Source organism: Glandiceps talaboti, chromosome 5, assembly GCF_964340395.1.
Source record: "Glandiceps talaboti chromosome 5, keGlaTala1.1, whole genome shotgun sequence".
Taxonomy (NCBI): Eukaryota; Metazoa; Hemichordata; class Enteropneusta; family Spengelidae; genus Glandiceps; species Glandiceps talaboti.
Window position 1 is genome coordinate 8,521,792 of NC_135553.1, and position 72,089 is coordinate 8,593,880.

Genomic DNA, 72,089 nt, shown 5'->3' on the forward strand with positions numbered 1-72,089 from the left:
TATAGTTTTTTTTCCCAATTTCACAGATTGAATGAAAATAATTTTGATGTTATCTATGTTTTCGAGCGCAGATTTGAACACCTAGTAGCTGTACACTTCTGTATTTTTCCATATGTTTTAACCGTTATGAGCACTAAACATTAGCTGGAAAATATTTGACACGTCAAATTAGATGGAATACCTGTCTGTCTATAGCAGTTCATGGTACTAGCTTGACGTCCGTAGTAGTAGTAGTAGTAGTTGATGATGGTGGTATTGTGTACATTAGCTTGACGTCCATTAGTAAACACTGCGAGTATATACAACCTGGACCAACTGTGAGTATATACAATATATTGTGACATTAGTGGGATGTTGCTAAAGATTGGTTGCTCAGCGATCATGAGGTATTTTTAATTTCCTCCTTGACAACCAGACAACTTACATTGATGTAGTAGATGCTGTACTACAAATAAGGAACTATCGTTATATTAGGAATTGAGGCTACATAATATATGAAGTACCAAATAACTAGAACAGTGTCTACCGTGTTTAGAAAAGGTCTGATACTGTGGCGCCATGCTGTCTGTAAAATGCAACAGTTGCTTGAATTAATATCGAATGACATGCAAATTGCTGTGAAAATGTACGTAATGTGGGAGAGTTTGAGGATTTGTATAATCTTTTATCTTTTGTCCTATCTACTTTGTATATCATTATCTGGTCTATAAGGTCACACGCTGTGTTATATTATATACAAGATTGTTCAACACTGCACACTATAAATACATATAAAAGAATACAAATTGCAAACTGACAATATTATGAGCAGACAAAATAAAGTTGTTTTACCTCATTCTTGTATTCATCATTGTTATATGGATAACAATCAACAAAATGATATCACAAAATACGATATTTTGCTCTTTGAAAATATTAGACATAATCTGACGAGTTATCAAGATAAAAATGGTGTTTAGTTTCCTTGATTTTGCAGTTTTTATTCAGGTCTTTTGACGGTTTGAGTTACTCTGTCGTGGTTTGAGTATTTGCGTTTGCATTTTGTATGTCAAATAAGTGTGGAGGACGTCTACCTAGTACAACCACAGTCTTCCTTGTCTGTGGCACAACTGGAGAGGGCGCAATGTTGTGATAAACGCTTGGACACAGTTTCACCTTTCAGGACACTGTCTATTTTCAGTAGTACAGATCACTGGTTGAGTTTTATTGACGTTCGCTTATAATATACCGTCATTATCAATAATGTGTCGTATTAGATGTATGTATGTATGTATGTTTGTATGTATGTATGTATGTATGTATGTATGTATGTATGTATGTATGTATGTATGTATGTATGTATGTATGTATGTATGTGTGTGTATGTATGTATGTATGTATGTATGTATGTATGTGTCTGTGTGTGTGTGCGTGCGTGCGCGCGTGCACACACGCACGCATGTATGTATGCATGTATGTATGTGCGAACAAGCCCTTTTAAACTGGGTTCAGTAAGATTTGTTATTTAACATATTATAGTAGAGTTTTGTTTATTGTAATAACATGTCATATACCAAATACCCTTAACAAATATTTAAAAGAGGATATGAAATTAATACATCACACAGCCCGTCAGTCTTCCAAGTCACTATGGAATCAACTAACTAGTCTGAAGAAATTTAAACACGACAAATAAAAATACTAACAATACAGGGAATACATAGAATTCAGTACATGTTCTGTAGTATCCCTGGTTAATAGATTTAATAGCCACTTAGTAAATTTCATCTAGTCAAAAAACATTCTCAGGCTTTTTGAAATACATATCATGTCATAATTAGTCTGGGGTATATCGGCGATGCTAAAACATCTCTGTCAATATAGAAACTTGGTAACTGCATATACATGATATATTTTTTTAAACTGCGAAATAGACAAATGAACTTTACATACACTTGCCTAGAGACGCAACTGCATTTCAGTATTGTTCTTCTACCTTTCGGAGCCTTCTTAATTCTATCGCCCTTAATCTTGTTCCTTTTACCTTTTGCAGCCTTCTTATTTCTATTACCCATATGTAATAAGTACTACATGGTCCTATGTTGTCTTTCTTGTTGCCATAGGAAACACGAGTCGTCATTGATACCAGATTAAAGCTGACAGATAAATAAAAGGATAACAATGTATCAAAATAAGAAATGTTCTGAATAACGTCATTGTATGAATATCGACATTTATATGAATTATAATGGCAGAATTTCAATTAAAACCCGGAATACTTTGCAGACATGTGTGACGAAAACTAGCCTCGGTGGAGAGATTTGGGTCAACTTGTACATTAGCGTCTTTAGGCTACATGGAAATTCATATAGTTAATTTCGAATAACCGATTCATTTTTTGATGTATTACCAATCCCCATTATTTGAAATTTTAGAGCGTCTTCGGAATTTAATGCCAATCGGTGTTAGCGGATACCACATATCGAAAACGTTAGGTAACACTGATAACGTTGTTATTTAATATGATATATTAAATTATGTTATAGCAAATTTTATACCCGATGATATAGTGACAGCATATGAAATTTGTAAGATTTCCATTTCTCATTTTGGTTATTATTACTGCAGTTACTCTAACCCAATGACATCGCTGAAGGTAAGAAAATCTAATAACTAAATTCTCTCATCAATGACAAGATACACCGACTACTCAAATTACTTCTGCCATGTAGTCACCGTGAGCAACTGCGTCATACCATAATATCAATACCTCCATTTCATCAGACACATCCCAAGTGGGGGGTGTGTGATACTGTAAGGATAATCACCTTTCCAGATTGTGTTTTGGAAGTGCGCATTCCCCCTTGTCCCCCCCCCTTGTAATTACTCCACCTGATAAGGATAACATTTAAGTTTTATTTCAGAAACAGCTTTCCATTGTCTGACACACACAGAAACGGACAACTCAATTGTCCATTTCGGAACATGGTTTTAGCTTCATGAAATCAAACCATTATTGAAAAACCATTAGACTACGTCGCAAATAGAATCAGAACTGAATAAGGAAAAAGAGATGATTTTGGCTAACCTACCGCAGCTGGTACACATGGTGGAATAATTAAAACATTGAAATTGAATGTTACTGATGGGAAGTTTAACGGAGATTCTTTAATATCGTTTCCTTTGTCAGGGTAGTAAGTAACATTTAATGGTAATAAAATGTAGTGGCTTTAAAATAAGAGAAAGTAAGAACATGCTAAACTTAGGATATAAAGTGTGTGGCGAGGTAACATGAAAATCTCTATTTTAGAGTCTATTGGAAAGCAGCTTCCCGTTTATTAGTGGTTAGGATATTACATTTAGCTAATAATGTTGATATTAAAGCTATCGTTGAAATCCAAGGTCACCGTGATGGAATGGAAATCAAGAGGATAACCCGATGATGTCACTATTTCCTGAGTGTTTTTTTTTTTAATTTGTCGAAAAGGGTATATTTCTATTACTTCAAAATATGCTCAATATACTATGTATTTTAACCCAAACAAATAGTGGTTAAATACGAAGGGCATATTAACAAAATTCTGTTCTTTCTAATAATGCACATTGTCATTTAGAAAGCTTTAATATCGAAATTGAAAGAAGATGTAAAACAGATGTAGAGAAAATTGACTCAAAGATATAGATCTGTCAATGCACAAGCGTGAATCTTATGATATATCTGATATCCGACGAACAAGCAGTGAAAGTGGTTACATGAATTCGAAGTCAATTGGGAACTTGCAAACCCGCCATGTTGAATGTTGCATCATTGGAAATGTGCTAATAATTCAATTTCAAAATAGAAAAGTTGGGGTTTGTTTGTTTGTATGTATGTATGTATGTATGTATGTATGTATGTATGTATGTATGTATGTATGTATGTATGTGTGTGTGTGTATGTATGTATGTATGTATGTATGTATGTATGTATGTATGTATGTATGTATGTATGTATGTGTGTATGTGTGTGTGTGTCTCAATCGAACACTCAACCTCAATATGTGTAATGTTTGTAGAATGCCATTAATAGTTTTGACTGTAAAATGGGGGGTTACGAAAAATCTTTGTGTCAGGGAGGGGGTTACTAAAAAATTCCAGCTAGGTGGGGGGGGGGGGTTTACTCAAATTGTCTGGATTTTCGAAGCAATGCCTCCACCCATCCACCCTACCCCCAGGTAATAAATAATGACGGCTCCCTAAGTATCTAAGTATCCACCAAATCTACAGATCATCATATAAAGATGGGCTTTATCATAAGCCTGTTGTCTGGGTTTATTAGCTCCAGATGCCAATATTTCCAGAAGGCATGATTTACCTGCCATGTTGTGATGTTGTAGGCTGAGAAGAAATTTTGTAAAGAAGACAAACACGAGTCAAAGACATTGTGGGTAACGTGATGTCATTACTAGAGATTTCTCCATAAACCCTTGCAGGTAATGCCCAAACTTGCCGAACACATGTCAAGCGCAGTAAGGCGTATTTACAAGATTTCAAAGTTACCGAGGTCAGATTTTATTATTTTCTCACCGAAAGTCATATTTAAATTGGTAGCAATAATCGATACAAGTGTACTACAGGCCGAAATAAAACTGACAGGGTTTGCTGACTGTAATGATAGCTTCACTAAGTGACCTGCCATACGAACGTTCGTCTACTACGAGGCTATTAATGTATTGAGATGTGATGGCAATATTATTTAGTTCGACAGCATTTTTAATGGACTGCATAGTAGGAAAATATTGTTTACAATTTTACGTCTAGGAAGTCGATGTCCCCCTACATTGCAATGTTACTAGTGTCGGTTGCATTAACGTCACTTCTAAGAAGTATTTGTAGAAGCCGTTGTAGAATGTAGGCTTACTAATAATTTATACTCTGTCTTATGTTACGGTCTAGGGGAAAATGTGACAAATAAATAAAGCAAGTACTCGTAATAACTATGTGCCAATATGGTAAGGCATAACAGTTACTTTTGATATAATTTGGGTCAGGATATTTTTTTCACTGGAAGTGCCTTGATACGTCTTAGTAATGAAGAATTTCTGATCAAGCATGTCATTGAATAAACAATTGTAACTGATGTTCAGAGAATAGCAACGCTATACACCCAGGAACTCGTTCATACAACGCGTGTGAGTATACAAATGTGGACTGGCCGTGAGGGCAATAGCATACGTCTGTTCACCCCGAGGGCCTGTCGATCACCTCAACATCAACCATTTTTGATAACACACTTTGTGCGCTTAGCATCTTTGTGTGACACCAGTTCTGCAAGATCTTCTTCAGCCACTTTCCAAAAACGTGAATTATCGTTTGCCGCCATGGCCATTGACCCGTCTGAATATTTGTCGTCTGCAAGGAAGACGCTCACGCATGCGCAATGGGCGGACAATAGTCCACTCGTCATTCATGGAACTATTGACCTATGGGGCAACAGTATTTAAATTACGCATACCACGTGACAGGACATTGACCAATCGCAACACGACTCACGCAGATGATGTGTTATAATTGTTATTGTTACATGCCAATGCCTAGATAGGCAGATCGGAACCAGATGTAGACCTGTGATATTCTGACGTAACTAACAATTGCTAAAGATAGCTGCTCACCAACAACGAGAATATTGAATTCACTTTTAACGACATCCTATCTTTTAGAATTGTGCTTAAACTGCTCGCCTACCACCACACATCAAACAATTTTTAGGCAAGCTTGGTTACGATCGATTTCGCTATGTAGCAACAAATGTTAGTAGTATGGCACTTGACACGATATACGGCCGATAAAAGACTGCAGCTCTTAATAGCCTTCTGACGGTTACCAAATGAATGGATGTTATAGCATTAAATGTTAAAAACAACCATTTAACTTAAGGATGTCGAACAACAGATGATTCGTCATGTCCATTCGTTTGTATGCTACTTATCACATAGACATTTCCTGAGATTTAATCAAGTCGTAAACTGCCCCGACGGTCGGCGGCTTTGAGTCATCTTGAATTTGTGATTAAAAAACCAGCATGGTACTTAACTGTAGTAATGACAATACCCATGATATGCTGTTCGTCAAGGTGTATTAAGAATGCCTAATACTTGCAATTCGGTGCTTATTCATAGAAAAGGAGACTGTACATGAACGCCTTTTAATTGTTCTAGTTTAGATATACATTGTAAAAGAAGTCATACTCTTTCTATTAAAATTAGAGTTTAATAACAGAATGTTGCCTACAAAGACAAGAAAGGGGGCCTTTTGTGGCCAGTGCATTGAAATTATCACCGTTCTGGGCACAGGTACAAGTGTAGTAAACTCAACAGCTGCACGGCTTTCAAAATAGGAATCACTCATGAATGGCAGTATTTGATGGGCAGGATAAAGATCATTGGTAAATGGAAATTAATGAATTATTATTCTTAAACTTCATTTCGGGAGAGAAAAGAACGCAAAAACGCTCATAAACATCCCATAGATAAAAACTATACATAAAAAACAGCATTTTAAAACAAGTACGACAAACTGACAAATACACTCATGAACAAATAAAAGCATTTAAAAATACAACAAATCTCTATACAATTTATGAATCCCCGAATAGAGGATTGTATTGGAATTGAGCACCGCTGCAATTAAACTATTATGACTGTTTCCAATACATTCAAAAAAGTTGTACATCAGTTTACGTCTGAGAGCCCCAAAAGTGGGGATTGTGTGCTGTACGAACATTAGACTGGCGCTGCAATCACGCGATTAACCCATCAGAATGCGAAAAGCATTGTTGTAACCAACTCTAAGGTTGTTAAAACACCTCTTATTGTACAATGACCACAGCTGTGAGCAGTACATATTCGAGCAAAAGGTTCTAAACAGTGTAGCCTTAACCTCAATTGTACAGTGTGCAAATTTACGGAGTAAAATGTTGGCTTGGCTATAAAAACATTTCATTTGCCGCTTGATTGCACTATCATCATGCATAGAGTCTGTCAAAGTATAACCCAAGTAAGAATGTTCATGAACTGGAAGACTGTTAATCGAGTGAGAAACCTCAGCACTGCTGATAGAAAAATTAATATCTGAATTGTCACGTGAATGCAAGGAAGATAATCTGAGGGAAGGTAATCCAAAAGAACTGCAATCGATTGTATGGAAGCATGAGCAGAAGTGGTTGACACACAGTGATCTAACCACGTCGTTGAGTTTTGAGCATCACTGATATACGTAAATTGATTGCTCAAAATAGTACAGTCCGAGAGAATAAATCTATGTGCAAAAGGAATTTAATTCTCTACCAAAAGGTTTGTTGGGATCTGCATTCCAATCTCCAATTACAAATACATTGTTATACTCACTAGACTCAATAATATTGTTGATCTTAGACAAGTAGTTTACATATGTATGAAAATTATCTTCACAATCAGTGGGCAAGTAAACGCAAAGAATGAGGCAGTTTTTATTATCGTAACGAAGTTGCAAGCCTATCAATCTATCGTAGCCATAAAAACATAGCTTGGGATGGGCAATTTGCGCCAGAGATTTTCTCCACAGAATTCCCACTCCACCATACGGCATACCAATTCTTATGCCAGCATCGTCGTTTAAAGCCATCGTACCAGAGGCATAAAACTGTTCATTGATCTTGGACAGTAGCGGGAGTTCACTCTTAGACAACCAGTGTTCTTATACAGGGATAATATCATGATTATCACAGAGGCTATTTACTGCTGTAGCAACCGATTTAATACCGCGACAATTATAAGAAGCATTGCGGAGTGCCATCTAACTAGATTTTGTTTGATAATATTTTCCCACGAGAGCACCAGTAGGCCAAGTAGAAGCATCTAACAGTTTAGTGAACTGATCATGTGGTACTTCTACAACAAAGGAGACGTAGGTATCATATTTAGTTTTCAACCTTTCACATTTGGATTTAATATTAGTTTTATTTCTGACATAGTTCACAGCAACTTGGTTAGACGTGGTAGGAAGCAGTCTGCGTACAAACAAACGTGCAGGAGGGCGTGAATTTACAACCTTCAAGCAACCATTGGTAGTCGAATCAGTTCCAAACAAAGGCTTTGCTGATTGTTTGGTTCTACGATGTCGTTTGGTTACCGTCGTGAAGCTGCCGTCAATGCTAGTAGTTGAAGATTAAGAAAGCGGTTGTCGAAACTGAATGCCTCGTCCAATGCCAACCACTGATTGGATATTTGCATCTGCAGCGACAATGTTAGCATATGATGGAACATTCTGTACAGGTGGATGTTGTTGACTTGCTTCCTTTGCCAAAGCATCGTTTGCATGTGTAAAGCAAACAATCGAATTGTCTGCTGACACCTTTTTAGTCGTTGTGTCGCGAACCCCTGTAAATCGAACATTAGTAGAGCTCTTACTTGATACCTTAAGCTCATGCACCTCGGATCGCAGACTGTTAATTTCATCATATAGTTTCTCATTGTTATCAAGAGACATCATTTCCTTCATTGACGTCATATCTTGACGCAGAGAACGAAGCTCCTTTAACATTGTAGACATACCAACATGAGCCACATCTACAGGGGGGAGTTTTGATAGGTCTTTGGCTACAAAACATGGCATATTGTCAGGATCAGTCTCGTGAATCAAGTTAATGATGTCTTGAATATTGTTAAATATTGAATATATGGGTAAAGATAATGTGATATACATAAATATAGGTAGCAAAGATGGGACTGACTCTGTACAACATGCAAAGGATCATAACACACAGTCAATCACTACAGTAATCAAAGATAATAGGCATACTGTTATGTGATGTACTGTTTCAATCTTCTGGTGATCATGTGACTACTGTGACTTATCTACACATGCCATTATTATATATCCCCTATCGTCGACATGTTTCCAAGGTGTATGCACATATATGTATACTGAAATCGTCTCATTTGTGCAAGCATATTTGGGACAATGGTGAGACATACAGACAGACACTGACAGACAGACAGACATCCCTGCATATATTGGTAGTGCAACACCCCCTTGCAGAATCCAGAGGTAATAAAAAAAACCTCGTTGTTTGGAGAAGGCTTAACTGGAAAACGACAGATGTAATGACAATAAATATCGACTCCATGAAAAAAAGCCCTTTATAACATTATGCCAATACATTAAACATATACAATGTATCACTACACTGTATATTTCAACTGTTATCGCAAAACTAAAAGAAAGTAACCTTCCCCTGCGGTGATAATAAAAAATAGATTTTACAATGATTTCAGTGTGGCATGTCCTAATGCGCTTCGAATATTGATAAGAATTGATCCCTGAAGCATGATCGTGTTCGTTCTCTTTCATTAGCGATTATCATGCTACGTAGTGCTTTACACTTTAACTGCGTATATATTGAGTGTGGCAGTTACTAGTAAATGATGAATAGTATAAAATACACCTATTGTGGCATTTTCATTATCGTCCAAACGATATACACCATGCATGTTAAAATGCATGAAAATTGCTGTAAACGTATTAATATAAATATACTTTTATTTAAAAAAAACAAAAGCAAGTCGAGTGCTTCATGTTTTATATTTGGCATTCTATGAAATATGAAGTTCCTGGCAAGAGGACTTTCCATAATGGATATCATTTTTTAATTGTGTCCTTATAACTAATAAAAGTTTGACCCATCTCATAGAACTTTCAATTTTTAGTGTATTATTTTAACCTTGTAGTGTACCAGTGAGCAACATGACATATATGTTCACAGTTTGCTGAGAGCAATTTCAGGTATCATAAACATCATGCGTCGATTGAATACGTACCTCTACTTCCTGGAAATGTCAAATTCACATCAAACTGACTACAATTATAATGAGTGAGATAGAACTCACATTCTGATATTAAACTTTTGTTGAAGCTTGCTCACAATTTTCAGATGTACTATCTGATCTCAATATTGTCCATGGGTTTCTATAATACAACTTTCATAAGTTATCTACTGATACCTTGTACACCATAATGTTATTGATCTTTACGTTAAAGAGACCAACATTTCTATTATGAGGCCAATGGAAAACGTATTTGAGGGCTTTACTGACATCTGTAGGACTATTTGAGTAGTAGATCAACAATTAAATAGGGTGTCATTTTTCAGCTATACAGCTGTATGTATTTTGTGCATCGCTTTCATATAACGAGTCCGCTGTGTTTTATATGTACTCTAGATCTGCTACCTGTATATGATATCAAGATTGAAGCAAGTAAGACGAGAAATGTAAACGTTTGAAATCCTATTATATGTCACCTCTCACAATACTCGCATTTCGATTGACTGAGACACTCTGTATATTTTCGACGAAAAGGGTATGTTTTTTGTATTTCAAAAGGTTGTTATGACAGGCCTTATTCATCACTCGGTCGCGACACGAATACCTACATTTTGTAAGTTAAATTATCACTACTGATGGTGCAAGTTTTGTTTAAAGAAAACAACAAAGTATATTATTCACACTTTTGTACAATATAAAACGGAATGATTTAATTCATACCAACGACATAGTCATTTTACCTGAACGTTATTTTAAGGATGTGATTTTGAGTACTACGATCATTGTAAAATTACGTCATTGCTACAGAACCGAACGTTCATCTTGTTTTGTTGCCTACATCTGAAAGAACAGTTAAATAATACATGATTACAGATTAGAGATGGTTGATTGACAAGGCTTGAAGTCAAACGTGGAAGTGACGACTATAATAAAACTTATTTTTAGATAATAACAATGAATTCGTAGACGCAGGAGTGTGTTATTTGCAAAGTATTATTCAATATCGTGCTACTCAAGGTCGTTCTTTCAACAGGCAGTTCATCTGTAATGGACACGTGACCGCAGTATTTGGCATAAAATGCACATATTACTATAAGTATCTACATAACACAAGGTCGTGGTGTATTTATTATCTTCGTATGATGTTCCCCAGAAATTTAATAGAGATAAATGTTCATGGAAACCTAGTGTTTGAGCTAGTATCCATGGCAACCATGAAGCTCTCGAAGACACGTTGGTTCAATCTCTTGGTACAGCCAGAAAGACATTGGTAACACGAATGTCACAATATATATTCAAGTTGTCTGTACTAGTAAGAACCAAGCTGCGTGTGCAGCGTGAGCTCCTCTTTACATTCAGCCAAATTAATAAAGGAATGACAAATCCTGCGAACAGTTCATCGACTCTGAAGTCACTTATATATGCAGACCGAATTAGATCAATATCATATCCGGTATTCGGAAACAGCATTTTTAGTATTTGATCATTTATCAGTTACAGCAATATATTTCTCGATTGACCCTTTGTGCTGCGGGAATTTTTGAAAATTCGGATAACATAAAATGGATGACACGTGACGAATGCAATGTTAGTTTGCTGTCAGTAATTCGATAACTGATAGAGATTGCGTGACAGTTGAATAAAGGAATGAATTTATGATCGATTGCAGTGCCTGTCAATCGTTTTTCACAGCTATACACTTTTCTGTGATTTGCACATTTTTTATATTCGTTTTTAATGAGATTATATATGAAAAACTGGTAAGTTCCTGAGCAGTTCATCTGATAACAGCTATCAAAGGAGCAGCCACCTGGCACCTGAAACAGTATCATTCAGCTTCTTTTGTGAACACAAATACGAACTATTTGATATTGTGATTAATTTAAATAAAGACGTAGACTATAGTAATGTAAATACTGGAGTTGTGTTCCATCTGTAGTTTAAAGGGTACACACCCGTTCTGTGATTTTAAGAATTGATAATTACATCTTTATGCATTTCTGTATACTTTACAGTTCACTGCCTAGTCGTCAATTATATTTAGGATGAGCTCACATTTTCAACAGTCATGTGAAACCAATAAATCCCCTGACAGCAAAAGGACACATTAATACAGTCTGCATACTAATTTTCCTTAATCTTTTAGATAATAATCTCTAATCGGCATGACTTTAGGACAATATGACAGTAAGTAAGGTCATATCACTACTACTGTTATTATTATTTGGTCTCGGAACCATTCAATAGAAGGTGATTACGCGATGAAAGGATGTTATCTGGATGAGTAATATCTTGATTCCACCTGTTTTCTCAGAGATATATATTTTAAAGATATTGTAGTTGCAGAATGCTTTTCCAGGCATCACCCTTACTGAAATACAGATAACATTATCAGGGTATTATATTTTATTTTACCGAATGCCGTCTTTTCTAAATATGTTCTGTTCACACACACACACACACACACACACACACACACACACACACACACACACACACACACACACACACACACACACACACATACACACACACACACACACACACACACACACACACACACACACTTGTAGAAAGAGTTCGGATAACAGAAACGTGTTTGTCATGTATGGATACATCTCTGCGTTATGATTTTACATGACCATAAAAAAGGCTGATATAGGTGTGAAAATCAATGACAAAGGCTTTAGGGAGCCTTCAGTATTTACAAGGGGGCGGAGGAAATCACACATGGTCTGTTAAGTAAAACATGACCATCCCCCCATTCTCCATTTGTAAAAAATGACCCCCCCCCCCCCATGACAGTTGCATATACTGAATGTTAATCAATATTACCATTATATGTATACATACAAATTAAAAGATTTTGACTTTTGCATTAGAAAGCAATATTTGTACATATAAAGGGACAAACAGCAAAAGACCGGCTAGTTACTTTTTCACGTTGTGCATACTCTGCCTGATCTGGTCACTTGCAAAAGTTCCCAGATATTATTGTCATCATCATCACCTTCACCTTCAGTATTGCCATTATCAGTGTCGCTCTAATCTGACTCACTGGTACTACTCGAGTCAGTACATGTATCACTGTCCGTGTTCTCTATGACATTCAAAACTAAATCATGACATTCAAAACTAAATCATCATCATCATCATCATCATCATCATCATCATCATCATCATCATCATCACTGCTACCATCACCATCAAATTTTAACAACAACATTCACGGACAGTGTGAGTGATAAGGTGAGATGGTACGCTCAACAAAATGCATCGTTTTATTTATTCTTACAATAGATGTATTTTTATTTTTGTATTTTGGCATGTAAAGTACTCGTAAAATTAAATGTTGAGTGCTCATCGCACTTTTACATCTCAAAACACACAAAACAAATTGACAATAATTGAATCTTCAATTTGGTCACAGAACTGCGGATTGTAAAATGTGACCCTCCCCCAAACATTGTAATGCAAAATATGACCCTCCCCAACAACAGGTTTGTAAAATGTATTTATGCTCTCCTGGAAGGTGAGTGAGTATGGAAGGTACTTTAGGTCTGTCTACGGATATATACTGGATATTTATTAGTAATGTTTTCCGAAATTCTACCACAATTCATTACAAGACAAAACTGAACGCCTTAAACTTTAGATACTCAATTTTCGTTTGAAAAAACGGGTTTTTAAATACGCTGCTCATAATGATTAACTTTGTGCTAACAAGTTAAATATTCCAAGTACGATTCAAATCTATTCTATAGTGTATTGAACGAGCATTAATATATTATCTTTGCTCAACGAAGAGGATTTATATTTTTGCCAAACAAGAATATCTCGTTTGAAGTGTTTGTTTATCGACTTAATCTCCATTTTACTGATTACGTCGTTTTCACTATCTAACACCTCAAACATTGTGCAATATTGAAGTGGATTTGATAAAAGTCAATGGTTTACTCCTCAAGAGTTGTTAACCCTTTAGACACAGGCATCGATTGTGCTAACACAAGACTGCATAACACTTACAGCTAATGGACACTTACATAACACAAGTATTTTCATCTTAAGCGTGTAGAGATTGAGTGTACAAACATTGATTTTAAGGTGAGAATTGCATTCAAAATACATAGTATTTTTTGAAATGGCATTGTTATACTCATGAGGCTGTTATATCAAGTCGATGTAATACTTTGCTATTTACTCTCGTGACTAACTTGTGCTTGTATCAACATATCTTATGTTTGAAGTAGAGTGAAGCGGAAATCGTAAATTCTATAAAGTCTGTTTTTTGAGAAAGTGTTTACCATAGTCAGATTTATGCATTTACTAATTTTATGACACATGTGTACAGTATTAACATGGTTTTGCACACATATACAAGTGTTTACCTTGCAGAAAAGACACAATTTTTACTCGTGAAAGTGTGTATATAACGGTGTCTTTCACTATTCAATGTATCGAATAACCCGCGAAGGTTTAATGTATCATAACAAAACACTTACGTACCATTAGTCCGTTGGCACGTTGATTAATGTGTTGCTTGGTAGGTTTGGTCGTGCTTCAAAGGCACATGCTAGGACGAATAAATCAAAACAATTTATGTTCCTTGCCGTACGCTATTAATCAAACCAGTATACTCCGACGAATTCCATTCCCGATTGCGCTGTACTTCTTTTTAACATGTTAACAATTCATCGCTATCATCCATATGGTGATGGCCTTTTCGTAATACGGGGGTGGCAGTGGGGGTGTTGACGACAAATAATCATACCACACGGCTAGTTCGTGCTCATAAAAAACACAAATCGTGCCTTTATAGAATTTGTATTAAAGGGAAGTACTCATTCGTTAAAAAAACATCAGAATTGGTATGCTTTGTGATGCCGACTTGAAATTGATGTTAACATTACACCAAATCTGATAGTTCTGGGAAAGGTGTGCTATGGTATTCCCTAGCCATTCTCTAGAACAGATAGAATCTCGGTATGAACGATGTGGATGGGTCGAATCAAGACAATCCTAAGTGGTTAAGTAACGTGATACATCTCCATCATGATCTAGGGACATTGCTTGAATGTCAATGCAATAGTATTTATGTTGTTTTAAAGCATATAATATCTATCTATCTATCTATCTATCTATCTATCTGTCTGTCTATTTTATATATATACACATATAGATACATATACACCCATACGCAATCACGTATATATATATATATATATATATATATATATATATATATATATATATATATATATATATATATATATATATATATATATATATATATATAATATACCTGTGTATCAGACTTTTAAATACCAACTCCAACTTTTACTCTTTCATACATAACATTCACATGCATTACATCGTTGACATAGGGTCATCTGCAATTAGTAGGGTTTTATTGCCACATTACGTTAACGGTCGGTTTGAACAGTCGCATTTGTAGTGATAATACATCTATACCAATCTAACAGTCTTCTGGGTGTGCTTTGACTTTGGCGACTGAAATGAATGATTAATAACGAACAGTGATTGGATGATATCTAGGCGTCCCTAGCTGGTTCATCATTTACGAGACTCAGTACAGTACACTGATCGACATTGTAGAATTACACGTTACTAAGAGTATAAATGCTTATGACGAATGGATTGTACAGTGTGTGAATGCGCCAGCTATATCGGAGTCATACCATACTACTTATTTCTATTCAGGGTTTGAATATTCCAAGTACTAAAAACAGTTGTGTGAAGCACTCGGTAAGTGTAATAGTATATATTCGTTCATCACGTTGTGTATGTTTTGATGATCCGGTATTAGACGGGGTTTATAGTTTATCATAGCTCATGACACTCGTCATAATGTAAGTGTTGTCGGAAAGATCGTACGGTATTCATTCAGTGTTACCTCTAGCTCTGGATACTGGTGAAGTCATGTAAATTTGTTGATAAGATGACGTTGTCAATGTAAACCAATGTTTCCGTCTTTTTGCGATTGAACACTTCTTTTGCGATATGTCATTACAGTGGAAGTAATATGTTCAGACATGTCATTTCCCATATATTGTCTTCAATGTCTATTAGTTTGTACTTCACTATTCGAAGCCTACGGTTAAACAGCGACCTGGTGGTATTCTTATATTTTTTTCCTTTGGTCTTGAAAATGCAGTCTTACATTTATTCACAAGTTTAGATCACGAACTTAATTTGTTTTCACCAACACTGCCTGTATATCAAAGTCATTACTTTGAAAGGATATATACTAGCACCGTGGTAGGTACAAAACACTTATAGTGTTTCAACTGTTGTATTGTTGATCTTCCGACTATCCACATCGGTTGCATGTTAAACTGCTCTCAGCGTACACTGCAGTGTATTGTAGTAAATTTACAGGATTGAATTACGACCAACAGTGACGTTGTTTTAGTATACCGAACACATTTGCTTTCGAATTCGTTAAAACACGTAATTTGCTTTTTTGTCATATTGATGATTATATATTTAGAATTCAAATTCCGTAGCTGTATATCCATCACACAATATATAAAATTGTCGTACATCCAGCATACGACTAAACGTAAACAGGCATAACAAAGCATTTCAACATGCGTGCGCTGTTAAAGTAGGTGGTTTAAGAGTATCCCATTTTATCTGCAATGTGTCAAAGACATGTTGATATCTTACGAAATGCATTTCCATACCAAGTATCTAATGAACAGATACTTGCGACATGTTAACCATAAATGTGCCCTGGATTTCCTTTATGTTAGATAACACTTCTAATGACCTAATTGCCAACTAACGGAAGTAAGCTATCTATTAGCACGAAGTGAATAGCTCAGCCACACACACATGAATGTACAGCGAACGGAAGAACGGACTCGGATGATATGATAGATTATATTCGGGGTAATCTGATATACATGATCGACTTAAAGCCGTGCTTGTTGAAATATTTATTGAACGTGAGACAACACATGCCCCCCCCCCCCCCGATAAAGTACGGGATATTAGCCTCATGATAAAATCGAGCATAACCAACAAGATATCGTTTTGACACGCAATCCATTGACAAGTTCTTTTGAGTCGCTTTGGCAATTTCTTTCATAGAAACTAGGCCACGTTTATCGATAAGCCCGTGTTATTTTTAGTATGACAACCAATATGTACGTTGATGAGGGGTATAGCATGTCTATTGTCAGAACTAAATTAATTATTCTTATGAGGACATTTAGTATTGGGTTTAATATCTGAACCAAGTCTAAGGCAACCTATGATTTTGTATGCATAACTTTATTGCTATTGACTCGGAGACTGGGATAAAAGTCATCAGTTTCGTACATGTCGTGACATCAAACCACGTATGTAATTACCACAAATGGTATCGCTAGTACTTTATATATCTTTTTAACCAGTTGACCCTAACGTCATTAAATGTCAAAATGTACCCAACTGAATGGTACTTAGTGTTGTTTACTCGTACTTGTGTTAACAGACCTAATGAATTTGTCTCTGAATTGGCAAGTTATTTTAGGCATAAGGCTGATATATGTGTTGTATAACGTCATATTATCGATGGGGTATGATAAATGTATCATTTGCCAGGCACAACTATTATTTAAATAATACAAAGTATAAGATAATAAGGGACTGGTCATATTTACTGGCCGGGTGTCAGTTCTTTGAAGTTTCGCTTCAGTTTTCTCAAAACACCCCCATTCGGTTGGATGACTCAAGTAGAACCCCGGTAGAGAGAACACACTTTTCATAAATTACCCCAGACCATGCATAATGTTTGTTATATCATTCCTTTAATTAACTGTAAGGTTATCTTGTCCATGTACCCACGCATGACTCATGTTTCTCCATTACTATTACGAAATATTATCAGAAAGTAGCTTATCTTCAAAAATTGATACCAATCATTCAGTGTGTGTATTTGCTAAAGTTTAAGGCAAGATACATGGCAGTAGATTATGGCGATATAATAAAACAACGTTATGTACACATGTTATGGATTAGTATTGGTGTTTGCCAAAATTACAGTCCCCGCTTGAAGTGATGTTTCAAAAATGAGCAGCCACACCAAAACCCCGGATCCCCCCCCCTCATCCGCAAGTACAAAATGACCAACCCCTTATACAAAATTTCCTTGCGATTTAATTAAAGAATACAATTAACGGAATATGTACTTTGTCATCTTTTTGTGTTCAACATCCAAAAACCTAAATCCCTTGCATACATCGTGACCAAACATTGCATATCTAGAGTGCACTTTGTCTGTTGCTACAATTATACGTATACCCATATAGTTAACAAAACTACTATGCTTGACTTGGCAAGGTATGGCCACCAAAATACATTCTATTCGACATATCTACGCTTGATTTCAATGTGGATACAATAGTCACGAATCTATTTGATGAAATGTAACGTATACAAAATGAAATTAATGACCTTCATTATTTTGGCCGAGGCCGAACAATCCAATGGATGCACGGCATTCCCTTTTAAAGACTAAAGTATTAAATTGGACATCGAAACAAGCTATCTAATTTATCTTGATGATGTTGCTGCCATTTTCTGAAAGCAATCCATCATTTGTGTATGCGTGGTTTACCGTGTTTCCTCATCAGTATCTAAAAGACTGCATTATTGTCTGTCATTAATCCCAATCCTTTCCTGGTACTCAGAAAATCCTTTCCAAATATTACGCATCCATATAATCTGGAATACGCACAATTATCCATGGGCACAAGGAGAGCTGTGTTATATTACATCTTCGGGTTCATATTGATATTCATGCTAATGAGAGAAATAGTAAACCGTTTGTTATTCGTCCTTGAAAGGACGACAGCATACATATGTGTCATGAATAGACACTTTTCTTCAGTAAAGGTGGATAAACCCGTATATATATATATACGAACGAAATATGTACTGTTATATATATATATATATATATATATATATATATATATATATATATATATATATATATATATTAATATATATATATATATATATATATATATATGTTAATACAATGGTATACATATTGGTACATATGAAATGTGTATTGATTTTTGCGTGCATTGAAAAGTTTACTAAAGCAATATTAATAGCAGTAGAAACATAGAGTATGTATGTATGTATGTATGTATGTATGTATGTATGTATGTGGTATGTATGTATGTATGTATGTATGTATGTATGTATGTATGTATGTATGTATGTATGTATGTATGTATGTATGTATGTATGTATGTATGTATGTATGTATAACATTTTAATATGATAATGAATATTATATTATTTATATTAATCACATATAGTGTTTTGCAAAAGAATATGCGCTCATACGTTTTCGTTCAAACCTTTGCATAATACGGCAAAAACGACAAAATACGATATTTCAGATGATTTAGTTTTAAAGTAGAATTTTGTCGTCGTCATTTGTATCTTTCAAGTATAAACTAAAGACACACTGTATTAGATACCCTTCATTGTCTGTTTTAGGACAACTTCCCATGGAGTTCAATTACCTTGGTGCAAAACATGTCAGGTCCATGCTGTTCAAAAAAGTAATTTTCTCTACACAGAAAAGTTACTGACTGAATGTGTGAATATCCTCTCATTGAAAAGTCGGAAGGATGAGTTTCACCATGAAACGCTGTATCATAATATATTAGTGAGATTTGATAGTCCATCCATTGCTGTACCAAGGCGAAAAAGCATGGTAAAAGGGAACGATGGCGCCACACAAGCCTCCATCAGACTTTTAACCAACGGATCCAACTAACGTGAAGCTGCCCTTTCATGACTGCGCTCATGTAATCTGTCTGTGTCCGGTGTGTGTGTGTGTGTGTGTGTGTGTGTGTGTGTGTGTGTGTGTGTGTGTGTGAGTGAGTCTGTGAGTCTGTCTGTCTCTCTGTGACTTTGCCTATGTTTTAGTGTGTGTCTCTCTGTCTATATGTGTGTGTCAATTGGTATTGATTAATGCCACTACGTAATCACGTATGTTCATGATGATTTGATAAAAGCAATCTTGGATGTTGACAGACGCAAATTCGATTTGTTTTACCTTATTTATATGATAATAGCCGGATCAACTTCCTTTGGCTATTATTTGGCCATCCCATCACAATTCATCACAGTAAACACATCTTCACAAATGGCTGATAGCCAAAGCGTCTTGAAAGTAACTGGTGTTTTAAATTAGCGGATGGCGTATTTCTTTTGTGCTATAGTGTTATAAACCAATGTATTTCAGTGTTTGATACAGACGCATTTATAATTCAAAACTTATTTACTGCTTTCCACATTCATTGAATCTTTTCTGTGTGCCTCTTTTGAGCTTTCGTAACAACTGACTTCATTTTGTTTGTTTGTTTGGACGCTGGCCCAATCGATGGACGATATATCATAAGTATTGCAGCTCTTAAACTTAATATTGTTTACTATTTACCAATGATGGGGACTAACATTTATACATTACATTTTGATCTGCCTGACAGTTTAAGCCGAATGCACCTTTTTTAGAAATGATATTCAGGTATAACATAACAGAATAACATAAAATAACATAACATAACATTATATTCGTATCAAGACATCAGTTGACACAGGTATTTCCCACATCGTATTCAGGTATTACATTTGTATATCAAGTTATTGCCTTCAGGGTTCTGAATTCATTATAGTGCTTCCTCGGTTGTTATCAGTGTGGCGTGCTTATTTGTTTGTCTGCTATTCCAGCGTGAAGCTGATCTTTTGAACTTGTCATATATTAGCAGTGTCTCGAGCAGTCAAAAAGCTAGGATGTTATCTGTTCTATATGTGCAATCCGTGATCTACATGCCAATGTGTGTATTTTTCTAAGGAGATGGTGAGCTATGGCAAGGGTAACAACTGTTACGGAGTCTATTTCTCTACCATAGGAGAACATATCGAATTCCCTTAAGTTTTAGTCAGTCTGACATGGAATAACCCTATTTACTTCTGGCTGTTTATTAATACATGGAAGCATAATGTTCTTGCAACGTGAGGTACATTGCTCTTCAGTATTGACTTCAGTAATTTTGTGTGTCAGCGAGGCTAATATCATGCATATTTTGCCAACACAGGGGTTGAGCTCGTGACCGAAATAACGATGCTTGGGGGCCTCATGATCAGACAATGACAGCCCGAGTATTTGTGTCACACTACTACAAGCCTCATGGCGTATGTAAAGTCGTGATATTGTCGAATGCGTGCTTTATTAGCCTTATTATACTGAGCACGATACGTCAGGTGAATTGTGGTGAAATGAACACACGTGTAATTGGACCCCTGGCAATAATAGCGACAGTGATAGTTTAGGAGATTTGACGTGTGGAGCCAATGGTATTAACTTTGGGGGTAAAACGTGGGCCTTTTAAATTGACTGGAACCGTTTCGTAATTGACAACTCTTGTCACAACGATGTGTTGCATAGGTTTGATTTAACTCTTTAGTAATGCTATGAGAATCATACACTTTGTTTCATTTGTTTAACTAAATAGTGTTATAACGTGATGCTGATAATTTAATTTAATTCACATGAAATCGCTCCTTGTCTGCCATGGAAAACATGTCTACGAACTCTATCAACTCTATTACAAGAGTTATTTCCTGCCATATCAACATTCAAATGCTTGAATTGCAACGTTTAATATTGTGACAAGTAAAAAAAAAGAGGTGTTGTAAAATAGATTGCCTATTTTGCTGTCATAAGACAGGCATCAGTAATCCCGTTCCGACTAATCACATCATACCTTCCCTTTAATGGCTGTATATGCAAAATGCTTGTTCCGTGATTTTTTCTTCATGATGCCATTTCATCATATCACTTACTGACAGTGGAATAAACTTGCGCAGCAGTATTGTACAGAAACATTTACTTGTTTTGTAGCGTTGTTTTGTTACATTATGTGTACGAAGTGATCATGCCAACAAACCAAGGAGTTGTGTCATAAAGGATGCAACCTTTCAGATCCGGCAAAAAACACTTCATTGTGCCATAAATCATTGTCACATTGCTGCATTGCAAACATTATGTTATCTTATCTCCTATCTCGTAAATTCATGGCAATGATAATAAGACTAACATGTTGTGAATATTTCTAAACATAATTCTCATTTGCTCTCTCCTCAAGTCATTACGATAACTTCAACTTAATATACTTGCATCATCTGTTTGCATAGCTAGCTCTGTGATGAAGTTTTCATATTCTTTAGAATAACCCATTCAGATACAACATGATAGAGAGGACAGTGACAAGCGATATGAATACACCAACACATAGTGGTTGCATCGGAGATTATAATTTATCATCGTTAGTGATAATGAGAAACGTAATGCTCCTGTCTGATCGGTTTAGTTTATTTAGCCTCACCGATGCACAAATATCGATTTTGCAAATTGTGTTTGGACATCCCTTTAATAAATCAATATCCCTTTGATTTTTTTAGCGTGGATTTGAACAGCTAACCAAGCCTCCAACATCGCAATCGACTATACTTCAGGAAGTATAGCACCATTATTACGTTATTACAAGTGGCAAAATTAGAATTTATGAATTGTTTAAGTCGTAAATTTTCGATTTTTACTGCATTTTTCAAAAGTAATTTTAGGAACACCTAATGAAATCAGCTTACAGTGAAGTGGCCATACGGATGAGGTTTGGGTATTTATTTTGGATTTTGAATCTATAAAACAATTTTATCCTGGTTTCCTACATGAAAAAATCAATATGAAACAACATTGACCAAGTATGTGTTTGTAACTCAATACTATGCAAAACACAATAACACACATTTTACGTATTTTCGTAATTTTCTGCAGTTTATTGAGTTACAAACAAGGACTTGGTATACGTTGTTTTATATTTAGTTTTCAAGTAGGACGCCATGATGAATTTTTTTTTTAAATTTAAAATCCAAACTAAATACCAACTCTAAAGTTCACGAAGATTGTTATCACACGTACTATGATATATTTGTCACTTTGTCTATTTGATTCCATTATATCCTTTCCTCACCAATGTGAATGCATAAGGCAAGATTATTATAATACTGTGTATTGTATATTGTCATTGAAATAACGAGAACGTTTATGTAACACGACATGATATGTTGGATCGTATATCCAATACTTGTGACTAGTACGCTAGACGTGCTCTTGCATTCTGAACTCATCGTCACCGACAAAATAAAATTGTCCGTGTGCAATTCAGAAAATAACTTTTGTTTATAGTATTATTGAATGACTAGTTAATGATTTATACTCCAAATTACTTTCAAGATACAAAGGAACGATTGTAACGACGCTATTGATCGCTCAATAATTATTGGCTAAAAATTGAATCAATTGAGTAATTTGTTTCTATTGGTATGTCTACTTTCATTATATGTAAAGTAATGTATTGACACAATTGAAGCTATGTATTTGATGTTCTTTACAGACTGTCATTGTATTGATTCTCTTATATTGAATTTTGAGTCTTGACATTTTAGATGTGTGTTTTAATAAGAACGTGTCTATTGAAATATCTGATAAAATTTTCATATGTTAATTTTCTCGTGATGGTGAGCGTGTTCATGTTCTTTTGAATACATTCGTATCTACGTTGCAGTGGTTAGGCGTAAAAGAATTATGTGGTTCCGCTTGCATTCAATTCTAAAATAGGTGGGGTAGTTAGATTTTTTATTTTATTTTATTATATTTGTTTCATGTGTGAGTGTCTAGTTCAGGGTTTCCATTGTTTTTCAAAAGGTCTCTGTGTTGTTTATTTCTTCCCATCAATTGTACAGCCATTACAGATTGGGAGAATAGTTTTATATTGTCTTTTTAAGTTAATGTCAGTTTCCGCACCCACTATTTCTTGCGAGACTTATTATTATTTATCATAAATCCTAATGTTGATATATATATATATATATATATATATATATATATATATATATATATATATATATATATATATATATATATATATATATATATATATATATATATATATATATATATAACTCGGTGAGTATCAATCAATCTGCTAAGACAGTGCTCTATACCGCAGTGGCAGAGCGTAATAATTTTTCTGATGATGATATATATATATATATATATATATATATATATATATATATATATATATATATATATATATATATATATATATATATATACCGGTATATATATATATATATATATATATATATATATATATATATATAACTCGGTGAGTATCAATCTGCTAAGACAGTGCTCTATACCGCAGTGGCAGAGCGAATGACTGTTTGTGGTTGGCGTATCTCTGTTTGAAGTTGTTCTCTGTTATATACTTTTGTTTGTTTTTTCCATGGACGATGGCTTGGTATACGATGTTTTTCGTTTGGCATTCGCCGTTCAAAGGGCAGGTGTCTTTCTGTCTGCAATTACATGGTTTTTGAGTGGGTATAGTTTCGCTGTTGGAGATGGTGGAGTTGTGCGCTTTGATCATGGTTGCCATGTTTGGCATGCAGCTGACTTTGACATTGTTTCTGTTGAATATTTTGTGTAACTTGGAGTCTGCTGGGAACAGTCATTCAAACATGAAAAACACGAAAACAGCACAGAACTATCAAAACACATTTGGAAACTGAAAAGAAACAACGAGCCTTTTTCCGTATCCTGGTCCATCAGCAAGACAGCCCAAGCGTACACCAATAAAACAAAACCTGTGTTTAACTGAAAAACTAACCATTATTAAAGCAGACAAAAACTCCACACTAAACAAAAGAACTGAGTTGATATCTAAATGCCGACACGAGAATAAGTTTTATTTGTCCAACTTTAATAGAGTATCTATCACCTAAACTAAACCCGTTAACTAACGGAACACCAAAGCCCGACATGAAACAACCCGCCAACACCTACTTGCCCGCACCCAATACCTCACACAATAACAACCAACACCTTCACACACAGCACCTATTGTCTGCACTCTATATAAACAGCACACCCAGAGAGTAGAAATCAGTTGTCTGATGATCGCACTATGCGTGAAACTCCGAGTTACAACCAAGAAAGAGTTCCAGAACTATCAAAACTATATATATATATATATATATATATATATATATATATATATATATATATATATATATATATATATATATATATATATATATATATATATATATATATAGTTTTCATATATAATTATATTCATAGTTTCACGCATTGCGCGATCATCAGACAACTCTGAGTTGTCTGATGATCGCGCAATGCGTGAAACTCCGAGTTACAACCAAGAAAGAGTTCCAGTACTACCAAAACTATTACGCTCTGCCACTGCGGTATAGAGCACTGTTTTAGCAGATTGATACTCACCGAGTTATATATTCATATATATATATATATATAATATAAACACACAGAGAACATCAAACTAACTTGACAACTATTAAGTATTAATAAGACTCCACAACAACCGTGGTAAGTGTATTAAAGATGAAATATGATTTTCAGTTTTATTTCAAACAAGTATACCTACACTACTTAAGTGCATTAATCATTCACATCTGAAAACGACAGGCGCTTAAACAATTGTCTGTATTTCAAAAATCTGTGTCCACATTTAAATTGATTGTTTAGGAATTACTGTGACGTGTATTATGACGTCACTGATTTAAATGTGAATACTAGTCTATAATTGTGATCGCCTACCTCCGTTTTACGAACGTTGACATGACGTCAGAACAATATGTCATGGGAGTATTCGTTTATTTACTTAAGCCTATTTAGACCTTTGAACAGGAAGAGTTGAGAATTGTGAAGTGTAATATAAAGTGCGAGTCAGACCTTTCTTGCTAATCATCCAGGAAGTGAGTGTGTTAATAATGAGACGGGACACGATATGAAATTATGAAATGCACGGGATTTACCACATTATTGTATATCGATCGCAAGGGTTGGCAATAGGTTATTAAATGTGCTTAATATCAAATGGAGAAGTAAACTTTCAAGGTAGAAAACGCCCTTGATTTTAAACCAGATTTAAACTGAATGCCTCCCGTAAGAGCAAAAACATAGATTTTTTGGGCCTACATACAATGTTGGAATGCAAAATTCTTAACTCTAGTTATTATACATGATGTACCCCTTAATTGGACAATTACTTGTATGAAACTATATGAAAATTGAATTTTGCATAGTTACTACATTGCCTATTAAAAAGGTGATTGATTATTCAAATTAAATAGTAATAGCTGATAAGTTACAACAACAGGCTTTAAATGACAAATGCACTTCTTTACCATCACTACATGTACTAAATTATTTGAAATTTAAAGCTTGTATTAAAAAGATATTGCCTCATTTATTATCAAAATGATTATTGATACGACTTGCATATCACAATTAAAAACTACACAAACAACTATATCAAACACGTAGGATTTGTTATGGTCGATGAATGTACCAAATTTAGTGAAATTTGAAGTTTGCATTCGTAAGAAATAGCCTTATTACCGAAAATAATTGATTATGCAGATTAGCCATTACAATTACAATTACAAATTACTCATTAAAAATATAAGGTATGTCAACCAACTTCAAAGGATAGGTGTGCATTATTAGGTTGACATATGTACCAACTTATATGAAATTGAAAACTTGCATTATGCAAATTATTCATTACAAATGTAAGCTAATTCAATAAACTTTACAAGACATTATGTGCTTTGTTATGGTTAATGTATGTACCAAATCATATTGAATTGATGCATGCGTTCCAAAGATATAGCCTAATTACTAAAAACCATTAATTATGCAAATGACTAATTAATTTCATTGGATTTTTACCTAATCAGTTCTTGCCATTAGCATATGGAAGATGTTTAGCACTTTACACCAGAATCGATGCTGCAGCTTTTGATATCATGTCCACATACATACATACATACATACATACATACATACATACGTACGTACGTACATACATACATACATACATACATACATACATACATACATACATATACATACATACATACATACATACATACATATTTCAGATACATTCAGGTGTTTACCTAACATGTCTGAAGTTTGCCGATAAATACCTTGATAAAGAATTTTTATTCGAAACGTCGGATTTTACATCTATTTATACGGACTGACTGACAAGTTCCATATGCATTTCTTTGTACATGCATACATACATACATACATACATACATACATACATACATACATACATACATACATACATACATACATACATACATACATACATACATACATACATACATACATGCATGCATGCATGCATGCATGCATGCATACGGACGGACAGACAGACAGACAGACAGACAGACAGACAGACAGACAGACAGACAGACAGACAGACAAAAGAATAACCTAACACTGCCATACAGGAGGTACATAATCAAAGGCAGTTATCCATGTCACGTCCGCAAATTTGTAGAAGGACGAACTATTTTATGTATATTATCCGGAAGCCAGATTGAATTTTCACTAAGTAAATACCTGGTATTACTTTCACCATCTCTTTGAAAGTGGTCACGTGTGTATATGCCCGCGTTCTCTGATATTAAATAGTAATAGATTAACTAAGTTGATGTTGACATGCCCCATTTTGAAGGTGCATCTATACAAAACTGATTGCGATGTCTTCAGGTCACCGTTATATACTCGTCAAGAAGGAAAACATAAGTCATAAGAATAATCCATTGTTCATCCTGAAATAATGTATGTGTGCTAGATATCAGAACTTTGCCATCAAACTACGATTGAAGTCGTTATAGTATCAGATATCGAGCAAACAATAAGCAAAAGACTGAATGAATAACAGAACATGTCAAGAAATACAATCTACCTGAAAATAAAATAAGTTTATGTAAAAACCAAAACGATATGCCGTAATAATTTGAGAAGCAATACACGTGGCACATCCAACTGAACTCAGCCGTACGGTTCTTCGAACTCGCTTTGACAGGGAGCGAACATGCCATTCAGTGCGATCACGAAAGCTATCTGCAATCTGCCTTTAACAATATGGTATCAAATGAAAATGGGTTCCAAATATAAATAGTACATTGGAGTATGTATTAGTGGCAAGTCTAGTGGGCGTTTCAATTCCGTCGATCGTTTGATTCATCAAAGGGGTTGAAATGGGCCGGGGATCTGGTGTGTGTGTGTGTGTGTGTGTGTGTGTGTGTGTGTGTGTGTGTGTGTGTGTTTTAAGGTGGCACCTTACATATTGTTAGTGTAGAGTTGCGATTTCTATTTAAATTTATAAATATCTCAGTAAGTGTAATAGCACGTGAATGACAGGCTGCATTGTGTTATTTAATAACGCTGAGACAAAAAGCAAACATAGTCTCTGTGTTTGGTCTTATTACATGTCAACCAGTAAGTAATAATTTTTAAACGTCACTTCAACCGCAAAAAATGTTATGTGATAGTGAAATGTGCATGTATACATCTATGCGGGGGTTACAAATATGAAGAGTTCACTCAGTAATAATATATAACACAGGGGTTAGTTATACTTGTGCAGATGTAGAATAAAAAGCACTTCGTAAGAAGATGCACACTGACAAAGACGAACTGAAGCTACGGCTCTGAAGTGTCAGCCCATGTTTAGACACATATATTACACATTATTCAAATCAGTAGCTCGCGAAATATGTTTCTCTCCAAACTCTCGTTTGAAAAAAAAATCATTAATCACACATGCAATAAATTAAGCCTTCGATGATATTAATTTCATCAAGTCCATAAATTTATCTTTAGCAAAAAAGTAAATTGAGTCACCATATTACAAGTGGGATTTAATTACGAAATGACGTATTGACATCTAAAAAATAAATGACACTTTACACCCTACACAAAATTAAAAATTATAAATTAAATCATCATATTATTAAGTGGCATCTAATAACGCAATGATTAATATCAAAACCTAAAATATAAATGACAATTGACACGTTTGAACTTTCGAGGTACTCAATTTATTCCACACGTGGGAATAAATAAAACAGTGATCAGAGGTTTCCAATGAGTATAAAGGCGATGGGGTGATAAAAAGACAACATATATGAAGAATCGGCTGTCTATTTGTCATGTTATCAAAGATCTCAATCTTGTAATGAAAGCAAGCTGAAAGACGGATCCTTCGCTGTAGTTGACAAGTGAGAGACAACGCAAAGACAGATAACAACGGCTCCATCGTAATATAGTGTATGTTATTCTTGGCTTATCTCTATAATCAAACAGCCAAAGAGATGAAGTAGAATGCAAATAATAGTGGTGCTACTTTCGCTACTATGAATCAAAGTATTGTAGGAATTTGACATTTCCTTGATATATTTTTTATGAATATGCCATGAATTCCTTGGAATTATGGAACTTACAAACTGTTCCCTTTAATTAATCATCTTTTCAGATCTACAAGTAACTAACTCGTCATCATGTATGTTGAACTTAAAAGGTATTATGTTTATATTACGTAGGGTTTAAAATATTCAAATTGGTATGTAACCGAAGACTTGCAGTAAATCAAAAAAACACTTTTGTTTTAGGGAATTGTTGGTCATATTGATGGAATTATACAGACTTTGCTATTTTGGACATAGAAACACAAAGACAAAAGTTGTCATGAATTAGACAAATGCATTGGTTATTGTTTAGATTACTAACCTTTTCCTTAGCTCCTAAATACCTTGTTTGACAAAACCGACAGTGTGCTTGCAGTCTTTTCTTGCAAATCAAATGACTTATTTCTTTCTTGAAATCGAGAGCATGTCAGAACGACAAAATATCATATGGGTTGTTGTTTTTGTCTACCCTCGTACATTCCCTTTGTACTTAACCAAAGATTCAAAAGTAAATGTTAAATTTTGATATTGTGAATTGAAACTTGTCACCCATTATATATTTATTATTGCTTGTAGCTATGGTTTTTAAAAATGAAATTTGATACATAATTACGTTCTGATGATGAAGAAGGAATTGATTTTGATTCCATTGAGATGCAAAATACTAATTAGTTTATTAAAAATTGTTTTGCTTCGAAGGTCATTAATTTGTTGATAATTACATCGTTCAATCATTACCGTGGTTCTTTTGACAGAGAACCTATTTCAAACCTATATGCTAAGTGCTTTAATGCTGTATGTGCCTTTTGCTGTTAGCTTGTTCAAGAAAACTCCACCCCATTCTCAGTTAAACTAGCATGCAGTTGTGTGGTGTTTTTGGCTCTCACCTTTCCCCTACCATGCCCGCCATTTCACTAGGGGCCATTTACTTTAATGAAGCTTCGGCCAGAAACAAGGCACAAATTCTTATTGGAATTTATTTTTTTCAACTGTGAGAGGACGTCAATAGCATCACCATGTATGAATCAAGTCGGGCTATGCGATGTAAACATCATTACCATATTCAATTGCGGTTGAACTCCACTGCAAGAAATTGTAGTCTATTTTTAGAATTTTATAAACTTTTTCTAGCGAAATGCCAGGCGTGGTAGGGGACAGACGAGCGCCAAAACACTAGGCCGATTCTCAGTTGAAATTTAAAGAAGAAAATAAGTGCTCACCGTCTGTCAGTAGATTTATAACCCAATATGGACGCCTGTGTTAACTCTATTGAAGGATGTAGTGTTGTCGACTTCCTGTAAAGCTAGACTGTGAACACTAAAGTTGACTTAAATTAGTACTCAAACGGACCAGTGAAGAGATTTTCATATGACAAGGTGAGCTTTCTAGTTGCTCTTCAATTTGATCGCACCAAAGTTATTACATTCGACCATATTACTACCTGAGGTGCATTATACATTTGATGAATTTTAGAGTCACTTAGTTACGGTACTTTGCTAGGTTTTAACGATGTTGTGTTTTTTACACGTCAATTGAGTGTTTATCTCCCGACTGAATTAAAGTTGTAAAAACACGTCGATTTTTCAAACGATCATTTACGTTGTTTATGATGTTTCCTTCTTTTCTGAATTACCTGTCAGTGATTCATACCTGTTTACGGTCATTTTATCAAGGTTTACGACCTTATAGTGTTCCCAATGTGGGTGCAAGTCACTGCTATATATAGCGTTATTTGGAAGAATTGTATCAATTCATTTCTGTGAAATGTTGTTCTTGTTTGACAATCCTACAGGTAACCCTAAAAGTCAGAAGAATTACTTTTGAACGCTTTAACGTAATATTTAGAGTTTTTGAGACACAGCGGTCGGCTAAAATGTCCTAAATCATCAGATTAAGCAGCTGCAGTTGTCGGAATGATATATCCCTTAACTCATTTAAATGTAAAGCTACAGTCATGTTGCTGAACATGTGTGATCATCAAGAACTTGCTGAAATTTGAAGCATCCTTTCCATGATATTATTGGAGTTAATTACCATAAATCGTTAATTATGCAAATGTCTCTTTAAAGTTAAAAGCTATACCAATAAGCTATATACTATAATATTGAGCATTTGCACTTTGTTACAATCCATGTAAGTACCTCTAGACGTATGCGAATGTTGAATCTTTTCCGAAACTCATCATTTATGCAAATACTCATTAAAGTTAAAACAGAATTTATTGCACACGTGTGCTTTGTCATCAATGTACATACAGAATTATACATTCATAAGTCTAATTACCAAAATAATTATTTATGCAAATTGCTCGTCTAATATTCATAAAGTTTTTAAATGGGTTATGTATTGAGACAACGGCTACCGGTGACAGGTTAAGTATACCATATGGTCCATTGATGTTTAGGCAAATGTGAAATGACTCGACTGAGTTATATACATAAATGACACTTCAAGGCTAAGTGCAGAGTATATAAATTGATGACTTCAGAAGAGGGGCATTTTCTTCGTATGATTCAATGTGTTATTAGCAGTACATTATGGCTGGCCAGAATGTTAATTTCATTCTATCGATGAAAGCAACCCGGACTATCATACAGCCGGCTTTGACAGTTGACGGACTTTGAGGATATTCAAAGATATCCATATCGATGAGTATGGGCAAATGACAGCCAAACAATTATGTTGTACAAAACCAGTTTACCACTGAATCAAAAAGAAATAATACATAGAGACTCCATTCAAATGTAAGCTGACATTCATTATCCAATTTCATTCAAACCTAGCACAAAGTATATGTAGATAGTATAGGCTATTATACTGGGCATGAACAATCGCCACTTTTTTTCAAGACGTAGTCGAATAGCAGCCACATCACAACCATCTTTGTTGTACAAAATCACTGTTCACCACATAACTCACAAACTAGAGAACCCATTTACTTGTTTACCAAATATTACCAAGGGCAAGTTGTATCCAAGGTCACGAAAATCTAGACACATTTTGCAGGTTTTAGACGCTTTGTGAGAAATAAGTATGACGAATTTCTTTCAAATTTTGTTCAAAGTGACAAGGACGAACCTTTTCAATAAGGACAGTGGTTTAGAAATTTGACTGTCGTGCTAAGAAGAGTCATCTATGTGGTCATATGGTTGAATGTATGCATTAAAGCTGATGAAAGAAATTTACTTCTTTTTTTAAACACGTTTCCATTCATCGTTTTAGAAATCAAACCATTCATTGATTGATTTATAAGAAGTTATATTGATCTCGTCGACATCGATAAGGAAATCACAGCCTTCTGAGTGATTCTTTTCAAGTTGCATGAAATACTTTAACACATTAGTTCCCTATAGAACATCAAACTTCAAAACGAAGGCCCTTGGATTTTTCTTCCGTGATTGGTATGTTAGTATAAGAGAAGAACGCCGAAATATCCTATCGCTTTAGGTGTCTCATAGTCATCAATTTTGACATTTTCTCTTAGAAATAATTCAACAGATATCCAACATGCGGATAAGTAGCATACGATACCTGGCCATACGAGAATCGTTATTTGTTATATTATTGTTACAACATTAATCTACGGTCTACTACGCGACGAACGCCTAGACATCGAAAATGAAGCTATGATCACGTGTACCTCACTAAAGTTACCATAGTAACTGCAGCTCAAATGGTGTACCGTATATACGTACTTATTTCAGGATAAATTACAACACTAGTCGAACGTAGAAAACGTAGATATTGGCTGTCGGTCTATAGGATAATCATGCTCTTCATTAGTAGCTAAACCCTGTAATTAAGGCCCATCAGTCCCACGATGAGTTGCTGTTCAGCATTTGCTCTTTCAAGGCGTTTTGGGAATTTAAAGGACAAATTTATAACTGGCGAATTAAAGGCATTTTTCACTCCATTGCACTTGAGCAGAATCAATACACTCTACATTAATGTTTTCAAGATGTCGGTACACTGTAGTCTACTATTTCGAGTGTGAAGTCCAAAAAGGATTGCATAAAAGCGAGCTTTGAGGTATCCTACACCTGCTATTCAGTATACTCTAGAGGTTACATCTTTTGTAGGGTTTGAGTATTTCTCCTTGCCACGACTCGTGTGCTTAATATTATTACAAATGTCTTGTCAGTACATTTTAATTTAACTCCGAGTATACGTTTTCAGTTTCTGACCTCAAAGGCATTTTAAAAAAGAAGATCAAAGCAACGTTATTTTCACATAATGAAATCGTCTTAATTTAATTAAATGAGTTATAATTGGTCGCACAAGTGTATTTGCAGAGTAGAATGTACAAAATAACGCAACCCCTGTTGTCTTTATAGTGTATAACTTATAAGATTACAGAAAGTAGACAACTGTGTATATTAGATATATTATATAAAGTACTCATTTACGTGAGTGAGAAATGTCTTTTCGTCATTCCCGGTGGAGACGACGTAGTATATATTACATGTCATCACATCATTGCGTTGTAAAACAATCTGAAATGAAAAACTTAAGTTACTGCAGCTGAACTTCGCAGAATAAGTGAAAAGGTCTTAAATGACGCAATGTGTATCCCTTGACGTATTATGTGATTGTACTTTTGCATTTTATTAGTAGATAAATAAACTATTAGTGGAAGTCATTCCTTCTGGAATAGAGCTAACATTATCATATTTCATACAAATGTGGATTCTTGACTTAAAGAAGAATCCAACGTTTTAGAGGAAAGCATATGCGCGGCTCTCTATCTGAAGAACAACTTACAGCAAAGTATTCTGAATTTAAGCTTCGGTTTCACCTATGTCATGAAACATTATTTAGGATAGGGTTGCGTATGTGAACCCGGTGACTCCTTAGTCACAAACACAAGATATCGAATTTTAATTACATGAATGCGGAGTCTACCGTGTTGAGACCAAAGGTAGCCAGCTATACTGTTTGTTAAGGTCTCGGTAATGTTGGAGTTTTTTCACTTATCGATGTGTACGACCGACACATAATGTTCCTATTATTCGAAACTCGCAAAACGAGCAGAATACCTACTGTCCCCATGTCCTCATCGCCACTTCTGTTAATTTGAAATAAAGCGAGGGTTGTATTTCATCAGGAAATTAGGTCTCAAGGAAAATAGGAAGTTGATGAAACGATACCTGTCAGTACGTCGCTCAAAGTTTATTGCGGTATGACAACGTTACCTTGGTTATTTCGAACCCTACGTATTTGTGCCTTGCACATATATTGTACACGACTACGAACCACTACTAAAAACCTTTCAGTAGACAGTGAAGATACGACAAAGGAAGAAGAACCGACCTCCCAATGATATTATAATTCCGCCATACCTTGTAGGCATCAGGAAACACATCCAAATTCATTAATACTAAAAACCATCACTATGACTACAGTTAAATTTAAATCTGACACATTTTAATCGATACACATAATATATGGTTTGCCTGCAGCAGTATAAGCTAAAGTTTGGCATCTTGGTGCTATGTCATTTTGTGGTTAGAAGAATCACGTGGGAGAGCTGATATTTCCATAAAAAAAGTCTTGCATATTGAAGAAGAGTAGAGAGTTTACAGTCTGTGTATATTTTCATGTTATTTCGTCACGTTAAGACTTTAGTCGTGGTGTTTTTGAATCGATATTATTATGATCCAAACAATATCACTAAAAATAAATTGAATTTATTATCATTTTCTCCAACTTTCCAGCAATGTAATTTCAAAGTGCATTCAACTGCATAAAACTATTCGAGGCGTCCTTCACAAGGTCTGCAGATTTTCAAGCCGGTTTTAAGTCGAAGAGATCTAGATATGTATGTTATACATGCAGTTTTCCCGTTGTGTAGTACAACTGAGATAATGTTTACGACCATAGTAATGCCAAACAAAATACTGTTTTCCGATAACACGAACTACCCTAGTTTAAACCGCTGACCCTGAACATTTTTACGTGCAAAAAGGTAAGCTTAGGACAATTTCTTTCTAATACCATGTAGATTTTCTTGCCAAGGTATCATTGGTTAATTTTTAAAAAATCACATCCCAGAGAGAAACTGTCCGGCATTCAGCCTATAACAGCATAGTCTGCATAATTGTGTGTGTCTACATCTGAATCTCATAAGGCCTAAAAATATAGTTTGATCCCGGTTACCCGAACCCACCCAGCTTTTCACTGCCGACCCTAAACATTTGTTTACATATTCGAGAAAAAAATGATAAAATCGCGAAAATTGTGTGTGAAGTATCGCGAGAAATAGAGGATGCGGAAACTGACATCGACTTAAAAAGACAATATAAACATGTTCTTCCAATCTGTAATGGTTGTACATCAGATTGGAAGAAGTGGAAAACAAGAGAAAACATAACTACCTGGACTACACACTCGCACAAAAAGAAAAAAGAAACTCTACCTACCCACCTCTTCTGATATTGAGCGTAATCGAAAGCACACATTGTTTAGACTTAATTGTCTTTATTTACTTCTGTTACACCTCATCAACTGTTACGGAACTATTGTCACCAGCAACTTCTTGACATCTTGTCTTTAAGATAAGATAAATCCCACCTATCTACTATATTTCTGGAGTCATGTTAGGTCAAATAAAAAAGTTGTTTGGTTCAGGTTACCCGACCCCCACCTAGGTTTTCACGCCGACCCTAAACGTTTGTTTATGTATTCGCGAAAATCGTGAAGTCTCGCAAGAAATAGTGGGTGCGGAAACTGACATCAACTTAAAAAGACAATATACAACTATTCTTCCAATCTGTAATGGCTGTACATCTGATAGGAAGAAATAAACAACACAGATACCATATGGAAAACAATGGAAAACCTGCACTATAGACACTCACACATGAAAAAAAAATATAAAAAAATAAAAAATCTACGTACTCCACCTATTTTAAAATTGAATGTTATCGGAACCACGCAATTATCTTTTTTTACGCCTGTTGCCTACTTTTACAAATGTCATATTACAGGTGTTATTGGATTGAATGGACACACCGGCCTTATTTTGTAAAATATAATTTAATTATTTTTTGTCCATGGAATTTTAAATATCTGCATGGTCATATATTTGAAATGATGACAATTTTGGTTGAAATTTTGTCTTCCGAACAAGTAAAAAAAAGTCATATTTAAAGATACATGTCTTGGGTCAGTATTTTAATAAGAGTGTTTCTTCAAATATGATGACGTGAAAATACATGGTGCTTATGTATAGCGTTGACTTTAGGATATAAACCTGTATAGAGATATACAGGTTTATATCCTGAAGTTTATTCCTCTACAAATAACCCACCGTCGTTTCTGTCATATATATGAGCAATGCGAAAATAAGGGATCCGGTTTATTCCTTATATTAATAGAGGAAAGGATTAGAAATAAGCACTGGGACGACCCTGGAAAAAAACAACACCGACTTTGATACACGATACCCACGTTTCCCTTTTGTCTGATGGGACAGTGTGATACACAAAACCACACATAAGATGATTAAAGATTAAACGAACTTTTCTGGAAACAGTAAGCATTATGTTCCTGTAGATTTTAAAGCTGCAATGGGACGTGTAAGATTAATGATTAATTTTTTAAACTATCCAGGAACTGAATTATGTATGTTTGAAAATGATATATACACTCCAGTCCAAAATGTAAATGAGAAAAGTACATTCTATAAAATGCATTTCCTATCGATGCGCAAGAATGACTTAGACCGTGGCTCTTACTTGTCCCCCCCCCCCCCCCCGAAGTAAGAAAAGCCGGGTTTACCCCCGTCTCATACATGCCTGCTCTACCATATTGCAACACAACTACACCGTTAACCTCATCGTCATTTGCCAATACACCGTCACGTGGTATTGATCATTTTCATGTTGTTAAACTCAAAATGACGTCATCGGTCGTTTCGAAATGATGGCTCTCCGAGCGTCAAAACAACAACAGAAGACTGATGTCTTCAGATGTGCATGCACTTCACAGCAGCTGCGGATGGATATGGTTTCACCGTCTGCAGACAAGACAAACTTGCCACTCTTACGTCAGAAAAGTACTTTCAAAAAAATGTTAACGAAGTAAGGTTTCGAAGATTGCTATATTGTTTGGGGGACACCCTTCCATGTCTTCGAAAGAAGAGTACTGAGGTTGCATGCGCTGAATATTATCTAGGCAGGCTTGGGGTGAACCACATGCCCCAGGGAAACTGTTGTATGATGTTGCACGAGTAAGGTTTGTCAACATATCACACAATTTACTGCATTATATGCCTGTGACTAGAATACAGTAAATTGATGTGGTGTGTTGACAAAATCTTATCCATGCAACATCATACGTCAGTTTCCCTTGGGCTTGTGGGTCACCACAACATGGACTGTTACGTATAAACATTATGACATGCCTGATTTTGTCGTCAACTCGACAAAACTGTTATGCCATCTCACTATTTTTGTACAATGTATTATTACTGAAGTGTTGTAATGCTTACACGTTTAATTCAAGATTCTCCAACTATATCATAAGAACATACCCTTTTTTCAGAATAATTTAGAATCATGACCTTGACCTTAAACTTTAAGGTCACTTTCAAACTAAATCTAGTTCCATCATGCTACAGTCTGGACAGCAGATATGAAATTTATTATATGGCTATCTGTGTGTTCAAAATACATGCCTTGATATTGATATGTTTCGCACATTACGGAATATGTATATATATATAAACCATGTAGACCTATACTATGGATGTCTGGTACTGTATTTTCTAAATCTACCCTGACTTTGACCAAATTTCAATGTTACTATGGCTCGTTAGAGTATGTGCCTTCAAGGGTAGACCTGTTGCATATTTCATAAGAGTTTCACCATACTGGTACGTTATATAATTACTAGCCTTTTATGATGGCATAGACCATTTCTCTAGAGCTGTACAAGTGTTGAATAAATTCACCGTTTATTAAAAGTAATGATTTACGTGGTTTTAAATTTGTTATATTATTCCCAAGAACTCAATTCCAGTAAGTATATTTGAGTTGATTTGAAATATATTCCGAAAGTCAAGTTACCCATCGTCATATTTGCATGGCTCATAACTTGTTCACCATTTCTTGGCTCCATCACGTACGAGATAGATTATTCCTTCAAATGCATGTGTATGATTCATTGACTGTATTCACAGTTCATAGCATGCGCATCAATCATTTTGACACTAGTACAAAGAAGGAATAGAACAAAAAAGGAAGCGATAGCATCTTTAATTAAAACACAAGATGAATATATTCTGCGTTGTCAAACATGTCTTTCTTGAGAGTCTTGGTCGCTCATTTGCTAGATATAGGGTTTATGATTTCTGAGCCAACTGGAACTCAAAGTGCAATGTGATAAATCGAAGTAATTGCTAAAAAGCAGGGGAACAGTAATCTAGATATATATGGGTGATTTATGGTAAAAGCATGCAGTGACATCAGTAAACTTAGCGGATTTTGAGATGTAACAGGCAATATATAACGTAATAAGAGTATAGAGAAAATATCGTTCTAAATCATATTTATATCTATAATCATGCACAAAATCAAACAACTGGTATTGACGGAACAAAATAACCAATCTTGGTAAACCATACAGTTCTGACCCAAATGTTTCGAAGAGACTGAGCTCCTCTTCATCGGTGGGTCTCCAGTCTCTTCGAAATATGTGGATCAGAACTGTATGAACGGTACGGTATTATTCTATAGAACCTCAGTGCAAAGATGTTATATATATATATATATATATATATATATATATATATATATATATATATATATATATATATATATATATATATATATATATATATATATATATATATATATACGACTTATAGCATCCGTATTTTTTTAAATTAAATTTATAATGCTCTGCTACTAATATTGCATCGAGCACTGTTCTCTCCAGTGGGACACTTATACTTATATGAGTATATATATATATATATATTACTTTGTTTGTGAGAAGATTCCATGTTCTTTGCCGTTAACGAGTTTATTCATCCTTTTGTAATGTTCATTTGCCGACCTCTAATTATACTTGTCTAGCCCCGAACCCACAACTTCACCTATTGCCATGGGCACGATCACTGATACCTCGTGTTTACATCCATTGAGTCTCCAATATCGTTTCAGAGTACTTTTAGCCTCTATTTGGAACATTCATAGTACAGTTGCGGGAGTTCAGCCCTAATGGGACTTGAGGCACACTTGATTTTGAAAATTGGAGATTTTCAGAACAAAAACGGCTACCAAGTTTGCCAATCCACCAAACACTGAAATGGACGGAGTACAAAGGTACCCTTTAAAGCGAACTAAAAGAGGAAAATAGTACTCGGTCACAACTGTGTGACAAAAACATCACTCTTGTCGAAGAATAACATTGCATACGTCATTTGATGATGTTTTAAAAGGAATCATCTTTGTTTCAAATTGTAACTATAGGACATATTAAGGCAGCCCTGCTAATCGGGTAACATAATGACTGCAGAGATCCTTTCACAGATATACGTATATTCCAGTTTCCTACTTTCATTTATCACAGTGAGGTGTTTCAAATATTAGTATGCAGGATGGGCTGAGTGCAACGTTTCACCTTAACAAAATTCCGTGATGTATTGCGCTATTATCTTGTTAAATCATCGCCTTTTAATTACTATATCCTCTTTATTTCAGGCTTCAAGGAATTGGTACACTGTTTTGATGTTGTCGATGTATGTTCTTTTCTTGGAAAATGGATTCGTGAAATTTTGACTCACGAGGTAAGTTTGAAGACCGAATGTTCACCTATCCTTATTGTAACCCTTAATTTTCATGATATATAGGAAAGAGACCCACACATTCACTTGGCTGTCGACTGCCTCATAATTGAATATATGATAGGTAAATTTTGAAAACGTACAAGTTAAATGACTGCTCCTGGTGTTTAATTGTGTTCAAAAAGCCAAATTTTCTCTGTAAAAGACAACTCCCGAGGTTTAATTTGGTTCAAATCATGAGTAAAATATTTCGTGCTCCCCTTTCAGACTATTGGAAATTTCATGCCCCCCCCCCCCTCCCCTTCACACCCACAATTTCTTACGTGCCCCCCCCCCCCCCAACCATAAATTCTGACAAATATCGCCTAATTTCCCCTTTTTAAAGCATTACCGGCAAAATATAACTTGTGGGCGTTAATGAAACAAAGTGTGAAATACTGTTCTCAAAAGCATGTTGTGTACGCTGAATTGTCCGTGAAATGTCGTGACCTGACAAAAAATATATTGATTCAGTAGAATATGCATTATCAGAACGCGGTAAATGTAGGCAGACAATAATTTTACAGTTTTCTTGTTAGTTTTATATTAAAATATTACCGGGAATTATAGTGCGCTTTTAATGGCATAGAGTGTGAGTGAGTGAGTGAGTGAGTGAGTGAGTGAGTGAGTGAGTGAGTGAGAATAATTTTTTGAAAGGTGTTGTGTACTTTGACGTTTGGGATGATGTGTCATCACGTCTGACACCTCATTGTGGTGGCCTAGAAAACATGTAGGTTCTACATCTGTAGTATATCACAGACAAGTAAGCTTACCTGTCTGCGAGTATATGCGTTATCAAACTACAAGTAAGCTGACAAGAACTGTAATCCTAATAATGCATGGTATACTAGGGTTTGACAGGCTAAGCAGACTTGGTGTTTTTTTTCAACACGTTCTTATCTCTGAAATCTACGCATAAAGTCATCTTGTGACCGTTGACAAGCTCACGGTGGAAGAGGGCTAAGAAGTACTGGTCATTGAATTTAATGTTACAGAGTACTTACAATAACTAGCAATGGTAAACTTAATTTCTTGTTGACAGTGAATTAAAAACCACAATGTGGAGAAAACTGTAAAGTTTGTTTCTATATGCTTATAAGGAAAGGGTAGTCAGCATCTATAAACATAGAAATGTAACTCCACTCGGCGGACACAGTTACCGTAGAAGTTGATTTGAACTACTTCATACCTTTGTTGGGGAAAAAGGTTATGCCATTTTGTGTAAGCGCGTTTCTTTACAAACCTCGCTATTATTTTCCATTTTCTAGACCTTCCCTAAACGTCACTGCAAGGAAAAGACTCATATGGTTCATATAGTAATGGTTGAAAGCTGGTTACGTGGATTTGTTCTTTAAGAGTCCGAAAGTACCGGAAAGGTCAAGTTGTAGATAAGCAGGCCATTATATTCGAATTAAAACAGAACTTTGTACGAGACTCCCCCCCCCCCCCCTTTCAGGAAAAGATTGGATAGTATGTTATTGCATAGTCGGCCAACTAAAAACGGTAATTTTCGCTGAGAAAACCGGCCGAATAGTTGATTAAAAGCATGCCAGATTACAAAGGAATACAACTTTGGTCGACTCCCATCTGATATGTATATCCAACTGGCACCAAAGGCTCAATCCGACTAATAGACAGTCCCAGCTAATAAGCACAACGAACTGACTGTATACAAAATCCCCTGTAAGCATCCTTATATCATACAAATGAAACTAACTTTGATGCATGTCTATCAGCAGTGCCATGGAGACACACAAATCAACCGTTTGTGTAAGACATTTTCATCGTTTGTTACTTGAAGATATTTTCCTATCCATTGTAGACAGTATTGATTCCTTACTGCTATATTTCTATGTTTTCAATTATTTGTGACGTAAGGGGTCTAAAAACAATTACAAAATAGAAACATTATGTATTAGGTATTTGATTCGTGCAAAGCAAAACTGGGGTGATTTCTCCAAGAACTCTTCAGGATTAATTAAATTTTGGCGTAAATGACATAAATAAATAGACACTAGACACTAGACACAAGCTGTTGTATCGACGAGAAACAGTAAACCAGATTTAAACTGAATGCCTTCCTTCCGTAAGGGCAAAGACTTTAGAATTTATTTCCTACACACAATGATTGTTGGAATTCAACAGAACATATGTGAATAGTTAAATGTTTTAAGTACCAAATTATACTGAATTTGAAGTATGCAGTTTGAAGATATAGTCAAACTACTGAAAATTGTTAATTACGCAAATTAGTCATTAAAACTAAAAGCTACATTATCAAACTTTACATGGTGCATGAACTTTGTTACCATCAATATATTACCAAATTATATTAAATCTATTTGAAGGGGACATTCTTAAGATATAGACTAATTACTGAAAATAATTAATTATGCAAATGTCTCATTAAAACTGAAAGCTACAACAATAACCTTTTCAGGACATGTGCCCTTTCTTATGTTTAAAGTATGTGCCAAACTGTATTGAATTTGAAGTGCGCATTCGTAAGTTATAGCCTAATTACTGAAAATCATTAATTATGCAAATGAGTCATTACAGCTACAAGCTATAGTATCAAACTTTATATTACACCTACACTTTTTATCATCAATGTATACATCAAATTATATTGAACTTGAAGTGTGCATTATTAAGATATAGCCTAATCACCGAAAACCATTAATTATGTAAAATAGCTCATTAATATTCTTGGAATGTTTACCAAAACCTAATCAGTTCTTGCCATAACCTTGTAGAACACGTATATCGTTTGAATTGAGCCAGCAGTTTTTGAGAAAATGGTGATACAGACACACGGACTTTTCATCCCCAATATCCCAATATATAACCTTCCTTACGGAAGGTAAATAGCCATATATGTGGTCTTTTCCTACTTACTGTTGTTAATGTCAAATGCAAGAAAAAGCTCTTGTCAATCAATATATCTGTTGATTACTCATCGAGCAAGACGTTCCACCAGACTGTGAAATTTGTTTTGGAGACATGGTTGCATAAGTAAACTTTAATAATCTGCTGGATTTTCATTTAGATAAGGACAATGCAAGGCTTACATTTACTCAGAACGAAAATTGCAAAGTCTAAAAGAGGCTGGTAGATATTCTGCAAAGCAATATTCTAGATGTAGAGAAGACATCTATAATCAAATGGAAGGTGGTTAAAATGGCGAAGTTCACAACCTTTCACGAAATGACACTCGGTTTATTTTCGAACTGCATGTAGTGATATAGGAATGAATACCATTTACATGGGAGAAGGTATTAAAGCAAACATGAAGATTATGCCAATCAAAGCAAATGCGAAAGATGACCTCCAATGAAGGTGTATATGGTAATAAGGGAGATATTTCATACTTTTTGCAATACAGTCTCGCTCCAGCGATACATATGCATACATACATACATACATACATACATACATACATACATACATACATACATACATACATACATACATACATACATACAAGTCATTTCAAAGAATGGATTCCAAAATAGATTCTCTGTCTGACTCACTTAAAATAACAAGTGATAATTACTAGCACAGATATTCTTGATTGCATATTTACACGAATACCCCGAATGTCGATCTATGGACATTTGTACCACAATGTTACATTGATTTCAGAGCTTCTGATTTGGCTAAATATCATTAGAACACAAGCTTCAAATTCCATACCATTTAATACATACATTGATGTTAATAAAGCACGCCTGTCCTACAAAGGTTGTTTAGCGTGTCATTTTTAATGAATTACAATAAATTGACGCATACATAGATGGTAACAAAGCGAATCGAGTCCTATAAAGATTTTTGCTATGCTTTTAATTTGCATAAATAATTATTCTAGGCAACCAGCCAACATCTGAAGAACTCAAACTTCAAATTACATACATTCGACACATTCAATGACAATAACAAAGCACACAAGTCATGTTCTACAATGCACAGATTGTTGGTGTAGACTGTCCATAATGGATGACTTTCGGTAAATAGACAATTTTTAAAGAACACAACGTTGGAACTTCATGTAATTCCGATTGATAACAGAAAACAGGCGTCATATATAGCCTTTTGATGAAGTTAGTAATTGTAATGAGTTATTTCAATATTTATGTATATATAGGAACAACGATCAAAAGGAGTTCGTTATGTCTTTGCGGAAGGCTTCAGCGTACATTGTACGTCTGATATTGCCTTTAAATTACTCCAATGCCTGATGTCTGCCTATTCAATATACGACTCTGCAGATGAAGGTCACACAGAGTTGAGTTTGGCTGTACCGCAGTGGGTATATATGAAAACCTACTTACCAGACAGACAATTAATAGCGTTTTGTTGTACATCATTGGTTTGATGGCCAGTAGACATAGACATGTTTAAGTCCCGCATAATATGAAAAAAAGCAATAAATAATGACATATTGGATCTCATTTCTCGTAAAGATTCCATCTGCGAGAGGCATTACATGTAATGCATACGATGTCGGCAGGGCAAAATTATGACCCGACCGTTAGTCGCACGCATACTTGTTACAAGAAGTGTGAATATTATTGAAAAGTTAAAAGTGAAGGCCCATCAACAGCTGAATCGTGTAAGAAAACAAGCTCTTATTATGTGTATACATATGATCATTATATTCATAAATACTGTAACAATAGGTGATAAGTGATCAATTCAGTACACTAACTTTCCCAGCTGTGTGTGTGCCAATGTAAAGATGAGAATCCGTTTCTACAAATGATACAACTTATAATGGCTATTAAAATGACATTGTCATCAAAGCTCTGAAATGTTTTTCGAAAATAAATTGGTGTGAATACCTATCAAAAATATCTGATACATCAATCACCATATCCCTCTATCTACATGTATTTGGTGTAAATAACCAACAAGAAATTAGAGTCAATTGTAGATGAAGGTTTTATAACAATGACTTATATTTATAATTGTTACTTGTCTAATTCTAAAATTTCACCATGATTTATCACCATGACATGAATGAAATGTAGCCTTGGCCTTGTCAGCTTTTGATAAACTTTTTTTTTGAATTATACTCCAGTGCTGTTTGAATTCACCACAGCATCGTCTCGATGTTTTTAGTTGAAATAAGCGATGGCTCGTTAATGGTGACAACGTGTTTGCTTTTATACATATGCAACGTATACGTAAAACCCAAACGAGTAAAGATAACGAATAGAATATTTGTCGTTTATTTGTGTTTCGATCCTTGAAGCGAAAATCATTGACGTAAAAAGCAAACTTACTGAAACATGAGACAAATTGTCATACATTAAGGTTTATTGGCAAGCGGACAGTTTAGATAAAGCTAGAGAATGAACGCCATCTATATTTATAAACTAAAATACATCAATTGATGCAAAAGCACACCCGTTTACCAGTAATAAATGATGTTGTACATGCGACAGTTAGTGCTAGCTTATAGCTAGATTTCGAAATGTAGTGTGTATGTATGTGTGATGTGTACATATATATATGTGTGTGTGTGTGCGCGCGCGCGCGTGTGTGTGTGTGTGTGTGTGTGTGTGTGTGTGTGTGTGTGTGAGTGAGTGAGTGAGTGTTGGAAAAGACAAGCAGTCTCCAGTTTAAAGATTCTAAGATTCCGCTTTGAATATTGTTGGGTTCTTTCCAGTTCATTTCTATTAAACATGTTTCAGCAAAAGTCGGATGTTATACATGCACTCTTGATGGGGTGGAACCCTTTTATCCCCTGGTGTGTCAATTAGTTTCATTGGCTTCTATAATCAGTATGCTGTCAATTAATTACTACTCTACCTTTTTGTGCTCTATCTTGGCAATGAAGTACTTTGAAGGGGTTCTAGGACAAACGCCCCCGGACAAATGCCCCCCGGACAAAGGACTTCAAGTTCAACGGCCTTTACGTGCAGGTAGTTGTAGTTTTAGATTTTGCAATTTTGCAATTATTCATAAATTTCCATTCTTAAACATAGAAGCTATCAGTCAAGCCATTGCCAAGTTATAATGACTATAATAATATATACATTAACCTCTTCAATGACTCAAATGAAACCATCCATGCATGTGTTTTCGTCAGATTGGATTTGATAATTACACTCATTAACACATTCCAATGACCCCTTCTTTCTCTATCTCGAATCAATGTTTGCATTTCTAAGGATTTACTGGGCATGTGACCTTTTAGTTATGAAGGATATTCGGTATTGTTTCATAAATCTTATTAAATATACGTAAAAAAGACATAACTTCATTATTCATTTTGTTACACATTCGCAGTGTCCGAACATGTTCAAGGTTTGATAATGATTAATACTGCGGCGGCTATGTATTTGCATCATTTCTGTTTTTCGTAATCAGCGCGCACAGATTGCATAAATGTTTCAACTTTGGTTCGAATAGTGATTGATTTATTTATTGCTTATTTGAACAACACGAAATTTACATTTTACAGATTCGATTCGGATCACATCTTATTGATTCGAATCTGAATCCAAATCGACATCATTCTTAGTCTTCAGCTTTGTAAATGTATGGGATATTGATTCCTTCGACGTTCAAAACATATGAAGTACAGTCTACGATATGGGGAATACATACATTCCTCTGCTAAGACTAAGACTTACGGGGTTATTTATTAGCCATAACATTACCTATTCTCATTAGCTGCCTATAGTTTAGGATGTGTGCAAGGTTAGATGTTCTAATAACTTCACGACAACGGGTGGTTTACATGTAAGAACACACATTGTGTGTGCGGTTGTGACAACCGTTGTTTAAATAGCTTTATGGTTATTAACACGACATGGCCTATAGTCTAATGTTTCTTGAGCATCCAGTAGCCTCGTAAACATCCATGGCGTAGTAAACATTTCGAGGCAAAGGGGAAGCACATTTACACAAGTGATGTAGAATCTGAGATGATATTGCTTAACCTTGTTGAGTTTGTATGTTCAACGTGTCACTCGATAGATAAAGAGAAAGCGCGGCTGGAATAAGCCTTAGAGCTAGCTTCCTTATCGATTTCTTCCACACTCTGTATCTGTAAAGTAGCTTACACAAAATGTTCTTTATCGATCCTTCTATGTTAAGCCTAACTTTATCATTATCACTCGAATGCAAATTGTGTTTCTATTAGTTAGTAAGACTGCTGTGGAAGGGCAGCTCACAATATGATAAGTGTGTTTTGTTGCCTTGTTGGAAGGTTTATGTGATGTGATGTGATGAGTTTTTTTTGGGGGGGACCAAAAAGAGGAGAAAGGGATTCTGGACCCTATGTTTATGTTTCCCCTATCGTGATTAAATGACAACATCACTTAATTGTTGATGTCCAATGGTTTATCCGACTGAAAGCCTCAACCCAGACCAACTTGGTGAGTGCTCGGAGAGTCCATGACACAGTTTTGTCATTCTAAAAGTACGATGATTCTTTCGTCTATAGTGGTACAGATCATCTTCGGATGGTGTTGTGAAGTCCGGCATGTGCAGGCTTGGTGAAATCACGATCAGAGAGTATAATATTTTCATCATACCGGGGATGATATTCAGAATGGTTGAATTTTGAATACTCAGCGAGAAATATCTATTTGAAGGCAATTTTAATGATGTAAAATATCATAATAGTCACACGTGTGCACAAATTCACACAAAACATGTAGTTTAGACAGACAGACAGCCAGACTGACAGACAGACAGACAGACAGACAGACAGACAGACAGACAGTTTGCGGTCGGGCGTGCATGGGTGCACTCGCGCGCGCAGTATGTATTTTATACTCTATAGTTTAACATGCTCTTACGTACGCTGTTACAGTAACATTTAGCTTTGATCAAGTTGATTTTATAATGAATCAACTACACTCATGAACGATGGTTGAAATATTGCTACAAAAACGTAATGGTTATACACATATCAGAGAGTGTCGAGGGGCCTACTCGAACAATCACCTCAATCAAATGGCTGAGACTACCACCTTGTTGACCTTTAATACCCAGGGGTGTTTTGCGTCATTTAGTGTTATTCGCATTTAGCAATAATCAGTTCAACCATGGCAGAGAGACGTATTTGTGGTGTATGACGCTCGTAACAATTATATGTACTAATTATCATGTACGTATATCAGTACTGTCAATTAACTATTATATATGCACACACACAGACACACACGTATACAGACACACAAACACATATAAACAACTTCTTCAAATGATAAAAGTTAACAATTTTGTCCCTTTGCTAGTCGATGTAAATTGACAATGTCGCAATATGAGTTCCTTGACGAAATGGAATTTCTTCTTGTTGAATGTTGCTCTTTAAATTGACGATGACCGATTTTGAATTACGGGTTGTTGTTTTTCTAGAAAGCAAGTTTGTGAACACTCTGGTGTCTGTACTTATTCGGTTGATAAGAACTTGTCAAACACTCACATTATAAAGAGACATTAGCTGGGAAACCATCTTTGCATCACTCCTATTGCATATCACGATTGATTATTCCTAGTGTACATTGCATATATGATGGATGATAGTAAGTGACTCTAACTATCAGGGAGAATATTTCACATAGAATTTATTGTCAAAACTATTCATAAGGACACTATTATGCCACCATGTCGTACAGCTGGGTAATCACAAGTACATTAGTAGCGGCTATAACAGTACAAGAATACTCTCCATCAAGTCAAAATACATATTGTATGTATCATTCATTACATGATGTATTGACTTCCTAAGTGGGTATAGCTCATTAAGCTGTCATAAACACACATCATCAGCTGTCAAAAAACCCAGAATACTTTAAACTTACAATAACACTTGACCATGTTGTCTAGTAAGTTGACTTTAAAGTGAAAAGTAATTTTTTTTCTTGCGTCCTGTGTGTATAGCTTAACATGTACTCTTTATAATTTAATGGATTTCTGGACCACTGGTGCATAGGGTGGTAATTAGAATGACCATTGTTCAAGGTAATCCTGTGAATCATTCTGCAAGCAATGATGAATTAAATCTAAGCGTGATTTGATGATTAAACCGTGTTGTCGTATAGCTTGCATTACTGTAACAAACAAATGTTAAGATATATAGATGCTTTCTTGCCACAAAGAAGTGATTTGAGATGAAAGATACAATTTATGAAACAACAGGGGACTATCCGCAATTGTCTTTTCGTTCAGTATAAAGGAAAACCCACCCATGATTACGACAAGGCTCCAGATGTCGTTTAATTCTGTAGGATTGTAAGGAAGATCAATACTAACTCTAAGGCTAAGTAACAAAACTATCGATTTGAAAGGTATTACATTATAAAACGTGCTTGGAATCTATTGATAATCCAGATTCAAATTCAAAACATATTAAGAGCATTTACAGATAAATAACTATTCATTTACTTGGTTGATGAGTTGAGACGTCAAAGCGATATCAGTGATGTCGGAGTACTTTAGATGATCCTGCCGCTATACTGTGATTTATCTAATAGTAAGGATGAAATGTTATACAAATATATCCGGTCAAACTGAAACAGAAAATCTAATTTTGCTTGCTTGATAAAGATCTTACGAACATTACCACATTTCATCGTCAGGTTTAACAAAACCAACATTGGTACATTTTCCCAGATTTGTAATACACTTTGCTCCAGTCACTATATATATCATTTAAAAGGTTTCATCGTGTAATACATTTCCAATGTAGCAACATTACCAAAATTTTATCAAACCATGGGAACAAATACAGCAACATTAGCCTGATTTTTGTTGAGCCAAACAACATTGTTACTGGCTTCGATAGTATTGAGCCCCATAATAAACTTTGTATTATATTGGTTTCAGTTAACTAACAACTGCAATCTTAGACTCAGAATGATTTAGGACAGGAGGATTCATTTTATATTTAAGTATTTTACCAACATAATTTTAAATAACAAAATCAAGTAGTTGCATATCAGTTTCTTAGCCTTCTTTAGTCATATTCCTATAAAGGAACATATTGAGGATTGTTAAAAAAACTCCCAGAAGGCATTATCATTTATGATTAACATCTTCGGAATTTGCGTCATCAACGGACGGATATCGATTACTTTCGGAAAGGTTGTTTAAGGTTTCAATATTCGGCTAAACTTACCTGGCCATTATCCTATCGTAGAATGTATACAACTGCAGGACAGTATAAAATTTCATATGTACGTGTTTCAGTTTGAGTTAAATACTATATTCTACATGCCCGGGAAAGTGCATCTGCTCTAAGAAAGCGAGTGGTGATATACAGGAAAAAAGAATTCAGGGACCTCGATGTAAACCTTTTGATAAAGGGATTTATGTAACGATTGAAGCTGACCACATACTTGTGTTTATTGCAAAATAGAAAATGGGTTGTAAATTTTATTCAGAACTGAATATCATATTGCTGACACATAATAAAATTTGATGGCTTGGATCTTTTATCTTTTATTTTTATTCGCCTTTGGCACATTTTTTCATCCCGTGATGGAGAGTCGTTTGAAATGGGTGTCAATCGTAATCCAACTATCCAACTTTCTTACATGATGCTCAATGGTGTATTCGCCTCGGTAATATAATAGGAATCGTACACTTGTTGCTGTCCTGTGTTTCAAGGAAACACACACTCGCTCATTCTCATATGGATCTACCATACAGAGATTTAAATAGAAGTCAAATGATATCAAAATAATCCAATTTGGTCGTCGAATAATATGTTAACTGTCTGGGAAAATAAAAGATTGCCGATTTCCTAGAAAACAATATGGTGGGACTCAAAGTGACCAGTGACAACCTCTCGTATGACAAATTTTGAGTCTATTTTACGAACGATTTTAGGGTAATTGGTCCGTGAGGCAAACTCTATCGGAACATTTACCTTTCAGCGAACAGTACATCATTCTAGATGTAGTAATCCTAAATCTACTACTTGGCCATACGTTTTATTATCCAAAGTTGTATTATTTTGTGCTGTTTATATGGGAGCATATGGACAATCAGCAAAGCAGAGGGTTCGTGGTTTATAATGCAATAAACAATTGTGGTGCAAATGTCAATTTAGTACAAAGATTTGAACTGAAACTGTATACCAATCGTGAGTTACTTGTTCACCATTGATCCTCCAGCATCGATGATCAACACCTCCTGAACTATTAAACAACACATCACTGAATAGATCATTCGTTTGAAAAATGTATAGCGCTATTGACAATAATGAAGACGACCCCCCACATCGAGGTCGTATAGTGTTCTACCTAGATGAACGTATATCGCATATCTAACAATACTCGTACATCACACGAACATACCACGCTAATTAGTTGAGGATGCCTGTGAGAACTTATGTGTGAAGACACGCGAAGTAACAAATACATGAATGACGTACTAAAACTTCCTGTTATTACAATTCACACGACTCTAGATTTTGTGTTATCTGTCATGGATGGTTGATCTAATTATACCACGTTATATCTGTGCCACTATATGGAAATTAGTAAAAACGAGTCCAACCATCCTCAACGAAAAACATTGGCATCTGACACCCTTCAGTGATTGGCTTATATCATATCACGTGGCATGGACTGTTTTCCTATAGTGTCCTAAATTTGCATACAGCTGGCACTATTCGTTTTCTACTGCTCTAGGACACAAACACTAGCACAGAAAACCCAATGCTATCAAACAGTACGTGATCAATAGGAGACTAACGAAAAGTGCCTAATAATCGGTCTATGTATTCTAGAGAAAAAACTATCTATGTTTGCTCCCACGGCTCATATTGATCTATGTAAAAAGAAAATCAAAATTTGAACATTCAACAATTTCTACAACATTAAAAACTGTACGATAAATTTGATATATCTTCAGGAGAAAATATATATGCCTTAAGCTTGTACAAATATATCTTTGCCAACTAGTAAGTGTTGAGTTGAGTAAAGCATTGACAGTGACATTCAAGTAATATTATAATAAAATATAATTAACTTTCAAAACAAATTTGTAAAAATTGAGTAAAGCAGAGTATATTAGATTCTAAAGCATTAACCATAAATTATGAAATGATTGTAGCAAAAAACATTAATTATGCATGTTAGGGCGAATTTTTTTTTTTTTTGGGGGGGGGTTGTTTTTTTTGGGAAATGGTGACGTTCATCGTTGTGCAGTTTGAACTAATTACGTTGTGATATCAGAAACATTGCCATGAGAGTCGACATCACCAGGGTCTATGATCGATAATGAGTTCTGTCATGTACATCTGAGTAATATGATTATTGGGAACCTTGCGACGGCCTATGAGGCTAACGGGTGTTTTGTTACCAGTTTCAGTTCAGCTCAAAAGTGTTCTATTGCAGTATAAATCTAATGATTATTAGCTTCGTCAAACAACAACACGTACGATTAATACATAATGCATCTAACCGTGCAATGCCTCCTATTTAGATTTACGTTCTAATTGTATGTTCAGTTTTGTCCAACATTATGTATTTCTCAGCGTTTCCTCTGTGCGGTTACATTACTTAGTACACTCTAGACCAAACAAGACAACCCCACAGTCGATTCTACTATTCCTATTTAGACAAGATATGGCAGAAATGCATTCCCTTATGTCTAGTCTTGTTGCCAGATAAATGATGAATAGTCATGACTGAATCCTAATATATAGTTCGTGCGAAATCACTATGTTCTTCCTCGTATTTTCTTTTGATATTCATTCTGTGAATGAACATATAACTTGGCAAATTGTGCAGACTTTATGTAATTATGGCTATAACCCTAAGCCTTTTCTTTGAATAATTTTGGCAATCTTTAAATGTGCATGCTACTCCAGCAAATACATATATTTTCACAAACTTTGGGTTCTTGAGTACCATTTCATGATTTCACGTCACATACATTTGGCGGCATTGCCATGAAACACAAATTTAAAATTATTTCTTCAGTCCCATTGTTCTCACAATGATGAACTACCGTTGACTCACGGGACTTAACAAACATACATATGTATTAGATGTATATAGTATATTAATGACGTTTATCTAAAGGTAATAAATAAGCACACCAAAGTTTATGAAAATACATTTCTATCTTGTAGTGGCGTTCCTCATTAACAATCATTTTGCGATAAGTACATACATACATACATACATACATACATACATACATACACACACACACACACACACACATACACATACATACATACATACATACATACATACATACATACATACATACATACATACAGTGATTACTGATTGTTATGTCCATGTAGAAAGTATTATCTACGCTGAATCAAATGGAATTGTATTCAATATGATAGTTTTCTACCGATAAGCTTAATGACTGCTTATTCAGTGTCCTTGGCCCAGTAGAAGGCCATTGAACCGTTGATCACGTGTCTTCCAGTGTCGAAGGCTTCTGGATGCAGCCAACGTGGGAGACAGTTTTACGTCGTTAGGAAGTTCATTCGTTGTGTCACTGTTGTTGTACAACTACCATAACACATCAACTTCTTTGCAGATTTCGAAGGTAATTAGTTTTCATCGTTTGAGAGTGTACTTAAAATCGAGAACATCCTTGACATTCGAATTTGTTAAGACTGTGCGATTGTACTAGTGTTGGTAACGATGTTACTATTTTCACCAAGCCATAAATGGAATAGGACAGTATGCTATATCCGTAGATTTATCGATTGTTAGAAATACATTGTTATTTTATCTCCCCTGAGAAACATCAATATCAGACGTTCTTGTTCAGCATATATGAGCTATAGCCAATCAGAATGAATACTTTAACAGAAATGATCATTCTAGATATAAAAAACGATCATATATTTATATTTGTATAAATATTTTATCTTCCAAACCTGACCGTACTTTTATAGAACACAGAGGTGAAGAGCAAGAGTTGTTCATATAAATTTTGTAACAATTGGAACAATGAGAATTCTATGTTTTGATTTGTAACGGTATTTCCAGTAATGTACATGTATGACAAAGAGACAACTATGAAAAGTTCAAATTGTCAGTTGAGAGCATAACGGTTATGTGGTGATCTAGACACACTTTTTGTCATAGTAAGGGAACTCATATGACCATGTTCTTTAAAGACAGGCGAGAAGAAAATCCTATTACAAATGTGCCACCATTGTTTGTGCTCGGAATGAGCCTTGGGGAGCTTTGGCCGTTGTATGACCTGGGGGTTAGGATTGAAGATTTAAAATCAGCTATTCAAATAGAGTCGCCCAGGAGATTTAAACGTCTAACGAGATTGTTCAAAACGACAAGATAAAGCTCAGAAATCGTCGGAATTACAACCTTTATGTTGGTTTGATGTCAATTGCACTGTAAATGATGTGAGTTCTTGATGTGAGCATGTTTGTTCTAGCAAGGTGGATTTTTTACTGATCGGAACTCAAATTATGGCATTTCTTTAAGACATAAAAAATATACTACTCGCATTTGGTACGGATCAGTCTCAACCCTTCGGGGTATTTAGAATTGTGATTTGCATATAGGAAAACATACTAATTCTTGATACTGCCAAACATCCATTATTGTTGATACTGATTTGTGATTACTCTATTGTTGATGTTTGTCAATATTTATGTATTCACTTATTTATTTATTTATTTATTTATGGGTTTGTTTTGTTTGTTTGGTTGTCTGTTTGTTTGTTTGTTGGTTGGTTGGTTTGTTTGTTTGTTTGTTTGTTTTCGTAAACAAACCTAACTGAGCCTGCATGTGGTTTACTTGAAACAAAACACTCGATAAAACACTTCTTTATAGCATTAATTGCTATATTTTATCGTCTGGCACAAAAAATATATTGCTAACATTGTCGCCAGCTTCCACAGACATCTTACTAATATGTCGTCTGACATCACATAATCCAACATTGCTATATTGTCTTTGTGTGAGCTTGTCTCAATCACATAAAGCTACATTGGAACAATGTATACTTTTGGGGATGTTAATGGATTGTAATGTAACAATTGCACTTCATTTTTTGTCTTGTCCATACGATAACATGTAGCAATGCTGATTAGGTTTTGTTGAGTCAGATTATAAAATTCACCAGTATCATTAAAATATGGGGAGTCAGACAACAAACGGTAGCAATATTAGTATGAATTGTGTCGAGTTAGAGGACGTTTGTTTCTCCCCTACATGTTTCGATCAATTTAACTATGTTCAGCCAAGCTGAACAATGCATAACCATTGGTTTGACTTAAACCGGCATGTAATCAGTATATTATATTGGACAATTACTACCCGTAATCAATAATAAAATCAAAGCTTGTGAATTATTAGACGTGAAGTCGTAAGGATAATGAAGATGAAATTGACAGTAACTGATCGATCAATCGATTTTAATTGCGTGATGACTGTTTGATTGATTTCAATAAACCAAAATATTGCATTTTGAAGTTTACCTCATTGTCAATTTCTTGTAAGCAAAAATGATCAATTTTGATGGACGCTGAAGGAGCCTGGAAAATACTCCATGACAATGGCACGAAGAGCATTGACAACGCTTGATTTGTAAGCCTCCTAGAATCTTAAATTATTTTACCTAATTAAGTTTCACCGGTTTTATCTGAGTAATTAATAACATGTTTATTAAAATCCAGGCTGTTTCCAAATACATTGCATGCAGTTCTATACGATTATGTCGTTTTAAAAAAATACTATTTGTTATTTGCTAGCTGCTATAGAGATAAAATGTTCTTTTTATCCTGTCTCCGACCAAGTACACCATAGTTGTTTCCTGGAATTGTTTTTTTTTTATAAAGTATGTGAATTTATATCGGAACTCAAATTATGGCATTTCTTTAGGACATAAAAATATACTACTCGCATTTGGTAGGGATCAGTCTCAACCCTTTTGGGGTATTTGGAATTGTGACTGTTTGGCATATAGGAAAACATATATTTATTGTAACAATTGTATTTCATTTTTGAAATGTAATAATTCATTCCAGACACGATGCTATAATTCATTCCAGACAAAAGAAGAAAACCGTAGTGTGTCGAAGTATTGAATGTCTGTAAATGATATCGTAATACGTTGTGCATATATTGATAATACGGTGTTTGATAAGTCCTATACATATGATTGGTGTGACATACATATTACATTGTGATAATTTGCATATTTAATGAGATTTACCAATTAAAGACTTTCATGGATGTATTGATGATATGATGATGGCACATGTATTCTTTATATATGACGGGTAATTATCTAGTATTGGCTAGTTTACATGCGTTACTTGCTTAAAAATCATATGAAAGCTGAAGCATATATTGATGATGTTATGTAATACTGTGACAGTCATGTCTTACAGGTATGACAGCATATTATTTGTTTATTATTCACAGCCTATTAACAGGCATAGCCTACTGTAATACAATACTTTGACACACTAACAGGATGAGTGTTCAGTATTAATACAGGAGGCTATCGAAGTGCCCAGGATAAACCTGCATTGTACAGTAGAGTCAAACTGAACGCTTAACGACACGCTTCTTTCTTACAGCATGGTATTTTGATCACGCCCAGAGTGAGTTCGAACCATAAACACAATAGTATGAGTCAAATATTTATCCACTCGGCCACAGATAACTTGACTAATTTGCATAATTAATGATTTTTGTCAACTTGACTAATTTGCATAAATAATGATTATATATCATTAGCAAGAAAACTCATTATGTGGATGTATTGGTAACAGTATGATACGTATGTCTCATAGATACGATTATTGTTGCTAGCGTATTATTTACATCAATAATTTAACAGGCATAGGTAATATTTACTAAATTACCGGAGATATGATCAACGTGTTTCAACATTTCATCAAACTTCATGAATATGGTAATGATATCGTAACTTACAATATATTCATAATTGATGTAATTTGCAGTCATAAATAGATGTACTTCTTATGAATTATTTTGCATCTTACACGCTAATTTTACTACGAGAAGAAGTTATGTCAAGAGACAGCGCAACCTGTTTTGTTCACACTGCAATGTACTCGCAGTGTCTTTTTCGTGAAGGCACAACAATTAAAAGTCTGGCGGGGGTTCCTTATGGAAGGCATTCAGTTTACTCCTGTATGTTACACATATTCTTTTAAAAGGAACACTGCTTGAGAAATAATCGTGTTAATGCCGAGTGTAAATGTTTCAAGATACATTGCTAAATGCGTGAAACCTATTGTTGATTTTGAATGGTGAAGACATTTGTGTTTCAGATGTATTGATTTACATATACTACAGTTAGAGATTCTATGTAATGCCATCTTTATAATTAGTCAATGTTTAATCTATGTCTCTGTACGTACTTTTAGCATTGTTAGATTACTCCTTTTACTGACTTATCAAACAAATCATTTGTTTTATTTGCTATCAGTCATTTTTAAGCTGTCCCTTGGTACGGTTGAAACAACCATCGCTCAATTTTGAAAACAAATCATAGCTATATCTACATAGAGAAATGAGCACGTGATGTTTCTGTGGCAACGATAAATATATCTTATCCCTATCTAGCTTGGTGACATTTATCCAGGGGTTTATCTTCCGATGCATCGAGATGGCATTGTTTTCCCGCTTTCTCTCTAACCAGCACAATGCGTGTTTCCATCTTTGCACTGTTTGAACAAAGTCACGTGAAACGTGCATTTTCTTAAAAGTAGGACTCTACCCCTTCAGGCATGAGGTATTTTCGCATATTTTCGTTTTGAAGTTGTTTGGCGAAAACTACTATAATCTTTCCTGGTAACCTCGCCCGTTCCCCTTAATAAGAAAACAGATTCCTAGTATATTAAATTAGCATTTGATATTAATACTAACATTGTATTTAAGACCAACCGATTGGCAAAAAACAACATTACCTCATAGTCACAATGTCATTGCAATGATACAGTTTTTTAATTAATATGACTGCTCTATCATTTTAGACACCAAACATTCTCAAAACAAGCAAATTCTTATTATAGCTTGTGAATACAACATTCCCGAAATTCGCAGATTCTCAGGTGTGTGTGTGTATGTATGTATGTATGTATGTATGTATGTATGTATGTATGTATATGTGTGTGCCTGCTTGTTTGTATTTGTTCCCTTGTAAAGTTTGCCTTAACATATTTAGGGTAACTGTTGTAGAATGGATAAGAACAAATCTGTTTCCTGTGCAAATTAACGAAAGTGTCATCATTTATAGAGCGCTGATCAGATATTGCAATCTTCATAAACGAGTAGACTAGGTCTGTATTACCATGTTTGCGTCAGAATGATCATTATCAGGCACAATACAGAACTAAATTCACCGACTGGCGTGATTGCCAAGGGAAAGTGATAGATATTACACTGCCCTCAGGCTTTAGCAAAGAACAGTGGGAAGTCACAGTTATTTTTGTTACTGTCAGAATTCACATTCACGATATTGACCTTTACCTTCTGTAATCATCCGTTCATTTGCTTATCTCCCATCAAATCCAAGATTATATCTCCGGAAAAAACATGTTCTGCTCTACGTGGGATCTATTCGTTGCATTCGCGTCAGGATTGAATGTTGCAATGTGAATGACCGTCGGTATATGTCTTCATAGGTTTATCAATGTGTAGCCCTAAAAATGCTGAAAGGGAAGTATTTTTATAAACCATATATATACACTGCAAAGTTGTGTGCAAGCATTGGAATAGCGTCTTTTTTTATTACAACCCTATTTATGCTATGCAGTAGTTTATTCCTATTTGTAAATAAAAGAACAAAGTGTTGGTTTACTAGTTTGCATTTTAGCGTATTGAAATGGCGATTCATTTATAATATCATGTAAGACTGACCCTATTTTTTTCTGTTTCTCATTACCTGAGCGACCAAAATTTTCAGCTCCGATATCAAAAAAAAAAAAATATTTTTATTTTTGACCGCCCTTAATGTTTTGCGGAACTCTCCCTCTCTGGCAATAACAAGCAATTGTCTGGACTGTTGATGTCATCTACAGTCATGGTGGCGACGACGACACTTGTTCACGAACAGCGCATTTCTTTTTTAAATGATGTAAGTTATTCAAGTGTGGGGGCTGAGAACATACCAATTGTGTAGAGAAGCTGGGAGAGGCTTGTTACCAGGAATTCAATAAAAAAGAAGATAGAGAGGAGGGTGTGGTTTATACCATTTTGAACTCAATTATCTTTGGTACATGGTATAGCTTGAAAACCGGTTCGTGTTTCCGATATCACAAGTTCATGTATCACGCCATTTTGATCTTGGAAACAGCGCCCGCCCAGTATTATTCATCACAATAATTAGTGTAGTAAAACATCAATATTAGTATTTATTTGGCAGGACGTGGTATTTTCTGTCACTGGCAAAACATAGTGAGGCATTATCAAAACAGATATGTTAAATCTGCAGCAAATACGTACAGTCAACAACATTGTTTCTGAGTTAAATAACAAAAAGATGTATGAAAAGCCACATCCACAAAACCCTGTGCCAAGTTACGACGTTGAGTCATCCATCATATGCAGTTTACTACTTTAATCGTAATAGTATTGAGCTATTCATCAAAATCTTTGTTGATATTACTCGTCTTGATGCTAACATTTGAATATATTAAATCCCAAAGCTATCTTAAATTTGGTTTTACCTCGGCAATTCATCAGTATCTTTAATTTGCCTGTAACTCAGAAGACAAAACATGGGTGATTTCCCAGATTAGTTGCCAATCCTTTTCTACCGCAGGTACTACCTTGGGATTATGTTGATTCAAGTAGGGCCGTATTTGGTGTTTTGTGCTTAACACTGTTATCTCTTCTGATTCCAGTATGGAGTACAAGTTACAAAAAAAGAACAAACCGACCTAAATACAGTGGTTAATTATGAATAGTCTAGTTTGCCAACAAGCGTAAATAATTAATTTTCGACATTTCGAAAGGTGTTCTAGCCTTGCAATAAGTATTAGATTATTAGATTACGCTACGCCTTTTCGTCCACCGCGCCATCATTGACTGTAATGAACGGCGATTATATAGTTCGAATAGATGTCCCTTGACAAAGAACCTAGTATGTTAACTTCGGAAATGCGTGGTTTGATTTGCCAAATTGAAATGGGTCGTGCAGCAATGTATTCTTCGTGCATCTTAAGACAGGTTTGTCTCTGAAACATCTGGATTAACATAATTTCTACCATTTTTTCTCTTTTATCTAGAAAAAACTGTCGATACCTTTTGACCACAGTGAAACCTGCAAGGGAAAGGAAAGCTGTTTCAATGTCTCTCGACTGATGGTCATGCAAGATGCCAAGACGACTAGGATCTGAATCGGGAAAAATATCAATTTCTGGTAAACGACGGGGAAAACGGTGCAGTCCCATTGGCTTTACTTGCGTGGGCGTGGGGATAATTTTGATCGGTATCGGTCTGATTATGGTTATGTTCCCTGGACATGAGAGGCACACTGTTGGAAGTATTGGAATATGCACAATGACCATCGGTAGTGTTATTGTTATACTTTCATGTGTCTTCGTTATTCTTCCTGCAGTTTGTTCCAAACCAGAGAGATGTGTCACCGCCAGTAGTTTTGTGCGCGGTCGCAGTCCAAGTCAGCCACAAACAGCAACAACAGAGTTCTCAAACAACGTTCAGACAAGGACAAGCAATGTCTACATAGATTTGACTTGAGTACGTGCCTTACCTCCATGATCTTCAATAGGTCATATTCCAGCCTAGCAATTCGTCTCCGTCTCAGAACAATCAACCTTGTGGGGAAGGATCACGTGATGCAATCGGGATAAACTATTAACTCCAGGCGTTTGTACTGTTGTATGTGACCGGTACAATTCCATCCTGGTCACCCTCGTATCCACTATGTGTAGATCTGCTGCCATATACTTACGTTGTCAGTTTCTTTTGTCCATATACAAGTTAAGTCAGTGTTCACCATTCAAGATTGTTCTAAATGTCTAACGTACCTGTGCTGCCTTAGCAAAGTTTGATCGTACCAAAGAAACAGTTATAACATGAATGATACACCACCACATTAACCACCTCCGCACCCTCCTCCTCCTACTCTAGCTTTGTATGTTCGTCATTAATTAAATTCTGACACACACACACACACACACACACGCACGCACGCACGCACGCACACACACACACACACCTCCCATAGCTTCGTAACTTTGTTGATAATTAATGGAATTCAATATCTTTCGGTAAACTATTCTATGTTGCATTAAAGTTATCACACTGGTCAACATATCTTTAAAATTTGTGTTTCCTTAGAGAAACCTCAGACCATTATAGTGGTCCTCGGAGAAATGTTGTAAAAGCTTCGTACAAATTAAGATTCGATTGGATTGATTGTTTCATCTGCCGCGTCTACTCATATACTCGGATCTTGTCTTGGTCATAATAGTTGTTACTATCTTAGCAAATGTTAACATGGGTTTACAGTTGGCACTGCTGATACATCCATATACAATATATTGCTGGTTCATATATATGAAAGGCGTCGCTAGTGATCTCCGAAAGTTGTCCAAGTATTGTGTGGCTGTACAACGTGCGTGCGGACGACCAAGAACGAAAGGTAGTGGTTGATTGATTGAACTATACAACACTGTTACACTGGCTCCAGTTGGGCACACCGTCACATGTCTGCCATATCTATCGTCAGTTTACAACTGGTAAATATCACTATCTCCAAAATCGACAGCTCTACTTGTGAACAGAAAGCATCAACATGGTCTCCCACAACGTTGTGCCGTGGACACGTGTGGCTCTCTGTCCTCGAAGGAGTACGGAAGCATTGCTCAACAATTTTGACCAGTGTAGTAGGTGATATAAAAACAATTCAACTTGTGTCACTTGTGCTTATACAGAGAAAGAAAGTTTTTTGTATCGCAAAGATTGGAGATGATAAAGGAACTGACTAATGGGAAGTAAGTCCCAAATGGTGCTAAAAATAATTTCCTTCATCGAAGCTTTTATACTTCTGTTTATACTTATGATACTAATTCGTAAGTGTATTTGGAATAACTTGGATAAGGGAGGGAGGGGGAAAACCAGTGACAATATTATCGTTCTAAAGTTATAGTATTTTTTGTACTTTTACCGTAGGTGTTTTAGATTTGATTTAGAATTGTATTTTCGGTGTGTTTTATGGATATTTATTTTAGTGATAGAGAGTTAAATCGTGTCCTGTCACTCTTTACCCATCTTCATCAAGAACGTTTATTAAAACGTAAGTAACAACATTTTGTAGGTCTTTTAGACGAAGATGACAGTTTTAACTAATTCACTCCTACGAGTACTTAAAATTTTTATTATGACGTACATGTAAGAGTAAATGAAAATCTAGCTATCAGGAAAACCTGGAAAGTATATCGGGTATAATGGAATAGTGAAAACAGAATATAATTGAAATCACGAAGCCTGAAACAAAATGTAGTCTAGATCTGGCTCGACAAAAATCTTACCAACAGTCACTGTGCTACAATTTATCGTCTGGCTCACCAAAATCTTACCAACAGTGTTACATTTTATTGTCTGGCTCAACAAAAATCTTACCAATAGTGCTACATTTTATTGTGTGGCTTAACAAAAATCTTACCAACAGTGCTACATTGTATCGCCTGGCTCAACAAAATTCTTACCAACACTGCTACATTTTATCGTATGACGCGACAGATATCTTTAACATTAATTAAGATTGTTGTCTGCCAGGTGACAGTCAGTTTCAGGTTTTGCTATTAGTAAGTGTTGTGAAAACACTAGTAATAGCACAATAGGCACAGCGATTTATTTGAAAATGTAATGGCCACTGTATGTTGTTGTGTGTATTCAACGTATTTTGTCTAGTATTAGGGATGAAGAGATACGCAAAGAATAAATTAACTTCGTTGTGTGATCTTTTTTCTGTTATTCGTTATGATTGTATTCTTCTGTTTCGTTGATTTGTTAGGTGCCTCATAGACCCTCCGGTGGAGGACCCTCCGGTGGGGGGTCTATGGGTGACTCAATGCTGCCAAGTGTAAACGTTATGCAACTTCTAATAGGGAAATATAAAATGGTAATGATGTAAATAAGTTTAGGATTTGACTTTGTGATGTTCTCTTTAGTACAAACCATGAAAATCAGTTGCATAGAAAGAAATCGTCGTCTGGTTCATTCAAACGACATTCCTTCATTTTATCGTGTGGCTCGAGAAAAATCTTATTATAAATACTGTTTCTTTTCATTACCTGGAGTAACAAAAATCTTATCAACATTACTACATTTTCGTTGTACAAGCTACTACAATTGTCTTAGCAGATTGTTGCCAAATCATATATATTGTAACAATGTATACTTTCTCGAGTATGTCAGTGGATCAAATTGTAACAAATGTCCTCAGCTTATGTTGCGTCAAGTGATAAGTTAACAAGATTCAACAAATTATGTTAGTATGACTTCCGTCGAACCAGGCGATTTGTTTCTACTTCTCTGATTTCCATTGTACAGGGAACACTCTAAAAGGTAAACTGCTTCAGGCTAACATACATACTATTAAATGTAAACCAATGAATCATTTTAGTTTCAAATGAAAAAGTTCCGCGACAAGGGAAAAGTAAGACAATGCTAATGGTCCACATGAAACATCACGTACAGCGGATGCTTCAAAGAACTGCCGCGGTGTCTGAGGGAGAATATATATACAGAAATGTATATATGTTATGGTTGGTTTGCAGTCGGCAAGTCTACACTCACGCAAGGAAAGTTTAAAGAAGTCAAACAAAGGCAGAGCTTAGCCATGTTGATGAATGTAAAGGTTTACTTTGCTGATAAGGGAAAACGAAGCACAACAGTTACACTTTGATTTGATGTGTACTCCTTAAAGTCGTGATAGCTTTAACTATTGCCGATATTTGTACAATATTTTCACCTATATGGCGACTTGTGTGTATATAATATGTTTTGTTGTATTTGCTGTACGTAGGATGAATCGTGAGTTGATCAAGGTAAACTAACAACCCTTACAGGTACTAGTTATTTGTTCTGAAAATGACTTTAGTTTTAGATCCGAAGATGTAAACACAGAATAATGTTTAAGTGTATAGACCTGCAAAGTACTGCATCGACAGCAAGACCGTCACCCGATGTCTTGCTGTCGACAGCAGCTTAGCACACTTGAAGTCCAGCGGTCGTCTGAGACGTATGTCGATGCGAGATGAAGTGCGTTTTTGTTTGAAGACAAGCACAACGCGACGCTGAATTCAAATATTTCCATGACCCCGGTACAATTTGGGAAAAAGTCTTTTTTGTAAATCTTACAAAGTTTTTTGGGTGTCCTTAAGTTACCATCTAGGTTTTTGTAGCGTGGGACCCCAATGTACGCACGTGTGAGTTAGACTACTGCTGCGCTTTAGCTGTTTGCATAATGAAAATTTATGATTAGTTCCTTGGTTTCAGCTACATATATAATTAAAGATGTGACATTAACATTATGCTATATAACTACTTTTAAGAGGGTATCACTTATTTGCAATTGATTTATGCCTCCTGGGTGTGGTTATTTCACAATGTACAGGTAAAACAATGTCTAATTGGTCAATCTAGACTTAGCCAGAATGTCAATACCAACACATATTGCTGTCTGTTATTGTTATGTTTTAAGAAAATGCTGATACGAAGCAGTATCTTGTTTAATATGATTTAAACTGTTTTTTTGGAGGGGATACTTTTGTCATGGATATTTAATTAACTCCTTATATAACCTGATGAATGTGGAATAATTTCTAGCACTCGGTTAGAATTTGGACGGGGGGGGGGGGGGGGTATTCCCCTGGTATCATTTGTTTGTTATCAGTAACTCTGGCGTCGATTTACTCCGTTGCAGTTAGTTTAATTCATGTACATATTGTACACTACCTTAGCTTTAAGGCATAGCTTCAACCTATTCCATTTACTTCCTCGAAGTAGATATTTTAGGGGCTTTTTGCAGTAGTTATTAGAGGGTTTTTAATTTTTTTTTCCACTTTTGACATTTCATCTATATGCTGTTAAAATGTGCCCCTTCTATTTATTACTTGGAGATATTCCTACGGAAAACAACCCTCAGCACGGACGGACAAATAATATGTCAATTGGGTAGTCTATCTTTTATTATAGCATGAGCAAATTCCCACAATTAAGATACATCTCAATGTTAATATTGCATTATTGATTACATCGAAAGATAGTGTCTAACATTGGATATGGTATATCTAAAGTCACACAATACAGAAGAAATAATAACGGGGGACCACTTAATTTTTTTTTAGCAACATTGATGTGCATGATTGACGTGGAATAAATATGAACAATGTGTAGCATTTGTGGTTGCTGTTTAAATTCTTCCAATCGCCGAGTATTTAAAGTTGTCACCTAAATATTTAAAGTTGTTTTGGGGGCATTAAAGTTTATGGATATTTGAAATTATGACTATGCCTCGTTTTTATTAAAACATTTTCGTTATTGCTGTCAACATCGTCTAATTACTATTTTCCTTGTGTGTGGCTGAATACTTTAATATCTTGTGATATCGTCAGACAGAGTAACGCAGCTCGTGGGTTGTTGAGGACAGTTGCCGATAGAGGGCGGATATCGGCAAAAAGTACAGGTCACCGGGATTGATTGTTTGATTGTTTCAGTAAACTTTCTAAACTAAGAAAGACAACATTTTAAATAATTCGATGATAAAAAAGGCTGACAATGCAGAGTGATATGATATATTTTGATATTTGTTCAAATGTTTATTTACTTAACAATATTGCGTTCTCCGTCGTCAAAATATCTGAATTTATTAGTCACAATATTTTCGGCTCAACTATTGTTCAATTTATATCAATTGCATGTTTATTCATTTGAAGAAGACATGCAAGAATGGCATATATGTTGATGTTTAAAACATAATATGGCATGATGTCATATATTACAACCTAAACTGCGTGTGTGGGTGGTGAAGTTTTATAATTTCAATGTAACGTTGTTGTCGTGAAGATTTCACGTGAGGAATATCATGTTGAAATTATACGCGAAATATAAAAAGACTGACTCAAATATGGGCATAATATACTTCATAACGAAACGCACGTGTGTGGAATACTCAAGTCTTTAATTGCCCCTTCTACTATCCATTACGTGCATTTCCAAACGAAAGTTTTATTTCTCTTTAACGATGACGTAATTTGCAGTCCTTCACATAGGGCTAGACCAAGGCAATTAAAAACCTAGCGTAAGACAATGGACACACATTATCACTCCTGACAACTGTAAAAGGCTCTGTATACAAACCATCACGTAGGTAGGTGTTATTTAATATTTGCATTTTGAACATCAGTGTCATCGTCATCCTTTCTTCGTAGTAACAATTTCCCTCAATCCCTTTCCGTGCTGTAGACATCCTAAGGCGGACTGGGTTTTTTTCAAATTGCTTCCGACTACATACCTTGCAAAAAGAGATGGTGTTGTGGTTACTTTGCATTGTTTTGAAAACATTTTTTTAATGCTATTGCTCTTTCTTCAAAGTTGTCACTATATCTCAATATATTGAGCAATTGAGTAAATGTATGTAACGTGATTGTAAGAGAAAAAACTATGAAGAGTCGGCATTTGTAGTACCACACCATTATTTGCATTCGGCCTGTGTTCAGATAAGTTGTGCTCCATGATTTGATGTACCACAGCGAAAACAAAAATCACACTTTTGAAATTGCCTTTCACTTCATCTTTAAGTAGTGTATACGATCACAGACAAGTCTTGTGATACAATTACATACAATCACTTGTCTGTGATACAATTACATACAAATTACTTGTCTGTGATTCAATTGAAACCAGATGAAACAGAACGTCGTCGGACTCGACGCAAGTCTTACTAACATTGTTAAGGTTATCATATGTCGCCACATACATTTCTTTGCAAGACGTGAGTTGGCTTTAGATTAAATGCAGTTTGTCGAGATCTTTGCTGAACAATCTTGAATTCTCTGTGCCGAGGTCATCTGTTCACTTTTGGGTATGGAATAGTACAATTTTGTTTTCTACTTCACTCCAAAGGTTAGGGTTAGGGTTAGGGTTAGAGATAGATAAGGGCCATGCCCTATTATTCTAAATTTGTAATTGTATTGCGCATGCACCTTAGTTTCTGGAAATCATTGATCGTTGTATACGTTATCAAAATCGTATATATACATAGCATTGGTATATAAACTGAATGTACACTCGCCATAATAGGAATCGCCGTGCAAGAAGTCACGTATAGGACGTTGTAATCCGTTTTTGATATATCAATTGACTTCAAAGCTCCGAGTAACAATTTCTCGCTTGAATGATTTGTCGATCAACCAATAAAGTATGTGTGTAGTGTGAAATTGAACGGCTTGATCTGATCGACTTTTTCTATTCCGTCTGAACAAAGTAAGTATTGCTCATCAATTGCAAATTGCTTAACGATATCTCTCAGATAACTTGGCATTTATATTACACAGCAAAGGGTTTACAATGTCTTGCCACTTGAGGGCGCTACGCATTAGGATGAGTTAAAATATGAATCACCCTGTCCTTTTCAAAACCCAGAAGTGATGTTATAGCTAAATCACGCGATTTACAGTATCTGTACAAAAAGCGATTCAACGCAGTTGGACCTGGAGAAGACTACATACGTATGCATGGAGGTGTCACAGTATAGACAAATGGACAAATGATACTTTTGCATTACTACACTGAGAAAAGAAGGGAGTTGGACACATGATAACACTTTTAAATTGAACAGTCATGTGAAATGTTCAAGATAACACCTTGTTAATATCTTGAACACAGATGTTCAAAACGTTTGACTTTTCATTGTGTTCTCTAGTATGATATTATACAGCAGACATCCATATATATATATATATATATATATATATATATATATATATATATATATATATATATATATATATATATATATAGTTTTGGTAGTACTGGAACTCTTTCTTGGGTGTAACTCGGAGTTTCACGCATATTGCGATCATCAGACACTCTGAGGCCTACTCTCTGGGTGTGCTGTATATATAGAGTGTAGACAATAGAAATACCATCACTATTGTCTGTGTCGGTGGGTAGGTGTTGTATGTGTGGAGGTGTTGGTTGTTATTGTGTGGGTTATTGGGTGCGGACAAGTAAGTGTTGGCGGGTTGTTACATGTTGGGCTTTGATGTTCCGTTAGTTAACGGATTTAGTTTAGGTGATAGATGCTCTATTGAAGTTGGACAAATAAAACTTATTCTCGTGTCGGCATTTGGATATCAACTCAGTTCTTTTGTTTAGTGTGGAGCTTTTGTCTGCTTTAATAATAGTTAGTTTTTCGGTTAAACACAGGTTGCATCGTTTTGTTTTATTGGTGTATGCTTGGGCTTTCTTGCTGATGGACCAGGATACGGAAAAAGGCTCATTGTTTCTTTTCAGTTTCCAAATGTGTTTTGATAGTTCTGTGCTGTTTTCGTGTTTTTCATGTTTGAATGAGTGTTTGTGGTTGGCGTATCTCTGTTTGAAGTTGTTCTCTGTTAGACCGATATATACTTTTGTTTGTTTTCCGTGGACGGTGGCTTGGTATACGATGTTTTCCGTTTGGCATTCGCCGTTCAGAGGGCAGGTGTCTTTCTGTCTGCAATTACAGGGTTTTTGGGTGGGTTTAGTTTCGCTGTTGGAGATGGTGGCGTTATGCGATTTGATTATGGTAGCCATGTTTGGCATGCAGCTATAACTGACTTTGACATTGTTTCTGTTGAATATTTTGTGTAACTTAGAGTCTGCTGGGAAATGTTTTGTGATTAGGTTGAGGAATCGTTTGCCTACATTGGTGGCTACGTTTTTACTGTATGGTGGGTTAAACCAGATGGTGTTTCTATTTCTGTTTTTCTTGTTTTTCTGCGTCGGGGTGCTGGTGTACGTGATGTTCTCTTTGTGGCCGCTGGTTTTTAGTGCATTTTGGTACAGTGGGGCTGCCTGGTTGAAGATGTGTTCGTCGGATGATATGTCGGAAATTCTACGGCCGATGGCTGACGATATGTTCTTGATGATGCTGGGTGGGTGGTTAGACTGCGTGTGTATGTACATGGGGTTGTCGTTGGGTTTCCTGTACGGGTAATATTTACCGTTGTTGAGGTTGAGCGTTATGTCTAGAAAGTTGACGGTTTTCAGATTGGTGAGTATGGTTATTTTTAACCCCATGGCTTTGAAGGTTTTAGTTATGTCTTTTCTGATACTTTCTGATTTACTTCCGGTGATGTTCTTGAAGGCGGCGAGTCCGTCGTCCCTATATAGACCTATGTTTTCTTTACCGTATTTTTTGGCTAATTTGTGTAGCATGAATATTCCGACCAGTTCGCATATTTCGGCCCCGTCGTTGCTTCCCATTGTGACGTCAAATGATCCATTGCTATTCTTTTTTACCCATGGTTTGGTTTTATCGAAGAGGAGAGATTTCCGCGCGTGCATGATAATTTGTTTGTCTTCGTCTGATATGGTGGTGTATTGGCCGGCAAATTTGAGGGATTCTAATAACAATTTTTCGGTTATGGAAGGGTAAAAGTCGCATATGTCGAAGCAGGCGAAAGTGTGTTTGTTTTTGTTCTCTAAGTTCTTGAACCATTCGATGACTGACATAGAATTTTTCCATTGGTTGACGGCGACTATGGGTCTTATGTTTTGGAGGATGGTGTCAAGTATTTTTTTGCTAATAATGCCTATCTCGCTTTTTGCGGGGTTGATTAGTCTGCAAGGTAAACTGTGTTCGAAATTGTCTTTATGGTCTTTTAACGTTATAAAAGCTTCTTTCTTGCCAAGAAAGAAGCTTTTATAACGTTAAAAGACCATAAAGACAATTTCGAACACAGTTTACCTTGCAGACTAATCAACCCCGCAAAAAGCGAGATAGGCATTATTAGCAAAAAAATACTTGACACCATCCTCCAAAACATAAGACCCATAGTCGCCGTCAACCAATGGAAAAATTCTATGTCAGTCATCGAATGGTTCAAGAACTTAGAGAACAAAAACAAACACACTTTCGCCTGCTTCGACATATGCGACTTTTACCCTTCCATAACCGAAAAATTGTTATTAGAATCCCTCAAATTTGCCGGCCAATACACCACCATATCAGACGAAGACAAACAAATTATCATGCACGCGCGGAAATCTCTCCTCTTCGATAAAACCAAACCATGGGTAAAAAAGAATAGCAATGGATCATTTGACGTCACAATGGGAAGCAACGACGGGGCCGAAATATGCGAACTGGTCGGAATATTCATGCTACACAAATTAGCCAAAAAATACGGTAAAGAAAACATAGGTCTATATAGGGACGACGGACTCGCCGCCTTCAAGAACATCACCGGAAGTAAATCAGAAAGTATCAGAAAAGACATAACTAAAACCTTCAAAGCCATGGGGTTAAAAATAACCATACTCACCAATCTGAAAACCGTCAACTTTCTAGACATAACGCTCAACCTCAACAACGGTAAATATTACCCGTACAGGAAACCCAACGACAACCCCATGTACATACACACGCAGTCTAACCACCCACCCAGCATCATCAAGAACATATCGTCAGCCATCGGCCGTAGAATTTCCGACATATCATCCGACGAACACATCTTCAACCAGGCAGCCCCACTGTACCAAAATGCACTAAAAACCAGCGGCCACAAAGAGAACATCACGTACACCAGCACCCCGACGCAGAAAAACAAGAAAAACAGAAATAGAAACACCATCTGGTTTAACCCACCATACAGTAAAAACGTAGCCACCAATGTAGGCAAACGATTCCTCAACCTAATCACAAAACATTTCCCAGCAGACTCTAAGTTACACAAAATATTCAACAGAAACAATGTCAAAGTCAGTTATAGCTGCATGCCAAACATGGCTACCATAATCAAATCGCATAACGCCACCATCTCCAACAGCGAAACTAAACCCACCCAAAAACCCTGTAATTGCAGACAGAAAGACACCTGCCCTCTGAACGGCGAATGCCAAACGGAAAACATCGTATACCAAGCCACCGTCCACGGAAAACAAACAAAAGTATATATCGGTCTAACAGAGAACAACTTCAAACAGAGATACGCCAACCACAAACACTCATTCAAACATGAAAAACACGAAAACAGCACAGAACTATCAAAACACATTTGGAAACTGAAAAGAAACAATGAGCCTTTTTCCGTATCCTGGTCCATCAGCAAGAAAGCCCAAGCATACACCAATAAAACAAAACGATGCAACCTGTGTTTAACCGAAAAACTAACTATTATTAAAGCAGACAAAAGCTCCACACTAAACAAAAGAACTGAGTTGATATCCAAATGCCGACACGAGAATAAGTTTTATTTGTCCAACTTCAATAGAGCATCTATCACCTAAACTAAATCCGTTAACTAACGGAACATCAAAGCCCAACATGTAACAACCCGCCAACACTTACTTGTCCGCACCCAATAACCCACACAATAACAACCAACACCTCCACACATACAACACCTACCCACCGACACAGACAATAGTGATGGTATTTCTATTGTCTACACTCTATATATACAGCACACCCAGAGAGTAGGCCTCAGAGTGTCTGATGATCGCAATATGCGTGAAACTCCGAGTTACACCCAAGAAAGAGTTCCAGTACTACCAAAACTATTACGCTCTGCCACTGCGGTATAGAGCACTGTCTTAGCAGATTGATACTCACCGAGTTATATATATATATATATATATATATATATATATATATATATATATATATATATAAACACTAACCCCTTTGCGTACACCGTCTCATGTCAAAATATTTCTGTAGAGACATGTCGGTCATACAAGAGAACAGAGGATGAGTTCTTTTGAAAATTGTGAGAATAAACCTTCGTATGCAAAGCCTAGAAATATATTCTCGTTTTTTTACAATGCCGCCACCTCGGAAAC

At 35.6% G+C, this 72,089-nt stretch overlaps 1 long non-coding RNA gene across 1 annotated transcript; it reads left to right on the forward strand.

The window, feature by feature from the left end:
* The first annotated feature begins 15,464 nt into the window (after positions 1 to 15,464).
* LOC144434866 (uncharacterized) lies at positions 15,465 to 60,529 on the forward strand. Its single transcript, XR_013480867.1, has 3 exons — positions 15,465 to 15,587; positions 39,941 to 40,026; positions 60,299 to 60,529. It is a non-coding gene; the product is annotated as an uncharacterized LOC144434866 (long non-coding RNA).
* Positions 60,530 to 72,089: the final 11,560 nt, after the last annotated feature.